General features: G+C 33.6%; 3 protein-coding genes across 7 annotated transcripts; 1 reads left to right on the top strand and 2 right to left on the bottom strand.

The window, feature by feature from the left end:
- The first annotated feature begins 12394 nt into the window (after positions 1-12394).
- Positions 12395-15538, top strand: LOC129306215 (biotin carboxyl carrier protein of acetyl-CoA carboxylase 2, chloroplastic). The gene is made up of 7 exons (XM_054946680.1): positions 12395-12923; positions 13908-13961; positions 14097-14266; positions 14381-14708; positions 14857-14928; positions 15133-15198; positions 15283-15538. Exons 1-7 carry the CDS (start codon positions 12750-12752, stop codon positions 15304-15306), a joined length of 888 nt encoding a protein of 295 aa, XP_054802655.1. The 5' UTR covers positions 12395-12749; the 3' UTR covers positions 15307-15538.
- A 2034-nt stretch (positions 15539-17572) lies between these two features.
- On the bottom strand, positions 17573-40700 carry LOC129307006 (sister chromatid cohesion protein SCC2). 3 transcript variants are annotated; one of them, XM_054947848.1, is made up of 28 exons: positions 40216-40700; positions 39397-39506; positions 38970-39106; positions 38804-38894; positions 38435-38691; positions 37482-37589; positions 37279-37390; positions 36948-37044; positions 36652-36838; positions 36133-36564; positions 35509-36035; positions 35221-35431; positions 35096-35146; positions 34816-34974; positions 34527-34694; positions 33715-34014; positions 33474-33626; positions 32485-32654; positions 31061-31169; positions 20512-20673; positions 20322-20426; positions 20000-20233; positions 19441-19574; positions 19070-19360; positions 18575-18995; positions 18339-18431; positions 18135-18257; positions 17573-18046 (listed from the first exon to the last, which is right to left on the bottom strand). In XM_054947848.1, the coding sequence occupies exons 1-28, from the start codon at positions 40452-40454 to the stop codon at positions 17822-17824; spliced, it is 5406 nt and encodes a 1801-aa protein (XP_054803823.1). In that variant the 5' UTR covers positions 40455-40700; the 3' UTR covers positions 17573-17821. The 3 variants fall into 3 exon arrangements, with proteins under 3 accessions (XP_054803823.1, XP_054803824.1, XP_054803825.1); XM_054947849.1 differs by having other exon boundaries at positions 38970-39114; positions 40216-40355; XM_054947850.1 differs by lacking the exons at positions 38804-38894; positions 38970-39106; positions 39397-39506; positions 40216-40700 and having other exon boundaries at positions 37482-37585; positions 38435-38452.
- Positions 40701-48105: 7405 nt separating this feature from the next.
- Positions 48106-50687, bottom strand: LOC129306364 (F-box protein At5g39250-like). Of its 3 annotated transcripts, none has more exons than XM_054946917.1 (2): positions 50592-50687; positions 48106-49122 (listed from the first exon to the last, which is right to left on the bottom strand). In XM_054946917.1, exon 2 carries the CDS (start codon positions 49039-49041, stop codon positions 48286-48288), a length of 756 nt encoding a protein of 251 aa, XP_054802892.1. In that variant the 5' UTR covers positions 49042-49122; positions 50592-50687; the 3' UTR covers positions 48106-48285. The 3 variants fall into 3 exon arrangements, with proteins under 3 accessions (XP_054802892.1, XP_054802893.1, XP_054802891.1); XM_054946918.1 differs by lacking the exon at positions 50592-50687 and adding an exon at positions 50343-50559; XM_054946916.1 differs by lacking the exon at positions 50592-50687 and adding an exon at positions 50399-50558.
- Positions 50688-72089: the final 21402 nt, after the last annotated feature.

Below are 72089 nucleotides of genomic sequence, written 5' to 3'. Positions count from 1 at the left end.
AAATTTTACACGTGCGCCCGTCGCAGTGCATGGCACAGAAAATCTCACAAAATGTTAAACTCCCTTTCATGCCATAACCCGCTTAATCATCAATTTAGCCTTCTTTTAAAGCTGTCTAAGGATTCAAAAACTAGATTAGTCTTCTATATACCTTGCTAAATTAACAATTTATCTGAATTGACCAAATTATTCCTTTAAAAACACTAATAATTACTAATGAAAAAACTTAGGATGTTACAAAAATGCCTATAACCTCTTCTCTTCCTTTTTTGTGCATTTTCATCATGGTTTTTAAGTAGTTCTTTGGGAATTCAAAAATGAGTTGTGAGTTTGCCTAAAATTTTGACTTTAATAGGATTAATAAGAGTTTATTTAAGTGTTTAACATTTACGTTATAATACTATTGATGTTTTAGGATTTCAAAGTGGGGTTTGAAATAAACCCTAGAGCTAATTAGTTGAGCTAGGGAGGGAGTAATTAGTGGTGTTGATTAGACTAGTAAGAGTTTAAGTAAACTAATAGAACTTAAAATGGATTTGGTTGTGAGTATATGACCATAATGGGATTTTTGAGTTTAGGCTTTAATTAGAGTTAATTTAAAATAATTAGTCATTAGTGACTATTGATATGTTTGATTATAGATTGACTATTATTGGTGTTATTGAGCTTCTTGAAGGCTCTATTATATTCATAGGTACTTTTAATTGGTAAACCAAGAGTTAAGGTAATTGAGAATTTAAGTATAAGATATCATTGTATTTGCATTTACACTTTAAGCATTATTATGGATGGCTTGAAATGAGTTTATAGAAGTGATTTTGAATTATTATTCAAATTTGAAACATGACTCATTGTGATGAAGTGTTTGGTGATTATATTTATATAGATGCTATATGATATTGTAACATGAAATGTTAAACCTAGATTGCCAATAAGATGAATGTGTTAGCATGAAGAGTGATTGTAACTGATGATGTTTGAAGACTTGTTATAAGCATGCATATTTGTGATTAAATGCTTATTGATTATGTTTATATAGATGTTATGTGTATTTGAAATATGAATTGGGCCCTAGATTGGCTATAAGTTGATTATATGATGATCTATTATAAACTATGATGCAATGTAGACGGTGATAATCATGCAAGTTTTGGATAATTATGATGATGATAAATTACTATGATATGCATGAGTTTAGATTTGCATATGTTGATTAAACTTGCATGATCATAATAGGCCAGAGTTCACCTTAGCATAATAAAAGGATTATGATAGAAAAATCTATGTGGTGTAGCCTCCACTGAGTTTGTGCATAGTGATTGGCATACTTTATTACTATATGTGCTTAGTATTGTTAACAACTTATGCGTGCAGCATGGGTCAGGCACAATGCTCAGTATCACTAATCCTGGATTAGACGGTATGGGTCGAGTACTTATAACAGCTTGAAATTTAAGTAGGGGGAATTCATGGTTTGAGAGTAAGTGTGAGAGCCTTTAGTCGGGTGACCCTTTATAATTGAAAAGCATAGCTAATCCAGTCACATAGGCTAGACCTATATGAGATAATAGCCTATAGATTCAGTCAAATGATATAAGGAGTTGTATAAGACGGTTGCATTTGATCATGCAAACCACATTATAAAAATGCATTGTGAATAATGTTGGTTTGCCTTATGTGATGTTAAATGCTTAATTGTTATGATTTTCATACTTTAATATGCTTAATTAAATTACTTGATTACTGAGATGTTTATCTCACTCCTGCAGTTTAATGTTTATAGGCAATAATTAAGCTGAGGGTAAAGAAGAGACCTATGAAGCTAGAGATTGAATAATCAATTATAATATCTCTAGTTTTATCTTTCATGTGTAATTTGAATATAATATTTTTCACTTAAGGGTCTTTCATATTAACTTATATTTATTTGAAGGTCAATTGCATTTGTAACCTTAAACATTGAAATTTAGTCACTTTTAGATTGTCTTGACCATAATTGGGTCCAAACCCTAATCTGACTATGGTATGAACCAAGATAATTTGAACAAGTATATTTTGACTAGTTAAATAATTTTTTACATGTTTTGGGTGATTATTAGCTTGAATGTAAATAATTATATTTTTACCCCCTTATTATATGCTTTATGGTGGTTGAGTGACCAATTCTTGTATAAAGAGTTATTTGATGCTTATGACTATTTAAACAAGTATATTAGGACTTGTTGAGTATGATTCAAGCCCTTGTGTAGGCTAATGGCTTATGATTTGAGATTTAGACACTTGGTTGATGGTTTTAAAAGCAAAAATGTGAAATTATGGTCCCGAGTATCTAAATTATTCATCTAATGTCAGATTGATATGAAACTAAAACCATAAGCTAAATTATAAAATGTTTGACATGTGAGTACTTGAATCACCTCAATCAAAGATCTAATTTAAAAGTTATTACTATTGAAAGTTCATGATTAGATAGTTGTCACGACAATTGCCGTTATGACATCTTTGGTTGCGGCCAATAGATTTTTGGCTACAACAAAGACTTTTTAATACCATTTGGCTACAGTCAAAACTTCACTAGAAGTGTTGGTTGTTGCTTAATGTTTGTTGGCTGTAGCCAAGTATCTCTATTAAGCAAAAATGACACTTTTTACCTCATTTTGACTTGTTTTAAATCCTAATTATTTTCATGCTTCCCAAACACTTTCTACCCTAATTTATAATGGGAAAATGACATTTTAAACTCAATTTTAAGATTTAATAATTTATAGGATCCCATCTCTTAATTTTAGCCTTTTTAAATTTTTATATAGCCAAGGTTGATCATTTTCTTTCCATGACATCTTTATTATTAAATTAGTTATAAATATCATTGTAGCTCTACCTTAAGATTAAGTATGTGTTAATTATGTATTTACAAAGTAGAGGTTTTACTCATCCTATTTTCATAAACTCATTAGCTTAGTTTTTGAGGTTTTAATTAGGTTAATTAGTATTTAGTTTAAATCAATTAAAATCAATCAAATCTTGGTATTTTTATTTTAATTTAATTGCATTAAGAAGCTCTAGATTTAATCCCTAAAAACCTCTTCGAGATATGATCTAGGTTGCCACTATATTATATAGTTGGTTAATCTAGTATAAATTGCTAAGTATGTGACCACTTGGTTACACTTCTACTATAGATCTAGGTAAATATTTAGATGTTCCTGTAACATCCTCAAATCTTAATTCATTTATTTAAGTTTGATTAAGGAAATTAAGTCTATTAGCAATGTGTATGGCCAGAGAGGCCTAACGAGCGTGTTTGATTATGTTTTAACCCTGAAAGTGGGTCTGAAGAAGAATCGAATCACTTAGAGGTGAAAAGAGGAAGAAAAATTGAAGGATAAGATTTTGTGCCATATACCACAGCTTGTGGATCAGGCCACTGCAGCGTACGCATGCTGCTACGCTTGGGAAAGCCCTCTCTATGCCATACATCACAGCATATTATGCGTTTGCACGACATATGGATACTTTTCTATTGTAATAAGATCATAAAATGAAGTAGAGAAAGAGAAGAAACAAAGATATATAAAAGAGGGATGAAAATGCTCTGTTAGGCTTGAAGAATTCGAGTATAGGAAGCATTTTGAAGCCTATAAACATAAAAAGTAAGTTTCCTATGCTAAATATTCCTACCTTCTTCCATTTTCTTAGCATGGGATGTAACATCCTAAGTTTTTCAATTAGTAATTATCAGAGTTTCTAAAGATAAATTGGTTAATTTAGATAAATTATTAATTAATGAGGTTCATGGGAGGCTAATATAGTTTTTGGATCCTTAAACAGCCTTAAAAGAGGGCTAGATTGATGCTTAAGCGGGCCATGGCATGAATAGGAGTTTAAAATTTTATGAGACTTTCTATGCTATACGTCGTGGCAAGTGTGTCAATACGCCACGGTGCACGTGCAAAATTAGCACTTGTCAATTCGCGAAAACAAAAGAGAGAAAGAAGGAAAAACAAGAGACCGATAGAGAGGAGCTCCTGTTCTGCTAAGGCACGATCCCTAGGCTATTTTGGAAGCATTTAGAGCTAAAATCACTATTAGGTAAGTTCTACATTCCCTCTTCTCTCTCTTTTATGCAAAAATCTAGATTAGTGGGGTAATGGGGGCTTTGATTTTGATTCCTTTGGGTTTAAACTAAATCTATTGGTTTATTTAAGATCTTGAAAAGTTAAATCAAGCATCTAACCCTAAGTTTATGAGTTTTATGGTGATTGAAAATTTTTGGTAAGGGTTTGGACGAACCTTAGGTATAATTCAAAGATTTTAAGACAATGTGAGATATTGGTTAGTAATTTTAGTGTGTTGGGATGTTTAATAGGATGATTAGAGTGTTTGGGAATAGTTATTGTTGTTAGAAAAGGAATTTAGGTATTTCAGACACTTAGAACCTAGTAAATTCAGAGTTATCTAGAGTGATAATTGATGATTGTCACTTGATTGTGTAGATTAAGTATTACTCGAGCTATATCGTGTGTATAGAATGTGTGGAGCTAACGTTGAGCCACGGTAATCCTTTTGTATGATAAAAGGTTGAGGTAACAGAATAATTTACACTATTCGATTATATTGCTTAACTATATGTGAATATATATGTTAAATCTATTACTTGAGATTTGATAACCTTGCATATTACAAAATGTGATTTTATGCATGAAAAATCTATTTGTAAATGATGAAGATGATGAAAGTTATATATAAATGGGTTGAGAAATTTAAAATGTATATGTGATATATATATTGAGTGTGGGCATGATCATGTTAGGGGTAGGAGTTTACCCGTAGGAAGGAGTAGTGGAAGTCCATATGGCATGTATCTCCTTAGTGTCTAGTGAGGCACAGTGTTGAAGATTTTCTCCTTAATATCCATGTAGGATACGGCATTGGAGAGTAATGCTCCTTAGCATCAATAATGCAGTATTAGAGTAACGATACCCCGATTCGTGTGTGATAAGGAGAAACCATAGTCGAAAAGTGGGATACGACACCTTTGGGTAGGTGATCCCATCACTGAAGGTGAGCTCAGATCCTTGTGAATGTGCACTGGGTCCAAGAACCTTTGATTTCAGTCAGGGTGATATAGAGGCTCGAATGGTAGAATGATCATGCTAGTGGTAAAAGATTTGTACTAATAAAAAGAGTATGCGGTGATATGCTAAATGTATATTTTAAAGTTTCATAATTTTACTCTCTTATGGTTGTGCATGTTAATTAATAGTAGTGAATTATTCTATTACTGAGATATTTATCTCACTCGGTGGTTATATTTTATAAGTGAGGGCTCCGGTAAGTGCAAGGGGAAGGAAGGGGCAATTGAAGAGTGAAGAGCATTATAGTATAGCTCTTTCCCTTTCTCTTTTAAGTTTGTAACGAATATTGCCATTATATACTACCCACATAGGAACATGACTTTATTTTAGAATATCACTTGTACGAATTTGTAATAAGTGTGAGTATCTTGGTCCAAGATTGATGTTGTAGATTAAATGTGTGTTCTTAGCCAAGTTACTATTACAAGTAAAGAATTTAAAGAGATCTATATGCCAAAATGACCAAGTAACATGTGTGTTAGAATTTATCTACCCCTTTATGTTGTTGTGAATTGGGGTTTTAATGGTCATTTTGAGCGAGAATGTTTAATTATGTGTTATGATTGAATTGTCATGTTGTGTATAGTATATTTGAGGTGGTCAAAGTATCTCTGGGGCTAATGGCAATTGGCATTATGAGTTGGACACCTTTGTGAGTGTTTTGATGTGATCATCTTTTATATGGATAATCGTTTGAGTGTGAAACTAGTGCCATTAGCTAGAGGGCTCAAAAAGCTTCGTGTGGACACTTGAATCACCCAAATCAGACATCAGATGGTAAAACAGTGCGCTCTGAAAATTCAGAGAGCTGTCATGATAGCAATCTACTATCATGACAGTAGGTACACACTGCGGTGCATGGTTATTGCACCATGGCGCAAGGGGTCTCTAAGGGACTCATTCTTTTGTGACATCCGCCAACCATAATTTTTGAAAAAGTGGCTTATTTTAGCTAAATTTTGATGTGGTTTGATTTTCATACTTCTGAATTTATTCTAAATTGATTTGTAACCATAGTTTAAGCTCAAACAATATTTAAAAAAAGTTTTTTTTACGATCCCAATATTTTAAAATAATTATCTTTTAAACCCTTGGGTTATGATAGCTTCTTTATGGGATTTTATTTAATCCTAGTTATCACAACGGTGTATATGAGCATTGTCCTGGTAATGTCGAGGCAGACATTACATGAGAAGTTAGGGTTTGGTTGATAATGATGATTTTTGATCTATAGAAGCTATTAATCTGAACTTATTGACTTAAATAGAGTTAATGGGAGTAGATTGAGCTAATGAAATTGGTAGTTAAGGATTTATATTGATTGGTGATTGGGGAGCATTTAATATGTAAAAATCCACTGTAAATATGATGGTTGAGAATAACGTGGCTCCATTGATAGCCATTAAAGAGCTCAATGATGTTAATGAGGGTTAAAGGAAGCTAAGAAATCCTATATGTATTTTTATACGAGTAGAGAATGAATCTTGAGCATGAAGAAGTATTGAGTTAGCTATGAAAATTAGCCTAAATGTGAATATTAATGTATTGCATTGAAAATGTTTGTAGAGTAACTATCTTTAGCACCATGCAAGCTTCCTGGAAGCTTCAAAAGTGAGTACTTGAGAGGTGAAACCTTTAATTTCAATAAAAGGTTTTAAGATAACTAGAGAAATTCTATCTTGTACTTTTGTGTGTTAATAAGTTTATTGATTTATAATTGATCATTAAGATGTTTAAAAGAAAATGAAATGCAAATGTGGTAGAAAATACTTAAAAAATTCACTATTAATATTTTGCAAATCTTAATGTTATGTGGTGTGCAAATTTTATGAAATATGACTAGCAGAGTTTTATGAATGTAATTCATTGGAGTTCAATGATACAAAATGGTAGTGAATGCAATGACTTAATTGTGAATTATTTAAGGAAATAGAAATTTCTAAGTTTAATGAATTAATAATTGTAGAGTTCAATAAAAAGTAAAGTTGAGGAGTTCAATGAATATGAGGAGTTCAATAAAAAGTAAAGTTGAGAAGTTTGATAAGTATGAGAAGTTTGATAATGGAATTATATATGTTAGTATGATTTTTTTTATGATGATGTGTTTGTGCATGCTTGTTATTGAGTAATTGCATGCCTCAAAAGATTGCATACCTATGCATTGCATGATCTTAAGAGGTGGGAATTCATCTAGGTAGAGGACTAGAGATGTAAATCCGTATGGTAGGGCTTCCATTTAAGTTGATAGCTTGCTTGGATTGTTTATATACCTATTATCCCATTATTTAATGAGGAACTGTCCTACTAGTTCAATAAAGAACTCAAACCTAACTAGCTATCTACCGATTCAACAAGGAAATTAGTTTAGGGAAAATAATACCCCATTATGTAAGAAATGAGGAAAATCATGTTCTATAAGTGAGTTGGAAAAACTGTGGTCGGGTAACCCCTCACACGTGTTTAGGCTAGGGAAGTCCTAGATCATAGACTGTCCCAATTACAATAATGAAATACCTAAATGCTATCATATCTCCCATTTAAGTCCATTCACACATCTTATACCCAAACACTACTTATTGCAAGCATTCACACACTTATCCTCAATTATCATCTATTTTCTCTTTCTAAATTAGGTTAATTTGAGTCTATAACTTTAAAGTTTTATCATTCAAGCTTAAACCAGTCACAAAATTAAATATAATTCCAAAAAACCTTTTATTACTATAGAGTAAGAAATCAACCCCTTAAAACTTTTAGATTCAATTCTCTCACTAATTTAAATGAAGAAAAATTAATGTAGAATTGGAGGTTAAGGCGTCATAAGACTTACTTGATGAGTAACAGGTCAAAAATATCTCCTAGGCTCCCATAATTAGTTGCCCTAGTAGAGGTCCCTCTCTTATCACTCTCTCGTGCTTCTTTTCCTTGTTTTTCCCTTGCTTTCCACAAGCTCCCATTTCCTTATCTATCAATACTCTATGCCATGCACTGTGACGCACTCAGCACTAACAGTGCGTGACATGATAAGGAAACTCCTCACCGCGCTCATACACTCTGCTTCTTAATGGCGTCCTCCTACTTTAATCTACTCATGTAACATCTTAAGATTTCAAAATAATATTCCATCATCCAAAACTTTAATCTCACATCAATTTAATAATTCCCTTCTATTAACACTTAATTCTAGAACTTTGAATTCAAGATGTTGCACACCTCACATCACTTGAAGGAAAGCACAAATGTAGTTGTTGCCTTTTTAAATCCATTATGAGAGCAACATATTTTAAAATAAAATAAATTATAATTTATATTTTTAATATATTTGGATAACACAATTTTTATTTAAGTTTAAGTTTACATAAAGTAACATATTACATTTATATAAAAATAATTTTTTTATTTTATGCTTACCCTTTAAATAATAAAAAATATTTATAAATACTCTAAAATATTTTACACAAATTTTTAAAGTACCAATGCACAGATAAAAAATGAAAAAATTGTTCAAAAAGACTCCACCATAAATTTATTTGCCTATCGGAATGCAACCATCTCCTACAATCGAGAAACTGACCTCACATATGCAACATACCTTCCTCTAATGTAGTAGGCTCTCCTTATATACAAAAGTCTTCAATATATGGAACTGATCAATTGATATATGCAATGTATGTAAAATCTCCCTCACTATTCCCCAATTAACTCCAAATCTCAATTAATTAAGAGTTTATCTTAAGATAAGTGACAAGTTTGTCAAATTTCACAAATGGGTTATAAAAATAGGATTCCAAGTTTTTAATACTTAAAAACATCCCAAATCATATTTCTAAACTAAAAATTAAAGTTTGATAATTATGTGGAAGAATTGGATCACTAAAAGAATCATTACATTTGTGTAAAGATAGAAAATAGTGAATTTGTGCAAAAACAGAGACATGTGTCGCAGCTCGTGAGTGTCTATGCCATATGTCGTGGCTCAAACACAATGCGCTACGGCACATTACATGCTTCATGATAGCAAAATTTTGTTGTCATTTGACAGCACCTAGAGCAACTTTTGATATGCCCCATTTCTCTATCCGACATTTGATTAACATGATTTAGATGTCTACAGAGAGCTTTCTTCGAGCTCTAATATTGACTTTGATTTTACAATCAAATTATCTCTCAATAAAATGTTAGACACTCATTACAAAATTTTTTATTTTCCACCATTTACACAAAACTTGAGTGCCCAAAACTCATACCAAAAGCCAAAGCCACAAATACCACCTAGACCACAATCAATAAACTAAAACGGACCTCTGCAATACGCCACATCACTCACAATATTTATAAAACACATTTTCGTTACTCAATCTCTTAATCTCAAAAATAGAAGGAGGAATTCTAATCTCATATTTCATCATATAATCAACATAATTCACATATCAAACACAATTCTTACTTGCACTAGTATTTTGACCCTACTCTAGGTCTCACAATCAATACACATACACCTTAAAGCCCAAAATACACTATATAATTTAACAAAACATGTAATCCAAATAAATCAAAATTGAATTATCTCCAGTTAGCAATGTCATGTGAAATATACGCATAAATACTCAAAAAGTAAAGGAGGCCTACTAATAGGATGACAATCATATGCCTCTAACTATTTTTCCCCTATCTTGTCCCCTTAAGCTAGTTCTTGTAATATTGAAGATAGTGGGTTGAGTACAACCACTTAGTAACCAAAGTCCATCTAACTCATATTAATGCATATCAATCAATTCCAATGCAAGTGGCAAGTTATTATGTAATTTCAAATCATGAAACATTCAAGAGCATAATTCATCAGTCTCATTCATAATAATACATGCTCATGGAGTCATGATTTAGTGACACAATGTTCATATAGAAAAAAAAGGACTCATCACAAGATTTGTTTCACTAAAATCATAATATAGACAATCATGTGCCCTTTTTATCACTATATATATAATCACACCTTCTTTATATCCTTCTTATTCCTTTGACACGAAATCATGGGTTATAACATATTAGGATCATATATAAACTGAGACTACCTTAGCCAAAACACATGTGAGAGGTTTCCTGGCTAAGGTTTTCTAACTTATTAATGGGTCACGATTTCTCCCATTTTTCACACTATAAGGTGTCATTCTCCCTAGACTAACTTCCTCATCAAATAAGTAGATAATTAACTAGGTTTGAGTCTCTCATTGAACTAGTAAGACAATCCCTCATTGAACAAGTAGGACAATATAAATAATAAATTCAGGCTAACCATCAAGCTCTAATGGAAGCCTTACCATATGGATTTAATTCTCTACTCTTCTTCCTAGGCGAACTCTCACCTCTTAAGATCATGCAATGTATAAACATACAATAGCTCATAGTATGCTCAATCATCTCATTGTACTCTCATTACACATAATCACAATTAATCATAAAACTCCATATTATGCATAGTCATTGAACTATCCAAAACACACAATCATTGAACTCCATTCATAAATAGTTATTGAACTCTATATATCCCATAATCATTGAACTCCTCATAATACACACATTTGTTGAACTTTTCAGACATCACAACATATGACTTCATGAACACTATTTCATTGCACTTTTCACATATTAAATCATTGAACTCCACTTAACATAAAATCATTGAACTTCATTAACAAATCATATCATTGAACTCTAAAAGAAACATATCATTGAATATTATAAGACGATCATAGTGGATTTTCAAATAATTATGCCATGCTTGCAGTTTATTTAATTTCACATATTTAAATTATCAAATATCAATAAATAAATTGATTAACACACAAAAGCACAAGAGAGAATTTTCTCAATTACCTCAAACTTTTGAGATGTAAAATGTTTCACCCCTCAAATAATCACTCCTAATGCTTTCACGAAGCTTGAATGGTGCCAATGTAATCACTCTATAATAAATCACACTATGCTTCATCAATATCCCTTTTTGGATAGTTTTTCTTATTAACTCAACCATTTCTTTACTCCCAAGATTCATCTCTTCTCATGTAAAAGTACCTATAGGGTTTCTTAGCTTCTCTTAACTTACATTAATTTTATTGAACTCTTACATAACCATTAATAGAGCCACATTGCCCCAACTACCATATTTATGATGGAATTTTCATTCATTTATGACCTCCAACAACCAAAAATACATAAAGCCATAAATGCTAGGTTTAAATGGCTCATTCAACTCCCATTAACTATATTTAAGTCAATGGATTTGGATATATAGTCTCTATGAATCGAAAATTATCATTCTCAATCAAACTCTAACTTTTCAACTAAAGAACATAGAAGAGAAAGGTAGATTTAGGCTTGAAAAATTTATCTCTATTGTTTAAAAGCTTTAAAATACTTCAAATCTTCCAAGCCATAGCAGAGCTCTTCAATTGCTCTTTCGTTTCTCTCTTCTTTTGCATCATTTTCGCATTCTTATTTTTGTAGAAAAATGGCCATGCGTCGTGGCTCATGACATAGAAAGGCTTGTCTTGGTTGTTTCACACAGGTGCGCCACAGCAAACAAACCACAAGCCGTAATGTGTGACACAGAATCTCCTTTTTTAGATTTTCTTCCTCAATGCGTGACCTTGACTTCATTTCGAACCTGCATTTAAGGTTGAATTTACAACCAAACACACCCGTTAAATCTCTCTGGCCACACACCTTATTAATAAACTTTAATTACTTTTACCATACTTAATCAATCAATTTTAAATTTTGAGGATATTACAATATATATTTCTTAAATGTCAATTTTGTTACAGGTGCATATAACATCAAGCATATGCAACTAATCTTTTTGTATATGCAAAAATTGTAATCATCTTCCACAAATAAAAAATTCACCATGCATATGCAATATATCTCCTTATGATGCAATAATCTATGTGCATATGTTGAATTCCTTTAGGAATGCATGTAATTTATTGTGAAGTGCAACCTCTTTTTCCTTTTTGATTTTTAAATCTGGTTTGCCAGAGGCATTTTGATCTTTTAAGGACACTGCAATAATGCCACAGAAATACCTTATTCTTCAAAACTTTCAAGATCCTTTTAGCAATTAATTTGCCTGAAAAAAATTTCTGACTGGTCAAAATCTACCTTTTTGTTTTTTTTTTTAGCAAAGACTGGTCAAAATCCAGTTGGAAAAAAAAAATTGCTACAAAACGTGGCGATATTAATTGTGTGGGTGAGCAGGAGCCGTCGAGTTGGTATACCCACTAACTGTATCGCCGGTGAGAGGGAAAAACCTCCCGAGAAATGGAGAAGTCGTGAGTCCCAAATCCGTTAAAACTGTGATGACGTTGATGGTTGCATTGTAATCATCGAGGGCTTAGTGTGAAGCAGAGTCCCGTGCCTTTGTAGTCTCCATCCATTCCATTCCGCTTCCTTTTAGCCTTCTCTGATTTCTCATACCGTCATAGATCTTATCGCCTCCCTCTTTATATGCCCACCTGCCTACATCCCCATTCTCTCCATTAGTTTGTTATAACTAACCCAGCGGAGCACAGTCGAAGCAAATTCTGCATTCGGTTTCTAGGTTTACTTCCCATGGCTTCCTTCGCTGTTCCTTGCCCCAAGTGCCCTTCTCCTGCTCCTCTGAGCTTCAACTCACTGAATCTTCAGCGGCACTCTCAGAAGCTGCCCATTCACAATGGATTGGGCTTAATTCTTGGTCAGTCATCTGGATCTTCGCTCGCTGGTCCAGCTTCGTCTGGGTTTCAGGTACGTAATTGCATCGAATATGACTTAGGCTGTTGTTAGGAATTGTTGATTTGAGTTTATCTATTGATGCGAATTAATCTTGAAGATACTTCATGGAAGGAACTAGAATGCAAATTTTATGGAACTTTTGGAAATTTGGATGCTCGCTCTCTTTTTTGAGCATACGGTTATTGATTCATCTGGTTTTGTATTCCTTAAAAAGGAAAAACTCTTATCCTTGGCTCTTCTTATTTTTTTTCCTTCTTTAAATATCTCACATTTTACAAGTAACCTTCAGGAAATACAGTATGTCACCACGACTTATGATGCTTCGTTTGGAACCTGGAGAGTTCGTAAGACGTTATACAACCCTTCAGTTTTAGCCATATATTTCCAAGGGAGCAGTCAATTGACCTTCTAATTGTAATGAAAGATCTAGTGCGCGCGCACGCCTTTTAATTGTGATGAAAGATCTTGTGTGTTTGTGTGTGTACCTTTTAATTGTAATGAAAGATCTTGTGGCTGTGTGTGAACGTAAAATGGATTCTCACTGCATAAAACTAGAACCAAAGTATGCTAATAGGCTAAAAGTCCGCTCTAGGTGATCAGTATTCTTGTTAAGACGATGTCTGCAAAAATATGCTTTACATGGATATCACGAAGCTTGGTATTGAATTTATACTGAAATCAGGACCTGTTATGGACTGAAAGTGCGTGTCAATATTTTTATACTTTGATGCGCAGTTTTCAGCATTGACCTGCGCATCTTTATACTACAAATTGGTTTATGCCTTATGTTCAATGCATTTAATGGATCTGGAACTCAGCTGCAACTGATAAGCATTCAGGTCATTGAATGATAGTTTTAGCTCTGAAAATATTTTTTTTTCTTGAGGACAGTATCTGATTATCTACTTATGAGTGACAAAAGTAATCCGTAGACTCTGCATTTTTCAGCTATTTCTTCTGTTATCAGTTATTTCATGCTATTATTGTCTTCTGCAGTGCCTAAACAGAAAGCTATTTTCAGGATGGAAGTTACTTGCAAAACTTAATGAGGTCAGTTTGCAGTTAGTTTACGTTGCATGAAAATTATCTTAATTTCTGCTTTGTACATGAACCTTCTGCACGGCACCTGGGCAATGATGATAATGAATTTTATTAACATAAATTATCCTGATTTGTACATCATAGGCTACTACAGCGGAAACTCCTTCAAATTCTGCACCTGTGCGTGCCTCTGGATCTGGAGTTGGTTCATCAAAAGAGGAAGACGAGCCTAATGAGAAACCCTTGGGTCCAAGTGCTATTGCAGATGCATCTTCAGTCACAGCGTTCATGGCTCAAGTATCAGATCTTGTGAAGTAAGACTTAGCAGCATCACTTTGCGTGAGATCATTCATGCTCCATTTTCCTCCTAATATATGTTAAAACTTACATTATCTTCAAATTTAGTTTGACATATTTTGCATGGTCAGACTTGTCGATTCCAGAGATATTGTGGAACTTCAACTTAAGCAGTTAGACTGTGAACTCTTGATAAGGAAAAAGGAAGCTGTGCAGCCCCCACCAGCACCAATTCTGGCCCCCGTGTCACCGCAAGTGGCCTACCCTGTGGTCCCTTCTCTGCCACTACCAGCTCCAGCAGCTGGTTCTGCTCCTGCAAACTTACCATCTTCAAAACCAGCACCTCCCTCACCCACCCCTGGAAAAGCAAGCCCATCGTCATCTATTCCACCACTCAAATGTCCAATGGCTGGAACATTTTATCGGAGTCCTGCACCTGGTGAACCACCATTTGTCAAGGTATATATCAGATAATGGATGATATAAATGGTGCCCTTGTTTCTCTGTCAGTGTGTCGGTAATCATAATGCTGGATATTTACTCATTTCTGCATTTTGTTTATTGCACTGAAATATAGAATAATTTTATTGTTTTCTTGCTGCTTTAGGTGGGAGATAAAGTGCAGAAAGGCCAGGTCGTTTGCATTATTGAGGCTATGAAACTGATGAATGAAATTGAAGTACACACAAACTCTTGTCTCTTTCACTATATTAATGGTTTCGTGATTACTCTATCTTCTTTATCTATCCTCTTGTACTCTACCCTACCATGTAAACTTCCTATTACTGTTTAGTCAATATCTCACCTAAGGAAAGCCAGCTCTTGTTATTTATTCAAAACATAAAATGATTTAATCACTTGATTCACTTTTGTTGCTCTCCAGGCTGATCAATCGGGAACAATAACTGAGATACTTGCGGAGGATGGTAAATCAGTCAGTGTAGACATGGTACTCTTTCTTCTCCCAATCAATAAAAGTTAAATTAAAGTCATGCTACGTTTCTCTAACTCAAAACACTTGTTTCCCATGCAGCCACTTTTTGTAATTGCGCCGTGAGTACTGAAAAGGGGCTTCTCTTTGTTGGATGACGACGTGGATTTCTCAGGATATTTCTCCATGACCACCGGCCTTCCGAAACTTATCTTGCGATTCTGTTAGCTTCAGTTTTAGAAATTTTTGTAATGATTCTTCACAAAGAAAAAACATATATCTAGAGACGTTGGTGGCATAAAAGAACACACTGATATTAATATGAGTAGAACTTGCAGTTCTAAACAGTTTTGAACTAGTATTAATGTCTGGTGCATTTATCTGTTCCAATATTCTTGTATAACCTTCTTTCATCAGAAGCGACCCTATAGTGGACATTGTTTATGGCGAGACATCCCAACTTCGGAGTTCAAATTTCCCCCGCCCAAATAAAGTGTTCGGAAGACGTTAATGAATCGTAAATACTCTCGTTTGTGATAATGATCCACAAATCTTACTAAACAGGAGCAGGCTTTTTCAAACGACCAGGACCAGGAGTGAGAATGTGAGAGTGAGACTATTTTTCGCTGCACGAAAGTGACAGGTCTCATTATTCCATTACTAGCTGTTGCCTTCGCTCTGATTAATGTTACCTTAGCTCTGTGACATAAATCGCAATTGCTAATCTCGTAAATATAAGAAAAATTATTAAAAATAACTAAATCTCTTTTTCTTTTTCAACAAATCAAGTTTTATATAACAAAAGTTACACGTTACAAAACTTGTGTCCTTTTTTTTATACAATGACATTTTTAATAAGAATATATTTAAAAGTACTATTCATTCTGTATTATCTAAATAACTTCTAGATTATCAAACGAAATTTTATCAAATTGTTCCAAGCATAAATTCATTACGATAGTAATTAATTTTTACCAAGTTGACTTTTGATAATTAACTTTTAAGCAAATGGACTAATTTTAAACTTTTTGTCAAATTGAAAACTAAACTCAGTGTAATAGGGGTAGCTGTACTTTAGGTTTGTTAACTGAAAAAATGACAACTAAGCCTCAAAATATTAAATTAATGGTAATTAAGTTCTCAATAAAATTTTCTAAAAAAGAAGTTGCAAAATTCATACCATTACAAATAGAAATCTCAATTATAATATGAGAATTTGTGTAAAACTTAAATGTCTTATCTATAATTCAAAACTTTTAAATTTAGAATTGTTTAAATTGATATTTTTAACTCATTTTTAAAAAAATTATCAAAAATCTAATTACCATTAATTCAAAAATATGATAATTAGGTCCCAAAAAATTGAAGCAATGACAATTAGATCTCTGATAAAAAATTTTAAAAAATGAGTTGTAAATATAAATTTAAATAGTTAAAAATAAAAATTTCTGTTACAACCTAAGAGTTATTCCCTCTATTTCTATATATATAAAAAATAATTGTATCACATAATTTAAAAAATTAATTAACTATAATAATTGTATTTAAAAATAAAAAGTTAAACTAAAATATCCTTGTTAATCAAACTAAAGATGCATTCATTGTCTCGTAAATGAAAGTGATTTACTTTATGAGTGCGAATTTAAAAAAATTATAATAAATGTTTATCAAAATATGTAATTTTTATATAAAAAAATTATAAAATAACAACAATTTCTCCTATATTCAGAGGGAATATATTTAATACTTGAATATTTATTTATAATTAAAACCCTTAAGTTTATCATTATTTAAATTGATATCTTCAACTTTCAAACAAAAACAAAAATTGTTGGGAGACTTATCCTTAGTTAAATGTTTTGAGACGAAACTGTTATTCTCCCTTGATTCAATCTTTTATAACTTAACAGTCATCATCCCTCAACCATTTCACGAGCTAAGTTTTAATGGCAGGAAAACCGGGTTTTTAGACTGTCGCTTACCTATTTTAACTAAGCCTTGCATTAACTTGCTTTTAACTTACCATTTTTAAATAATTTCTCATTTGAAACAGTTCATCCAAAAGATATTTGGAAGTCTTCATAAATTAGTGATGCAAAATACCCAATTAATTAAGATGACTTATTTTTTTAAAAAAACATTTATAACTTATTTTTCTTCATTTGGAATTCCAGCCATTTGACCAAACATCCGTTTTGTGCTAGCAACATTCTTATTCGAACCAAATTTTTTATTACACGCACAACCTACAGCAGCAGGTTTTTATACTTCTAATGAATTATTGGGGAAGATTCTGCAACAAACCCCGTGCATTACGGAACTTTCAGAAAAACTAAGATCGTTAAATAGAACCTTGAAAGGTTCCGAGAAAATAAGATTAGAAAGAGATGGAGACCCAAAAACGTATTTTGATCAACAAAAGAATGCAACCAACCACCTTTAAGCAAATTACAGAATGGAGACCACCAAGAATGACGCGATCATCTATTGAAGATGAGGAATATTACAGAGCCCCCTGCTTTCCTACATTGTGTCTACTGATTTCTATTCTCTTGGCTCTCAACCTATCCTATATCTATTTTTTTTTTAATTTCTATTTAATGTACAGGTTAGCCTACCTCCTATCATGTACTTACAGCTATCAATACTGCCTACTGCTTCTAAGGTTAACCTTGCGGCCACTACTATTTAACTTACGTATCCCCCCAGTCCAATCCTCATCATCATCCTCCTCATCGTCATCTCCACCTGCACCAGTCATATAACCAGATTTCCGAACTTTTCTGGGCGTAGGGCGCTTCCTTTTAATATTTGCAGTGTAAAGCGAGTAATCAACAGTGTCTTCCTTCAATGCATTCTTAAATTCCTGGTGCGAAACAGGGTTTAAAATCTCAGCAAGCTGACGGTCCTGCTAAAAGCTAAACAAAAGTGGACTTCATTTAAAGCTACAATACCTGGTATCTTTGCAGCAATTCTTGCGGAGTTGCAGGCAGACTGAAATGACATTCATTGATATTAAAGGCAATATTCTGTCTGGAGAGAACTTCTGGTTTTGGGGGTTCAGCAGGATTATAGGCCTGACGAGGATCACATTAGCACCAGTACCAAAAAAACCAAAACACTTGTTAGGTGACTGAAATGTATTTCTACTATCCTACCTGACATCGTGCGTCGTTAAGGCTATACATGATTTTTAGATGTCTCTTTAGCTTCAAAAGAAGCTGCAATGCAATCCCCGACAAACAGTCAGCCTGCATAAGCATCAGAAAAACAAATAATGCTCAGCCTGCAGCCCTAACATCGTTCAGACAGCGCTCACAAACAGATAAACATCACATTATTCGTCACAAACACTAACATCATCAATAAAAATTAATTACAGTTTCCAAGTTACCTGAATTTTCTCCATATCATCGTCTGAGATGCCACAGAAACTTGAGAAATCTTCATGCAGCTCCAAGCTACCGTTATTTGATGAAGCATCACATGGCTGTTGTTGAATTGTTCCATTTAAATCCACAGATCTCATGCCATTGGAACTAGGTTGATCATCCATGTTGTGATAAAATGCTCCATTCAAGTCCACTGGCATCACTTGGGTTGTAAGAGTTGGTTCATTTGGCCCCAGTTGACAAATTCCATTCCCATAAGTTGTACTCTGGCAGTCTCTTCGTGAAAACCTTGAATTCCATGCTTTAAAGTTTGCTTCAAGTGGGCCCATCCTCACTTGAACTATTCGGTTAATAGCATAGATTAAATAAAGAGGTTCATCAGGCGAGGTGAATGGCAGTAATCCAAGGACCTCCGTGCAGTATCTGAAAAGAAAGACATAAAGTTACACAAGAACTTGCCAACAAAAACTTAAAAACAGCTATCACAAAGTACTCACGTTAAAAAGGCAATTACTGATTTGCTCCAGGTTGGATTATCAAACTTTCGGACAATTGAGGACATAAACTTGTTCCTTGATATCCGGTTTCCTCGGATAAGCTTGTATATTCGGGAAACCCCAAGTCTTGCTTGAGTAAGCGAGTCAGTCTCAGATTTCCCCTTCCCAGAAATAGGAATCATAGATTGGACCTTATGGTTACTATTTTCAGGACTAACACAAATGGATTGCATAAAAATAAATGACATTTGAAGCCCATCCCCCAATCGGCTTTCAAAGAATGCAGGGTACCTGAAAAGATGCTTTAGTTTAGCCAATACAGCCAATGTAATACGTAATACATCATAAGAAACTATATATTATGAAATTACTTCTCATTCATATTCATCAGAAGATGGTGAGCCAATTTCGCATTAGATTCCTGTGGATCTGTTTCAAGTGCTATAAGGTAAGGAACGCAGGTGATAGGATGAACAAGCCCTTGACGCAGCACAACTTCAACAATCTGCATTGTCAACAAATCCATAATTCCTGGCATTCAATCAAAGAAGCTAAAATCTAAACTAGTTTAACTCCACATTAGGTTTTCCAAGAAAATTGTGTATTGATGATCATCGTCATGACTATGATGCAGTACATGACATAACTGAAAATCACAGAATTAATTCCATATTCAAAAGAATGAAAGCCAGCACCAGTGAGATTCACCTTCACATAACGTTTTCAAAGCACCTTTCATAAACTGACACGCCACTGCACTCAACCCACCAATCCAAACATCCAAACACAATAAATAAAAAGAAAAGAATGTTGGAACAAACCAAAAATTTATTCCATAACGACTGTTAATAAGTTGGAGAGTCAGAAACTTTTACTTATTAGCTATTCTTAGAAGCATAAAATCTACCAATATAGAAGATGGGTTCTGACCTTCAGAGCAGATTGTCGAACTTGTTCATTGAAATCCAAACATCTGCCTAAAATATTGTCCCAATACAACTGAATTATACCCCCACATATGTTTGTATCCCCAGCACCAGCAGCAACAGGAACACTTTGCCCAGCTCCAACTGATAAATTAGACACATTATGACTGGCATTATCTGTTCCCATCTGGCCCTCAGCATCTAGAAGATACTCAAACATGTTTTGCAATGCTTGAATCTGATAGCCAGAATAACTTAGCATCCGCACCAAGAAGCACCAGATATTATATATATATATATATATATATCAGGGTGAAAATCATTACCTTAAGACGAGTATCAACTACAGAAGAAAATGTTCCCTCCAGTATCTTTCCAATATCCTTTTCCAACATATATTCAGGCCTTGCAATCAGAACAAAACCCAATGCCTACAAAAGTAACAATAAAACACCAACAAATTTTAACATTCAACTCAGCCCATCAAAACAAGAATGATCATGTGAAAACTCTTACCTGCAATGACCGAACCTTGACAACGAAATCCTCCACGGAAAGGTACCTTGTAAACAAGCTGAGACTCTTTCGGACATCAATATTTTTATTACCCGAGCTTGATAGCAGACAACTGCCATAACGAATCAGCAATCCAAGACAAAAGAGAGATCTCCCCACTTGCTGGATACAGTAGGAAGGAGTCAATTTCATAGTCTATGCAAAGTAAAATTAGGACAACCAATATTAACCACAAAAGCTACAAGATTTTTTTAGAAATTTAAAAGCAATGTAGAATAGAATCTTTAACTCCACCTATGTTTTATAGCCGGTCTTAAGCCCGGATAAAAGAGGAGGGTTGTGTTAGGCCCTCACAGCCAACATAAAACTTTATTGAATCACACATGGATATAGACATAGATTAAACTTTTATTGAATCACACATGGATATAGACAATAGACATTTTCGTGCTAATGCTAGGTCGTTGCCCATAAGTAACGCGCTGTATGACTCGAGTGCAGTGATAAGTGAGTTAGGGCCACTACATCGATGCCCGGATGGAGTGTTAAATGAGCAAGCATTACCACGTGATTCTAAACGAGCGCGGCTAAAGAAGTTAGTCCACGTGAGCAAGATCAGACTTGGTAATTGAAATGTTGAGACATTGACTGATAAATCTATAAAGGTGGTAGGAGTTATGATTCAAAAAAAGATTAATATCTTGTGCCTACAGGAGACTAAATGGGCAGGTGAACAAGCTAAGGATATCCAAGGTTTCAAACTCTGGTATACTGAAAAAGTAAACACATGCAATGGGATGGGTATCATTGTCGATAAGGAGTGGAAGAAGAACGTGGTAGAAGTTAACAGAATTGGAAATGGAACTATTTCCTTAAAATTGACCATCGGACAGGAGACTATCAATATTGTTAGCGCTTATGCACCTCAAGTTAGGACAAAAGCCAGTCTTAAAAAATTATTTTGGGAAGACTTGGATGGGTTGATTGAAAGCATACCACATAATGAAAAGATCTTCATTAGAAGAGACTTTAATGGACATGTCGAGAGGGAGGCAAGTCATTATACGAGGGTGTATGGTGGTTTGGATTTTGGGGAACTAAATAATGAAGGACAACATATCCTGAATTTCTCTTTGGCGTGTGATTTCAAGATTGCTAATGCCTATTTCAAGAAGAGAGATGAGCATCTCATCACTCATAAAAGACTTTGTAAAAACTGTAAGGTGATTCCTAGGGATGCTATTACGACACAACACAAGGTCCTTATCTTTGATGCATGTATTATGAGTAAAAACCAAAAACATCAACAAGTAATAACTCCAAGATTAGGTGGTAACAATTAAAAGGTGAAAAGAGAAATTTTCAAGAGAAATCTCTTGTCGAAAGAATTTGGTAGTGTCAAGTAAGTGCTAATACCTTGTGGGAAGACTTGGTTGTGAAGGTAAGGAAGGTTGCAAAAAAAGTTTTGGAAGAATCAAGAGGTTTTGGTCCGAAAGATAAGGAGTCTTGGTAGTAAAATGATAGTGTACAGGAAAAAATCAAGTATAAGAAGTGTTTCAAAACCATTCATTTGTGCAATAATGATAAAAATTGGAAAAAGCATCGCATGGCTAAAAAGAAAACTAAGAAAGCCATGAATGAAACTAAGGGTGAACAAAACCGAACCGAAACTGAAAATCAAACTGAATCGAATCGAATTTTTCTATTTGATTCGGTCTATTTGATTTTTCGGTTCAATTCGGTTTTTTTATTTTAAATATTTCGGTTATCGGTTCGATTCGGTTAGTAAAATTTAAAATTGAATAGACCAAACCGACCGAATTACATATAATTTATTATTTTATAAATTATATTTAATTTATGAATTATTTTATTTTTATTTTTATTTTTTATTTTAATAAAGAATAAAAAATAATAACAACACTTGAAACCCCATTTCAATCAGTCACTCTCATCAATAAGTGTTGTGACTGGATTATGGGGCCATTATTTGATCATCGGTGTTTATTTATGGCTGTTTATTTGATTATTCATGCCTTTATAATATTTAGACTTTATGTCATATGAGTGTAATTAGAATGGGCTCATATTTAAAAAAATGAATAGAAAAAAAGGTCCAATTTTGTAGTGTTGTTTGTTTTAATATTTAAAAAATGGGCCCAATTTAATAGCTAAATATAAAACCGAAAAACGAATTAACCAACCGAACCGAATTATCAAATTTAGGTTCGGTCCTTGTTCGGTTCGATTTGGTTTTCATTTTCAGTATTATTCGATCGATCGATTCTACATATTTTGGGACCGAACCGACCGATGCTCACCCCTAAATAAAACTAGTTCCAAAGCATTTGAAGAATTTTATAATGGTGTTGCGACAAAGGATTGATAACGAAAATTTTATACGATTGCTAAGAGTAACGAAAATTTTCTGAGAATCAGTTTGGTTTTATGCCAGGTAGATCGACTACAGAGGCGATTTATCTACTAAGGGATTAATGGAAAAGTATCGTTGTAAAGATAAAGATTTACACATGATTTTTATTTATTTGAAAAAAGCTTATGACCGTATACTAAGAGAAGTGCTTTGGAAAGCCTTGAAAAAAAAAAAGAATATGATTGCTTATATTAAAGAATATGCATGAGGGGGTAAAAACCAGTATAAGAATGCCTAGTGGTCAAACAAAAGATCTTTCTATAAAGATTGGACTACATCAAAGATCATTTTCAAGTCCTTATTTGTTTATCTTGATCCTAAATGTTTTGACGGAACATGTTCAAGGGAAAATTCCCAAATGTATGCTTTTCGCAGATGATATAGTCTTTATAACAGAGACAAGAGAAGAGGTTAATTGCAAACTTGAGTTATGGAGGAGGACATTGGAGTCAAAAGGTTCCGTCTGAGTAGGAGTAAGACGGAACATTTATATTGTAAATTTGGTAAGAAACTAGTCGACAGTAATTTGGAAGTAAAATTCGAAGATCAAATTATACCTCGAACGAAAAAGTTTAGATATTTGAGAGCCATTATTCAAAATGATAGCGAAGTCAGTGAGGATATTTCCACATAGGATTCAAGTTGGGTGGTTTAATTGGAAAAAAGCTAAAGGAGTTATTTGCGACCATAAGGTGCCTAATAAACTTAAAGGAGAGTTTGATTGTACTACTATCAGATCGGCCATGTTATATAGTAGTGAATGTTGGGCTCTAACGGGATAGCAAGAGCATAAAGTTGAAGTAGCAGAGATGAGAATGTTACGATGGATGTGCGGACATACACGTAAAGATAAAATTCGAAATGAGTATGTACGCGAAAAGTTAAGGATAGCACCTATTGAGGAAAAAATGGTGGAAAATCGGTTGAAATGATATGGGCATGAACAAAGAAGCCCATAGGAGGCACCAATGAGAAGAGTGGAGCATATAACTTTAAACCAGATTAAGGGTAGAGGAAGGCCTAAGAGAACATTCTTGAAAGTTGTTGAACGCGATCTCTTAATTAATAATATTCCTAAAAGCTTAATAAATGATAGAGCACAATGGCGTCTTGCAATCCATGTAGCCGACCCCACTTAGTGGATTAAAGCTTCTTCTTGTTGTTGCTGCTGCTAAGATTAAAAAAGAAAATCAAGAAATTTGAAACAAGTAAGGTGTATAAAAGATGAAGAAAAAAATGTTTTGGTTATAGATAATGATATTAAAGACAAATGAAAGACATACTTTTCTAAGCTTTTCAATGATAATGGGAGGTCATCAATTAACTTGGAAGATTTAATAACTTCTGAAAGAAAACAAAATTTGTTTTTTTATCGAAGAATATGAATTTGAGAAGTGAGAAAGCCCTTAAAAAAATGGCAAATGATAGAGCCAATGAACTTGATTGTATCCATATTGAAATGTGAAAATGTTTGAATAAAAAAGGTGTGCAGTGGTTAACTAAGTTATTTAATGAGATCTTACAATCTAAGAGAATGCCGAATGATTGGAGGAGAATCACCTTAGTTCTTATTTATAAAAATAAAGGAGATATTCAAAATTATACTAACTATAGAGGGATTAAACTTATGAGTCATACTGTGAAATTATAGAAAAGAGTAATTGAGCATAGATTGAGATTAAAAACCGAGATTTCAGAGAATCAGTTTGGCTTTATGCTAAGGGGAGCAACTGCAAAAGCAATTTATCTACTAAGGGATTAATGAAAAAATATCGATGTAAAAGCAAAGATTTACATATGATTCTCATTGATTTAGAAAGAGCTTATGATCGTGTACCGAAAGAAATACCTTAAAAGGCTTTGGAAAAAAAAAGGTGTCAGATTGCCTATATTTGAGCTATACAAGATATGTATGAGGGGGCAACAACTAGTATAAGAACGCTTGGTGGTTAAACAAGATTTTCTAATAAAGATTGGATTGCATCAAGAATCATCTTTAAATCCTTATTTGTTTGATCTAGTGTTAAATGTTTTGACTAAGCATATTTAAAAGAAAATTCCTAAATGCATGCTTTTTACGAATGATATAGTTCTTATTGCAAACACAAGAGAAGAGATAAATTATAAACTTAAATTATGGAGAAAGACATTGGAGTCAAAAGGTTTCTGCTTGAGTAAGAGTAAAACAAAATATTTACATAGTAATTTTGATAAGAGGTCAATGAGTAGTAATTTAGAAGTGAAATTAGATGATCAAACTATACCTCAAATGAAAAAGTTTAGATATTTAGGAAAGATTATTCAACAAAATGGAGACATTGATGGAGATATTACACATAGGACACAAGCGAAGTGGTTTAATTGGAAAAAGGCTAAAGAAGTTATTTGTGATCGTAAGGTACCTGATAAGTTTAAAGAAAAGTTTTATCGAACTGCTATAAGACCAACAATTTTATATGATAGTGAATATTAGGCTTTGACAAGATAGCAAGAATATAAAGTTAGAGTAGCAAAAATGAAAATGTTAAGATGGATGTGTCGATATACATGTAAAGACAAAATTCACAATGAACGAATACGTGAAAATGTGGGTGGCACCTATTGAAAAAAAAATGATAGAAAATCATTTGAGGTGATTCTGACATGTATGAAAAAAAAAACAGGAGGCACCTATGAGGAGAGTGAAACAGATGACTTTGAACCCTGTCAAGAAGAGTAGAGGAAACTGGAGAAAACACTTTTGGAGGTTGTTGAGCGAGACCTTTTAATTAATAATATTCTTAAAAACTAAATAAATAATAGAGCACAATGATGTGATATAATCCATGTAACCTACCCCATCTAGTGGGATAAGACTTGTTGTAGAATAGAATCTTTACAATATAAAGGCATGTAATTATGTTTATGCGACCCAAATCATCATACTTTTACGCATTCCACACCTTTAACCTTGACCATCAAACTATATCATCTATAATGATGCAATTATCTACCATACATGACAGATCAAGATCGTCATCCTCACATTGATTATAAGACAAACCATAAAAGTGGTACTTTCCTTGATTAATTTAGCCATCTGAAGCATGGGCTGTTGAACTACGAAAAAGTTCCATCACATGTAAGCTAATGAATGAGAAATCTTATAGAAAAACAACTGAAAAGCCAGTATCACATATTAATAGTTATGAATGATGAAGACACTTAGTACGATAGTTACTAATGGGGCACAGTGCTTCAAATTTGAAATAGAAAATTTCAAACCTAAGCCTTCACAGCCCATTTGATGTCCCTCTTGGAAAAAAATATGAAGCCAGGAACAGAAAAGAGATTTAACAGAAATAGATAGGAAAAGTGAGATAGAGCAATGTTTTAACCTAACAGTAAATATAAACGAAGGAAGCTCTTAAACAATGAATGACATGATCTCAATTCACTAATTCCAAATGCAACCAGATTTTAAACCTTTCCAAGATAATTAAGTTTTTTCCAAGGGGGCTATACTCAACAGTCACATTCAAGAAGTTATTACCAACTTGCTCTAATTCTTCCTAAAGGTATGTTTGGTTGGAGGGAAGGGAGGGAAGGGATTTTAATAGAGGTGGGGGGAGGGAGGCCCCCAATTTGGCGAGGAGCTGCTTGCAACCACTACCAAAGAAATTTGGGAGTCAAAAAAAAACACTACTCAATCAAAGAAAATAATGCTGCGCTATTCCAGGTAAAACATTCCCTTAGAAATCTCATTCAAGGTGACAAGTCTGTAACTCAATATTATACTACTCTAATTAAGTTCCGGCAGCAAATTGACCTCTATGAGATCCATGAGTGGTCTTGTGACAGGGATGGGATTTATTATAAAAAATTGATTGACCAAGACAGATGCTATGATTTTTTGTTGGGTTTAAATGAAACTTTCGAGGATATTCAGGGTCGACAAATGAGCATGAAACCCCCTCCTATGCTGGGAGAAACCTTCCTCCTATGCTGGGAGAAACCTTCAACATGATCCGATGTGAAGAGAGCAGAAAAATGTTGACTCAAAGCTCCACAATATCAACTCCTCTTCTGAATAACGCTTCCGAACTTGCTGTCCATGGAGCTCAAGGGGAAATGAAGGGCAAGAAACCTGAAAAATGGTGTGATCACTGCAATAAGGGTGGGCATACCAAAGACGTATGCTGGAAACTACTTGGAAAGCCCCCAAATTCCAAAGTAAAGCCTAAAAATGAAGGAAAGGGACTTATGATTGGTGCTGCAGAACCTGAAAGAAGGTCTTTAAGTACTGAAGATTGTCAGTTCTCCGGAAAATCCTAGAAAAGCATGCTTCTTCAACTGGAATGAATGAGCCAAAACATCCTTCTGTAACCTTGGCACAATCAGGTACTGCCCTTACTGATACTCTCAGTGAGAAAGCCAACCCAAAAAATATTTGGGTAGTAGATTCAAGAGCTACTGAGCACATAAGTTTCAGAGAACTTTTTTCTGATTTCAATGAACATTCTGAGCATAAATATGTTGAAGTAGCCAATGGTGAATTTGTAAAAGTCATAGGTTTTGGAACTGTAATTATTTCTAAGCATATTACCTTAAAGAATGTTTTATATGTTCCAGCTATTAAATGTAGCTTACTATTTGTAAGTCACATTGTAAATCAAGCAAACTGCTTAGTATTTTTTGACAAAAGGGGTTGTGAATTTCAGGACTTGGTCTTGGGGCAGATGATTGGCAATGCTAAGGAATGGAATCGGCTCTACCATATTCATGGATCTCCATCCAAGATTAATCCTGCTATCTATTTTGTCATGACCAGTGTTGACCTTACTTTATGGCACTCTAGGTTAGGCCATTCAAGCCTTCAATATATGAAATTTCTGTTTCCTAATATCAATAATAAAACAATTTCTGAATTTCATTGTGATACTTGCAATTTTGCTAAGCAAGTCCGACATTCTTTTCCTTCCAACTCTTATACTCCAACTCACCCTTTTTCCCCTATCCATAGTGACGTATAGGGACCATCAAAATTTGAAACAAACTTCAAATGTAGGTGGTTTGTCATATTTATATATGATCATACTCGATTAACATGAGTTTTTCTAATGAGAGAAAAATCTAAGGTTCTCACCATCTTCAAAAATTTTCATGTGTTTATTCAAAATCAATTTCAAACATCAATTAAAATTCTCCACAGTGACAACGAAAGAGAATATTTGAACTCCACTTTTAAAAACTATTTAGAATAACAAGGAATACACCATCAAACTTCTTGTGCTTATTCCCCTCAACAAAATAGTGTATCTGAAAGAAAAAAGACACTTAAGGTTGCTTGAGCCCTTATGTTTGGTGGTACTGTCCCTAATAAATTTTGGGGGGATGCCATTCTTACTTATGCATATTTGATAAATCGCTTACCTTCTAAAGCCCTCAACTTTCAAACTCCATTACAAAAATTTATTGAGTCTTATCCTAACTCCCATCTTACTGCTTCTATTCCAACAAGGGTTTTTGGATGCATGACCTTTGTATATAATAAAGGTGGTGGAAAGCTCGACTCTCGAGCCATCAAGTGTGTTTTCTTGGGCTATTCCTCTACCCAAAACGGGTATAAGTGCTATTCCCCTATTACAAACCGGATATATATCACCATGAATGTCAACTTCGTTGAAAATCAATCCTTTTTTAACAAATCTCCCATTCAAGGGCAGAGTGAGGAAAGTGAATGGTCAATTTGCTTAGATGAGAGTGATTATCACCCCAGACTGCACCCTGGACAGCCTCTTGAACCCCACATATCCCCAGATCTCTCCACCAATAGCTCTTCCACCAATTCAGACTCAAGAAATTTTCAGTCTGAACCTCAGAACAGCTCTGAAAATGTTGAAACAAGTTCACCAGACTCTGAAAACTCTTCAAATAGATCCAGATTTCATGATGCAAACCCCTTTGAGCCACTAAATATGCTTCCTGGTTTTGAGACTCAGGTGGATGAATCAAAAAGTACTACTGAACAGCGTCAAAGCAAAGAAAATCCCATTTCCATACCAACACAATACCATGATTCTATACCTGAGGAGAGTTTTGAGGATTTACATTGGCCAATTGCTTTGAGAAAAGGGAAAAGAAATTGCACTAAGCATCCTATTTCCAGATATGTTTCATACAATAAACAATCTTCTTATATAAAGACTTTTGTGGCTAATGTTGAGAAAGAAAACTCCCCACAAATTCTAAGAAGCCGTCACTAATCCTAAATGGAAAAATGCTATAGAAGAAGAATTAAGAGCCCTACATGAAAATAAAACTTGGGAAATTACTGAGTTACCTAAAGGGAAACCTGTTGTAAGTAGTAAATGGGTTTTTACAATAAAGTATAATCCTGATGGAAGTGTGAACAAGTATAAGGCTCGATCGGTAGCTCGGGGATTTACCCAAACATATGGTATTGATTGCCAAGAAACTCTCTCCTTTGTTGCTAAACTTAACTCTGTAAAAGTTTTATTATCTCTTGCTACCAATTTAGGTTGGCCTCTTCATCAACTAGATGTTAAAAATGCCTTCCTAAACGGTGATCTTAAGGAAGAAGTTTATGTAGAAATTCCTTTGGGATTACGAGACACTAATAACTCTCACAAGGTTTGCAAGTTAATCAAGTCTCTATATGGACTTAACCAATCACCAAGAGCATGATTTGAGAAATTTACTTGAGCCATCAAAGCGTGGGGATACAAGCAATGTCAAGCCGATGATACGCTATTTGTTAAACATCATGGCGATAAAATAACAAGCCTTATTGTGTATGTCGATGATATAGTGTTGACAAAAAATGACAAGGAAGAAATTGCCAAGCTAAAGACCAACCTAGCAACACAATTTGAAATCAAAGACCTTGGATCCTTAAGGTATTTTTTGGGGATGGAAGTAGCACGAACTCATAAGGGGATCAGCGTGTCACAACAAAAGTACACCCTGGATTTGCTCAAGGAAGCAGGGATGTTGGGAGCCAAGCCTGCAAACACTCTGATGGAGCTAAATCAAAAACTAACTATCAAATCTAATGGTGTAGCAGTAAATAAAGATATCAAAAATTGGTAGGGAAGCTAATTTACTTATCACACACTCAACCTGATATTTGCTTTCCTATGAGTGTAGTAAGTCAATTCTCAAGTTGTCCTCAAAAAGAACATATGGCTATTATCCACCGAATACTCAGATATCTAAAGAAAACCCCATGCTTGGGTTTATTCTTCGCAAAAGGTGATACTAGGGGCATAGAGCTGTTCACAGATGCTAACTAGGCTGGTTCAAGAATGGATAGACGATCCACTATAAGGTACAGCTCATATGTGTGGGGTGACCTGGTGACTTGGAGAAGTAAGAAGCAGCCAATAGTTTCAAGAAGCTTTGCTGAATCCGAATGCAGAGCACTTGCCCTACGAACTTGTGAAGGAATGTGGATGGTTAGACTTCTAAAGGAATTGAAGATTGAGACAATTGGACCAATCAAAGCATGGTGTGATAACATGTCAGTAGTCAAGATTGCAAATAACCTTGTACACCATGATCGCACAGAACATGTGGAGATTGATCAGCACTTCATCAAAGAAAAGTTGGATGCAAAAGTGATTGATCTATCATACATCCCTTCGGGTTAGTAGATTGTAGATGTGATGACCAAAGCATTGACTCAGGAAAAATTTGAAGCATTTAGGGGCAAGCTGGGAATGATTAACATCTACGCACCAGCTTGAGGAGGAGTGTTGGATGTGGGCCTCTGCCTATATTGGGCCTAGACTAACTAATACACAAACCTAATTTTCCTTCTTGAGCTTGCAACGTCCACTTTCCCTTTAGGTTCTGTAATTAGTTATTATTATTATTATTAGTTTTTATTTCATAAGAGAGAGTTTAGGGATCTAATTAGATTTATTCTCTCTCCCCTCCGTCTATATATGTAAATCATGATTTATCAATAAAAACACAGGAAAATAGATTCAATTACACTTATGTTTCTAAAAGGTATAATAAATGTGCAAAATACCCAACAAGACATAGACAGGACACTCAATTTAGTCACGGCAATAAATAACTGCAAAGAAAAAAGCTCCAGCAATTCACCTGGTTGTTCTCAACTGCCTGTGTATCCAAACGTTTGAAAAAGACCTGAATAAGATGCTCAACTACAGCAGCCCCTTTTCCTGCTATCTTACTCACAGAGCAGAGGCACCTGTTAAAGAAAAAAGTATTCAGGCCAACAAGGTAGAAAGAATGCACATTTTTCCACCAAATCAAGCCTGTAACAGCACTACCTCCATTCCTTTTCACAAGACAATTCTTACAAGATTTTGGTATTCCTATTTATAAGACAATTTGCTTAATCTAGGCAGTAATTAATACGTTTTTCAAAAAAGCCCTTGAAAAGAAGTGAGTTTAATAAAGAGTGTGTGAGAGAGAATAGACTATTTAATTAAGGGTATTTGCAAAAAATTGAGGTAGTTTAGAGACATCAATTAGTTTTATTAGCCTGTGTACAGGAACGAAAGGAGTATAATATGTTGAATCATAAGACATCCTCAAACCAGAACCAACAAAAGAAACTGAAAACAAAACAAAGGAACAAAACAAAAGCATTATTCCACACTACATATCACACAAATTGAATAGCAGTTGGGTTTCATTTCAATTGTACTCAGTGTCATCCATTATACCAAAGTAGCTTAAGCCACTTGGGGATAGGACTCACCACAAGCTTTTATTTCCCTCTTTTTTTTTATTTCTTTCAGATGTGGGTTTCATTTTTCAACCCCCCCTCCATTCACTGGGTTCTTGGATCTTGGCTGTTACTCTGAATTCCAGTCATGGATCTGCATTAAGCTCCAATACCATGACAAGTGTTATCTGTGATAGTGCTAGGAGTTAAGCATTATGCCAAAATAGCTTAAGTTACTAGATTAGGATTCACACAAGATTTTATACCCTCATAGTTTTCATTTTTCTTGGATGCGAGACTTCTTATAGTACTCTAATAATAGCCAGATCCAATCACGTCTTTGTAGCTTTTCCAACTACTGATCACTTCGTTTAACTTGGCACCAATCGACATGTGGTAAGGTTTTATGTGCCTCTTCTCCTGTGTAAAAGTCCAACTACTCAGAACTTGGAGGGAGGTATCACCTAAGAAGCTCAATTTGTGCAGCCTACTGAAACGACTCAGCTAAAGCAGGACATCAAGTTCATCTACCAAGCAGAAAGAACCAGAAAATAGCCCAGCACAATAAGCTCATGTCTTTGGAGAGCTCCCAACTATTATCTAGGAAGATAGTGTAATTTTTGGGAAAGCAGCTCTATGCAAGCTAATTAAAGAATGTTATTGGTACAGGGACATTTTCCTTCACAACCACTTAATGGGTAGATAAAAAGTAGAAGTGCCACTTTCACTATGAAACTAGCACAAGAATCAAGCAGTGCACAATAAAACAACATAAAATAACACGACTAACTTAAAAAAAAAAAAAAAAAAACCCAATGAGAATCAGAGTTACTTGATACAAGCATGGACAACTGTCAAGAAGGAATGCCGGACAATCATCTGTTTCAAATCTTGTTCAAGTTCCTCAATAATACTCTGCGGTAATTTGCGGATCAAGGGCAACACAGCATCAATTATAAATATTATACTCTCCAGTAGCTGTGCAACCATGCGATTGTCAACCTAAAGACAAGAAGAGTAAGTTAAGGTGAACTATTCCCATCATCATATCATATCATACCCCCTCCCTGTCAATAAGGGAAAGGAAAGAGAGTGCCAAAGACAACAGCTAGAGGCATCATATACAATGATAAACAGAAACCAACCATGGCTGAACATGAAGCGCCTTATTAAAATTTATAAGTCAGCATGCATCTGTAATATAACAATTTTTTCAACACTCTGTCCAGTGTACACAGTTGTACCCACCCTTTAAGGCCGCCCTAAAAGCAGAAAAGGGGCAAAGAGTGTTGAGAATTATGCAACAAGGAAGTCGAGTTTGGCTTGCCCCTTTTTCTGTTACTCTTGGTATTGCTGGACGGTAATTGTCCTGTTATCATGTTTTGGTGGATCACAGACAATCATTTTTAGATCATATTTACATATTAATTCTATATTGTTTGAAGATTTTACACAATGTCCACACTGCAAGGCTTTTTCATGACTTCTATGCACAATACAAGTCAAACTAAAAGTTCAATATCTTTAGTCAAGAGTTCTTTGAATCCTCAATTTAGTTCCACATCACAATCATCTTGGCCCACGATTTATTTTAGGTAAGATTTGATCTCGTCAATCTTATATATACCATGCCAGCCCTGCAAAGACCAGCTAAAGTTTGAAAAACTCATCATAATAGCCGTGGGGCAAGACTAAGATGCAGTTCTGAATAGCAGAAGACTTCCATTTACCAAATGAACAATGCCTAAACTTGAATTAATATAAAACTCAAAAAGAATGCCGTGTCAATCTACAAATTAAAATGATAGTGAAATGTATGACCTGACTCTTCAGATATGGCTGCAAAGTAACAACAAATTGAGAGGGGTTTGAGGCTGGTGCGCACAGAGTAGGATCCACAAGACAAAATGCGTGCAATACAAGCACATATGGAACTGCATGTAACTCAACTTCATAGCTGTTCGCTTCCTCAACCTGATTTAAAAAAAAAAATACACAACGATTTTATTTTCATTTCAACATAGACAAAATGCAAAAATAAGCTACAATGAAACCAGAGTACCTGCAAGATTTTCTCTAGCAAGCACTTGCACATCAACTCACAACGCTTACGCACTGTCGTGAGGGAAACAGGGTTGACCCCAATAGCTTTTGCAGATTGTGGCAAAAAATCAAGGGATAAATTGCGCTTAATGACAGTTACAAGAAGCTGATGATTTGGCATTCTCCTCAACATTTCAACAATTTGCTCAGTTTTCTTAGCCACCTCAAGTGGAACAGAGCTACCATCTCCATAGACCTGAGCCTGTAAACCTGAAGGCTCCTCAAACCAGAACTCATAAAAAGTTTTGCAAACAAGGTCCTGTGAAAAAAATCATAATAGGGAAAATGCTTTAGGTGACAGAAGAGTTGAGAGGGTTGAAAATCTATGTATCCAACAAGGGGACTAGGCTTAAATGAACATATATTCATCCAAAGGATGACTATTTGCAACAGTGAACATTTGCATGGCACAGCAGTACTTACACAGTTAAAAATTTTAACTGGAATGAGCACAAATGATAATAATAAAATGGAAAAAGAACGGCAATCTTAAAAAATGCAAATGCAGTCAATTATTGCATGTCAGCAACCATGACTAAGATTTGAATACTACAAAGTAACTACTAGTGCTCTGGGACATGCCAATATTAAAATCAAGGTTCTCAAGATCATTATTTGGATCAAAAGATTGTAAGATCTTAGGATCCTCTCCCAAAAACAGTGCTACTCCAATGTAGAATTTAAGAGGACCAAGATTTTAGTAGGATAATTATCCATATCATATGATTGTGCAATCTTTAAATGAATTATAAGAAGGTAAATTTCAATAACCTGGATACTTGACTCATCATCGCTAACACGTGAAATTATCTCAGTGCAAGCTCTTGTAAACCCAGAGAAACTAGCATTTGAAATGCACATATCTCGAATAATCTTTATAGCTCGCTTTCGAACACTAACTCCAGTATCTTTTATTCTCTCTGCAATCTTCTCAAAATACTACAGCAAAATTTGGGGGAAAAAACTGCATCAAATTTGCAGACAAATAAAGCTGATACAATCACATGGAGCTCTAAGACAATAAATATTTTTCCACTGAGGGAGACCAATGAACACAAACCTTAAAACCCACATCAGGATGTGAAGCTATATGCCTCCCAACAAGCTCCAATGCTGCTTCTCTTACAGATATTGCAGAGTCACAAAACCTTCCTTCAACAGCCGACTGTACTCGTTTGTCGCCCAGCACCTCTGGATCAGCTTCTACAATGATACTAACCTGATCATGTCAAATGAAAAGTAGACCAAAGTTCACTTAGTCCAAATAGGGAAAACAATATACATCAAAACCATCCAAGGTTCACTGGAAAAGCAGAGGTTACAAAGAAATTTCAACTTACTGCTCGTAAAGCCTTTGCTCTAACTACTGGGGAATTCTCCCTCAGACTTGCCTAAAAGTATCACAGGAAATTCATTAAAATATGAATTGGCAGATAAATCAAAGAACAGGAGAACATCAACCAACCAGAAGCATATGAAGAATCTTGTCAAACCCCCGACAAAATGAACTGTTTTGCCCTACTGCTAAGGTGATCCTCTTAATTGAATCCCTTGACAAAATTGAAGAGACAGTCATAGAGTCTCGCACAATGATTCTTGATTTCAGTCTAGCAAGGTAGTAAATGGACTTCTGCTGACAACTCAAATCATCTTTGTACCACAGGCAGAGGTAAAACCTGTACAACACATAAAATCATAGCATGAGCACATATTAACTAGAAAATTTGGTAGAAGGTTAGCTATGAGTACAAACCAGCATATAAAAAGATGGAGGTCATCAGTAGAGGCAACATCTTGAAGATAATTCAAAAGCAGCTGCTGGACAATTTCAACCTTAGCAATCTGACCAAAAGGTCCAGAATCATCTTTTGACAATTTGCTCTTACTCACACCATCCTTATACTGGGACTTGCAATATGATTGTAATACAAGAAGTTGTTTCTGGCATATGCATATCTGACAGCACCAATTCCGATTGGAAATTTCGTGTTCTTTAATTCCCAGGCAATCAGGATGAAAAAGTTTCTGGCAAACATTGCATATGAGCAAATTTTCTGCTCTTCCACCCATACAGACACAACACATATCTTCTGAGTAATTTTCAGTAGCATCATCCTCACTAAGCAGATACTGAAGTACCCAAAACTTATCCCGGCTGCAAATCACAGCATCACGCTTCAACCTTGCAGCAATTGTGCCAAGAATGTCAATCGCCAAGGAACGTGCTGAAATATCCTTGGATTTCAGCCCAGCATTTTGCAGTAATAGAACACATAGAACCTGGAAACAGTTTGGCAGTAAATAAACCTGACAGGTAGACCTACCAAAACAATAACACACACACACACACATGCAAGCATAAGCACACACAAAGTACCTCCAGAATAGGAGCTGAAGCTGGATATTCAGGTAAATTTAGTGTTGTCAGTAAATCTGTAACAAGATTCTCCATTATCAGTTTCACCTCAGATGCATCTTGAGCCTTCACACTTGCAAACCGCTGAAGTACCCGACTCCAGAATAGGCAGCAGGCCTCTGTTGCTGCCTCATTGCATTTTGTTGGATAACTAGAATCAATTGAGACTTCTAATACAGCACTACCACTAGATGCTTGTCTTAAATTATCAGGAAGGTTGGCACTACATTGAATTAATTGAATTAGCAAAGCAGTAACCATCTGGATCTGCCTTTGCTCTTCATCACGTAGGTGATATGCTCTTAAAGCTCGCTTTGAATTTGGTAATTTCCAAAGAAGCTGAAGCATTTCATCTATCACATAAGTGCGATGTTGCACATATAAATAGAATATCTGTACCAAAATATTGGAAAAATAAAAGTTAAAATAGTTACAAAGCTAAATGAGCATGTAGCTTTTTAAGAAAGTTAGACATCCTACCCCACTGACTAAACTAATTGCTTTCAACTGCAAAAGCTGGATGTTATCAACCAAGAATGTCGTGATGCTTGTTTTCACAAGTTGCAGAATACAACTATCTGACAGCCTCTCAATTAACAACAAATCCTTGAGAAGTCCAACAACAGTGCACAACTTCTGAAGAATAGTATTCACAGCAGTAGAGACCCTATTAATATGAGGACCAAGAAGAAAGTAATAAGCAGATTAAAAACCTAACTTTGAATACACTAGAAAGACAACTAAAGAATATAATGACATTTTAATGATCATCATACTTGCTTGATGCCGGTTTCCGCAATTTTGAAGTCTTGCTTGTACGCCGTTTCTTGTTCGCTGAACCAAATTCAATATCATAATCTTCATAATCATCACCTGGAAAACAAAAACAAGCTTGGAAGTATGATATGGCTTAGATGAAATAGTTGAGTTTTTGACATATTCTTTATCCGTTGCATATTTCCTGTGAGTTTTACCATTCCTTAATGGCTGTCAAATAAATGATAACTCATAACCAGATATAAGAACAAGGGAGGTAAAGATTAAGGATACAACTCTATAACCATACCAGAAAAAAGTCTCATAAAGTATACAAGGCATAAGAGGCACCTTCAAATTCAATATTTTCATTAGGTCTGTGTAAAGCACGGTATGATGGATCACAGGCACACATCACATCCAATATTTGATGCCTTGCAAACTCCAGAATTCTCTCAATGATCTGAGATGGGGCACAAAAAATCAGGCAAGACAGGTAATTCACTGAATTCATACACTTGCATAACAATACTTTAACTAATACAAAAAATCACCTCTTCTTTATAAAGTTGCTTTGGCATCTCGGTATGAGCCATCACCGCAAGTGCTGCATGAATGGACTCCAAAGCACTTAAAATTGATGAAACTACTTCAGAATCTGACTGAAACAGAAAATATTGCAGTTATGACAGCAAAGGAGAGGAGAGTTCATATATGAAATAATTATGTAAATGATGAAAGTCGACTGGGCAGTGGAAGATAAGTTGGAAACAGCTTTTTAAGAGAATCTACTTACCTTTCCCGAGGGAAAGCCAATTCAAAATGAAAAAAACGTAGGAGGTGAAACAATGTGCATCACTACACATTTAAGTTAGTATTTTGGGGGGAAAGAAAAGTTGAATAAGCACATACACACCAATCTACATGGCAATGCATGCCAAACCCATTGGCAAATTAGAGCAGGAAGCACAATTTGGTGAATGAATCGGAGAAGGCCAAAAAACAAAATAGAAAATAGGACTTCACAACAAATTAAACCATTTCCCAAAGGGCTTAAATCTTTTAACAAGGAACTGCCACCGCTCAGTAATAGCTGCTACAGACCTGAGCAGGAAATACATCCATCAGGATGTCTTAAAAGAAATCTTAGGTCTCTTAAAAAATATATCACATTTCATAAAAGGTTTTCCTTCTCCTATATTGTATGAGAGATGCTACAGCTGAGTTCAACTTCCTAAAGTTATCAAGATACATAAGAGAGCCTGTTTCTGTGCCCCGACAATTTCTTCAGATGACAACTGCAGCTAGCAACCATGCTAAACTTCATTTATTACTTAAGATGCTATGATAACAAACATCTAGCAACAAGCAAGTATCAAAAGAAAATTTTGCTAATATGATCAACTTCCTTAAAGAAATTCTGCTCACATTCAAACGCAAATAATTCCAAATGAGCACCAAAACTTGTAGCACTGACTAGCATAAGTGAACTAAGGAGAAAACTTACATTATCACATTCATCAATTGACAGGCCTTCTGCTCGATGTATTTGATGGTCTAAGACCTTCAGTAATCTAACAAGGATCTCTACAGGAACCAAATGGAGAAGTTTCTTTGCACGTATAGACACTATTTCATTAACAAGCTTTCTAAGATCAGAAAGTGACAATGGCAACCACTCTGCTTCATCACGATCCTCACTAAGAAGTTCAGCTTTGCTGCACAAGTCCTCCAGAAACTCACAAAACTTCCCAATGATGGCACCTGAATTGGTCATTAACAACAGTTGATTACATGGATAAAAATACCCATGTTCAAGGATGGGTATGATGGCTGAACAACAATACATAAAGAAACAAGAACCAGCTATATCAACCTTGAATCTCAGTAGAATCAGATCCGGCAGATATACCATCTCCACCTTTTTTCTTGACTTTAGATTTTTTTGAAGACAACATAGAAATATCCTGCCAGTTCATTTTGAAGATTAGCAAATAAAAAAGAATCTAAGCACCAATTGAATATGACAAAAACTGCCATACATTTGTAGAAAAATTAAGAGGCTGGTGATTTTGGGTTGCATTGTAGTCTTTCTGTGTCTGACCAGCATGAGAAAGGTTTGATTCAAAAAGCCTCTTTTCAGGTATTACACTACCAGAGATCTGCTCCTTAAGAGGACCTGAGAAACTTGAACAATACAATAAACAATAAGCAGAGCACTGTTGAATTATTTTATGAAAAGCAATAAGGTCAGTGGAAAAACAACCTCCGGTGGAAGATAGGCATCACAGACTGAGTAACCAAAATTAACTCAGCCATTTTCAGTGTCATCAGTCCGCCTTTAATTTATACATAATAGAACAATTTTTCCGAAAGTCTCAAACAAAGATGCCAATCATTTATTAGCATTAAGATTTGAATAAATTTATTTAGGAGATATGCAGGAAAGAGACCAAGCACTGGGTTTACCTGCAGTACCACATTCAAATGCTTCAGGATTGCACCTTAGAACTTCGGCATGAAGTTCTAAAGGTTCAACATAGACACAGGGAGCAGCCTTCGCGTCATCTCTTAGATTCCTGAATAAAACACCGCATGTAAATTTAATCTAATAAATTGATGATGTTAATAACAGTAACCCCGAAAGAATGATTATTACAATAACAACAATACCCACCTCCAAAGAAAATAGAGGCATATTAATCTAAGAAAACAAGAGGATAGAAATAGCTACAGCAGGATAGTAAACCAAAAGCTCTGGCAGGAGAAAAAAATGCCTTGCTGGTTGGTATGAAATCTCTTCATAAATAAATAAAAAAAATAACAATACATTTACAACAAATAAGCATTCAATAATTGAGTTTTAAAAGAATTGTTATATTATATATTGATAAAATTCAAGTTCAACTGTTTTCGAAAAACGGTCAGACAGCTTGCCATGTAAAACCAGAGATCAGTTTAATCACGCAACCAGCACAGTTTACATAAGCAACCAAAATTTTTAAGAGATGAATTAGTTTCAGAGTTCATCCCACATAAAAACGGAAACAAAAAAAAAGTCAATCGCATCATTTTTTTTTTTTGACCTGAAAATCGCATCATAACCACTAGAATCAAATACATAAAGTTCGAATGCTACTAAGCACAGCTGAAAACCGCGAACTGTTAATGCACAAAAATTCCGCAGCAAAATTAGTTTCCTAGTACATCCACTTACTTCCTGAAGACAAAAATCAATGCAAGACATATCAGTGAAAAATGTGGGAGAGAAGCGAAGGATATACTTACAAGTACGACACATCCGTCTGCTGAAGCAACTCAGCAATCTTACCGGACTGTGCAAGCACTTCACCGCGGTCCAGGAACCTAGATCCCTCCAGGAGCCGGAAGTCATGATCGGAAGCTCCGCAGAACACCGGAAGCGACGGCAAGGGCAAGCAAGATGCGACCTCCGAATGGATAGTGTTCGACAAACTGATGCCACGGGGGCTAAACACCGCCGTGGCAGAACTCCCTGGAAAACTCATCGATTAATTAACCGGTGAGTCTGTGGTATATACCGGAAGGGCATGTATGGAGGGTAAGGAGTATAAAATGCAAAAATCTACCGGTGAATTGAGCGAGAATAGGTTTCAATTGAAGGCAAGGTGGTATGCAGGGAAGAAATTGGAGCCCTAGAAGGTCAGATTGGGAAGAGGATCTTTTGAGGAGTGAAGGCAAATGGCGGGGAAATTGTGATTTTGGTAAATTACTTTTGGGGTCCCTTCGAGGGAGTGGTTTCCAAGCGGATTTGGTTTTATAGGTGTTGAACTGAGTCGAGCGAGTCAATTACGAAAGTGCCCCTCCCTCGATCTGGAAATCACTCTCGGAGTGTTGTGCAAGTTCACGGGAGCCGCACGGTCTGACGGGGATCAAAGTACCGGGAGGTTAACAAATTAAATTGGTGATTAATTGAAATTACAGAATTATCCCGGTTTTCTTCGCAACGCGTCAGAACGCTGCCTCTGCAAGCTTGAGCGAGAAGCCGAGGGTCTCAAGAGAGCCATCGACCTTCAATAAAATTTATTCGCGCTTCCCAATTTAAATGTTCGTTTTTGACGTGGGTAGAGCTGGGAATACGGGCGGACCCTGCCCTAAAGGGCCTGGCTCTTATGGGCTCAGGCCCTTTAGGGCCTGAGCCCTAAAGCCCGGTTTCCCATTTTGACCCTCATTTCTCAAGCCCGGCCCTCATACTCAGGGCTCAGGGCCAGGCCCGTAAGCCCTTTCTTAAAAAAAAAAAAAATTAAAATAAAATTAAACATTATAAATAAATTAAAATATTTTAAAATTAAAAAAAAAAATCATCATAATTTTTTAAAAATTAAATAACATACATTAGAAGTCTAGTAATAAAATTTAAATCTTCATTTAAAAATAGTTCATTTTTTTTAAAATATACAAACATAATAATTATAGAAAATAAAAATATCATAAATTTTATACTATACACTGATATTTATTAAATTAGATTAAATTAATTTTAGAATAAATTAAAATTAATAATAATATAATGTGTGTAGGATCAGGTGAGCAGGTCATTGATTTTAAACACATGTTTTACTAAAAAAATAATAATAAAAATAATATAACAGGGCTTGAAGGGCAACTCGGGCCCGAGCCCTATTTTACAGGGCTTATCAGGGCCAAGCCCTCAAGCCCGATTACTTTAAAAAAATTATTTTCAAAGCCCGAACCCTTATTTAAACAGGCTTTCAGGCCCGGCCCTCCAGGCCCGGCCCTTATTCCCGGTTCTAGACGTGGGTGTATTTTAAAAATAACAAATATATTAAAAATAAAATCACGATGATAAAATATAATAAATTTTTCATCTACTTACATTTTGGCAAAAAATTGACGATGAAACAAATTTTTCATGATGATAAAAATATAATAATTTTTTGGGGAAAAAATCAAAAAAAACAAATTTCATCTGCATTCTTTGTCAAATGGCTGCCAAACAATGTATAAAAATACCTTATATGTTTGGTCGAACCTAATTTGGAAATAATTTACTCCGGTCCTCAATACTTAGAATTGGCTTACCATGCATAAAAAAATAGAAGTAGAATGCCAACAGTGCTGACTCCTCTAATATACAAATCGTTCTAGTTTAATAAGAAATATCACGGTTTGGTATTATATTTGTAGCTGCATTAAATTTTTATTGAGATTGACATTTTACAATCACACATGACTCGGTCTTTGATTGGTTGACTTGTATCTTTATAATCCTTCATTGCCATTTCTCATAATCCCACCCGACTCAATCCTAACTAATTAGTTTGTTATCTTTTTAAATCAACTTGATTGTGATTAGTTGGTTTATCACCTTGGTAACCCCACTCGCCTTGGGCCAAATTAGTTGGGCATGGTAGGTTAATTAGAGTCATTCATTGTAATCCCAAGTACCATGTACATAGACACATGTATCAATTTTATAAGGCACCCCTGGCTAATTCATTGAAATGCATTAGCATATTATTAATTGATATTTATGCAGTGAGTAACAAATACTAGATGACAATGACAGGAGGCAAGATATGATGCAGCAAAGAAGTTTAGGACTTGTTTGGCAACTTAAAATAGCTTTTTTTATTATCCAGAACAAATAAAACTATTTGATAATGTGTTTTTAAAAAGTGTTTTAGAAAATAAAAAATAAACAAATATTATTCTAAAAAATAGAAAAAAAAACATCTTCTTAAATATTATGGGATTATTATTCTAAAAAATAAGAAAGAATATAAAAAATATTTATTTTTTTTTTCAGAACATGTTTTACAAAACATTAATTTTCATAACAATAAAATAAAAATAGTTTTAAACAAGCCCTTAAATTCTTCTCATGCCAAAAAAAAGAATAATGATAAGTGTTGCTGGCTTGCTGCGTTGGGTGAAAGAATTTAAGTGCATGCATGCATATATTAGTTGTATATAAGGGCCCCTAATGCCTCGAACTACATAAATGTAATAATTTTAATAATTGCATTTTATTATAATCGACGAAACGGATAACGAATACTGGATTGCAAAGATAGGGTAAGTCCGTAAGGTATAGCAGCAAGGAGTTCAAATCTTTTACGTGTAAAAGAATAGCAACAATAAGCGTTGCTGTATTGGATTTAGTATTAGCATGTTATATTTCGCTATTAAATTTATTCATGTAAAAGTTATAATTTAAAAAGTGTCCACTATTTTTCATCCTCGTAAAAGAAATATGATCATAATATGGGTAGCTTCATTCTCGACTTCAACTTCAGTCATTTATTTTCTATTTTTTGGAAAATTGTATTCAAGAACTTTTAAAAAATTTATTCACAAACAAGACATAATAAAAAATGAATTGTTATTAAAATAAAAATATAAACTTATTTTTTTCTGAATAATTACTTGTTATTCACCGATTCTTGGATGCGATTTTTTTTTAACAACATCTTTAGTCATTTAAAAGCACATATCCTAAAAACCCAGCCCATCAATTTTTTTAACAAAAAAATAAAAAAAAACAGAACTTTTCTAAAAACGAAGTGTGTGTTTGGATAGACACAAAAATCGATTTTGCAGCCCATAATCGATTTTTTGATTGAAATTACCCAAACACCAGAAAAATGCAATAATCAATTAAAGAGGTAAAATGTGCGTTAATTTATAATCTACCAAAACCAGCTTTAGCTTAAAATCTTTTTACCGTTATTCACGTGCTCTTTCTATGTGAAAGCTGAAAAATCCATGTTGCCCTTCACGTGCTTTCTCTCTCTTCTTTCTAATCTTCATTTGTCTCATTTCAGTCGCAGCTTTCTCATTTTTGATCTCCTCTCTCGTTCGGTCTCACCAGTCGGTCCTCACGGTGGTGCCGCCTCTCTGCCGTCGTCTACCCATCCCCAACTTAGTCACCGTCCACCGTCTCACTGTCGTGTCGTCTCTGCCGTCATCCACCCACCTCCAACAATTATGCCGTCTCACAATTAGTTCTCACAAAGGCAATGATATTTTGGCCATCCGCCAACTCTGCGCAGATTTGTGGTCCTCGTGGCGGCGCCTCCTCCATCCGTCGTCTCCGAGTAGCTTCCAGTGGTGGTGAGCTCCTACTATAGTCGAGGAAGGCAGTAAGCTTTATCTATACTTTGTTGCCTCAATTTACTCATGGCCCTCCGTCTGTCGCTGATCTGCTCGTGGTCCTCTTCAATCAGTCCAACACAAAGGTAAATGATCTTCTCTAACCTTCTTTTGGATGATCTTGGTCAGATTTGATCTTGGTCAAATTTTGTTTTCCTCTTCACTCTGATTTACGCACGGATGGATTTGTTCTCGCGATTGCTAGCTTAGTTTTGTGTGGTTTGAACCATTTATAACTCTCGAACATTTGCAAATAATAATATGGTGAAAGTTGATTTTTCATGCTATTTCTGTGTTAGTTTTGTGCCTAGTTAAACTCTGTGTTGAACATGAGAGAACTATTAAAAGTTAATTTTTTTGCTATTGAAACCTAATTTTAGTCAAAATCTTATACATTTGCAAATTGTGGGAAAGCTGTTGAAAGTTGATTTTGTTCCAGGTCAAACTCTTTGCTGGTTTTGGTTTGTGTGATCACTGATTACTGGAGCTTTATTATCAAACAATATGTTTTGCATATATAGGGGTCATTTAGTCAAATTTTTTGCCATGTGAGTCTCTGTTGAATTTTGCTCCTTTGAAAATTGCCAAGTTTTTTTCATATAATATTTTAATTACAATTCCTATAATTAACATGTTAGTTTTTTATATAGTATAATGAGTAACAATAAGTCAAAAGCTTCATAGAATCGAATAAACACTGAAATATTTATTGACATTTGTTTGGACCAAGCTTGAAAATCGCAAAGAAATAGTGGTAGTTTTACCAAAGCAGAATGGCTCAGCATAATTTCTAACTTCAATGAGAAGATTGGATAGAAATATGACAGACAACAATTCAAGAATAAGTGGGATAATATGAGAAAAGAGTGGGTACTATGGGATAAGTTGGTTTCAAGTAAGACAAGATTGGGTTGGGATTATGCAAACAATATTGTGGATGCTTCAAATGATTGGTGGAAGAAGATATTGGTATGATGTTATTATGTGAGGCTTTATATTTATTTTATTTATTTGTGTATTCTGTAATACTATTGATAATTTATGTACAGGAAAATCCATTATACGACAAATTCAGACATAAAGGATTATCATTTGCCAACGAATTAACCGAGTTGTTCTAAGGTACTATCGCCAATGGACCTAGAGCATGGGCACCTTCAAGTAGAGTTTTGCCTAACATTTACAATAGGAATAAAGGTAAGGATGAAGAGGTGTATTGGCCAGATATGGCAAATGAGGGTATTGATTTGGAGGAAGGTTCAGAAGATAGTGATGAGATCTTAAAAACTACTGGAGTAAGCGGTGAATTTAATAGAGTAGTTCTAAATGCTTCTTAAGGAACCTTAAGTGGAGGCAATGGTAAGAGGAAGAGGGGCAAAAGCAGTAACGGTAGAAAGAAGAACAAGTTACCTAATACAAGTCAAATAGCAGATGCAATGAGTATGATAGCTCAGACAACAAAGGAAGAATCTCAACAGGCCAAGGAAACATCAACTCCCGAAGTCATGTCTATAGTCAAACAATGGGAAGAAGTTGTAACTGACAAACATTGGGTTTCATGATGCATGTCACTCTTCATGTCCCAAGAGGCTAAGGTGATGTTTTTGACGATGAAGGATGATAAAGAAAGTGTTTTGGAGTAGTTGAGATATGAATAATACAAAAATGGTTGATTATTGGAGTTTTAAAACTTATTATGAGTATATGATCTTACTTAAAGAGTAGTCTAACATGTTTGTATTATATTGTTGAATTTGACTCATATAGCCTCTTGAACTACTTATATACTTTTTATATATGGTAATCAAGTATTACAATGTTGTGGAAAAGTTATTGGTGTTTCTATAGATGACTTATTTAGATGTATCTATAATTGAAATTAAGTGCACGTATTATTTATGTGTTTGGCTACAGATAGCAAGACATATGGAAGAGTCATCTAAAAAAAGGCTAAATAGAGCCTAAAAAGTTAGTGCTCTCGTTAGGTTGTATGCAACAAAACATTTGTGCAAAGAGCCACGAAGAAATAGTGAATATACAGGTCATTTGTGGGTGAATAAAATTTTAAAAGGACACCTAGTTCGTTGCTATGAAATGTTTAGAATGGAACTACATGTGTTCCATCAATTATGCAGTGAATTGGCATGGCATGGATTGAAGGATACTAGGCGAATGAGAGTACAGGAGATGGTTGCAATTTTTGTAAATACAATTGGACATGGGTTGGGAAATAAGATGGCACAAGAAAGATTTCAACATTCAGGAGAGACTATTCACAGACATTTTCATGAAGTTTTAATGGCTTGCTCGAAACTTGCAATGGAATATATCAAACCCTAAGACAGGTCCTTTCGTCATGTATCAAACAAAATGGAAAATGATAAGCGATATTTGCCATTCTTTAAAAATGCCATTGGAGCAATTGATGGCACACATATTCCATATATAATCCCTGCTAGTGAAAAATCAAAATATATTGGAAGAAAAGGAATCCCTACGCAAAATGTAATGGCTGTGTGTAATTAGAACATGTGCTTTACTTTTGTCTTGGTTGGATGGGAGGGCACTGCACATGATGCTCGCATTTTTCAACATGCCCTGACAACTTGATCCATGAACTTTCCACACCCGCCTTCAGGTATATTTGTTTGTTCAATTTATTTGTGTTAGACTTTCCAGCTTACAGGCATTAATAGTAATCTTTTTTTCACAAGGTAAATATTATTTGGTGGATGCTAGTTATCCAACGCCAAATGGATATCTTGGTCCGTATAAACGGGAATGCTACCATCTTCCTGATTTTAGAAGATCAACTGGATTTGCAAATAATAACAAGGTCTTTAATTATTTTCATTCAAGTTTACGGTGCATAATAGAAAGAACATTTGGAGTTTGGAAGAAGAGGTTTGCAATTTTACGCAACATGCCTAACTATGACTATGATATACAAGTTCAAATCGTTGTTGCATCAATGGCAATATATAATTTCATTAGAAGACACTCTAACTCTGATGCTGATTTTATGCATCATGAGAGGGAAGATCAGGAAGACTATGAGGATCAAGAAGACCATGACGTTGATGAATATTTATTCATGACATTTTCTTCATCAGCTATGACTAGTATTCGTGATATTATTTGGGACTAACTTGTATATTATCATCTTCATTAATTGTTGTGAAATTACTGTTTTATATTTAAGAATTTAATTTTCTTGTCTTTTATTGAATTTATTTTAAGTAAGATATATTTAGTTATTTATTTACATAAATTTAAATGTTAATATTAATATAATTTAAATTTTTAATTAATTATATATGTAGTTTAAATAATATATTTTGCTTCTTAAATAAAATGTAACAACTCTAATACTATTAGATACAAATTTATTAATAATTTAAATTTAAAAAGCAATGTTCTTTATGGTAATTTAAACAGCTAAAATTGATTTTAAAAAAATTGTCCAAACATCTTCAATTCTATTAAAATTAATTTTAAAAAAATAATATTCAAACAAATTGCATTCTAATATAATCAATTATAATTAAAATCTATTACTTAATTAATTATTTTCATAATCTATTATACTCAACTGAAATTCAAACGGACCCAAAAACGTTTGCTTCGAACGATGTACAATTTCACTTTACCATATTATCCTGCAGAAAAGTGTAAATGCTGAAGGAGAACCATGAATGATAATATCTGCACTGGTAAAATCCACTTCTAAGCACGTGTCTTCTCTTCCAATCCATAAAATGCTAGATCAAATTCTTGTTTTCTTTCTCCTTTTTGGAGCATGTTTGAATTGAGAGAAATATGTTAAGGAAAAAATATACTACATTTAAAATTTCAAAATAATATTGTCAGTTCCTTTCCCGTTTACTTCCATCCAACCAATTTACACTATCTCCTTCCCGTGTTAGCTGCTTATTTCATAAGCAAAAATGCACGAGTCGGTTCTTGAACCTGCAAATCTAGCCCTTACTAGCAGGGAGAAGAAGCCATCAGAACTTCCCAAAATATCTGAAGAAAAGATTGATTTATTAGCGACAGTTAAGAGACAAAGCATTTACAGAATATGAACATACAATACATCATTATCATGCGAATCCTTTATGCTGAAAGTAAAATTAAGCATCACACAAACGAACTGCTTCCAGTTTATTTTCAGGTATCGTATTTCATCAAAATCCAAAACGTTCACTTCCAATCGAGCATGTCCAATAGCCACAAGACTTCTTCCTTAGAGTTTGCCACATCACAGAAATCCAACTGTATACCAAACACATCCATCGCTCCCTCATTTCCATCTTCCATAAATAGCAAAGAGATCCATGCCCGGATGCCAGACAAAAAGGGGTATACAGGGGAAATGTCCAGGTACTCAAATGCCAAGGCCCTGTACAACGACCAATCAATGTAATCAAACATGGACTTATTAATGATACGGGCAACCTTATTTGAATCCTTCCGCCCAACCAATACAGAGATGCTTACTGTCTCAGTTTGGCTTGAAGGTACCTTAAACACAGGCTCAACAGGCAATGTCATCTTGAACTCAGAGCCCTCCAAGTGATATTTAAGCATTTCACAGACTCCAGATGGTGGAATTTTAGTTCCTTGCTGTAGGACAGAGCCAGACACCACTTCGGAGTAGAGTAATCTATTTTCAGCCCAAATGTCAATGAAGAACTCCAAATCATCAAAGGAAATTCTTGGAGGGAGAAGAGTTTTGTGATGCTGGCGTCTGTAAAAGGTTTGATATAACTTGTAGTAGCTTACAGTAGGAGGACTAGGCCTCTTGCAGATTGAAGGCCATCTCTTGGCACAAAGACACTTCCAAAAGTAATCATCTCGACCTAGGTCTCTCCATTGCTTACAGACTACCATACAAGAAGCAAGATCAATGCCGTCTAGTAAAGGAAAAACAACTTTCATAACTTCCTCAGACACCATTTTTGGTTCCCAAGTACAACTAAAAACACACAGAATCAGTGTTGACAAGCAGCATTTATGAATCTGAACGTGAAGAGTTACCTGAGAAAGTAAAAAGAAAGAGTGAGAAAATCATCAAAATATGCAGGGCCTAAAAATTAATTTATAGATGTCGTCAATGCACACCAAAATCATGCTAATCATACAGCTTATTGTTACTGCATCGCATAGTCAAATAAAGTTAGTCTGTATTTTTCAAACAGGACTCTTACCACGCAAAAAAAAAAAAAATCAAATTGTTTCGATCAAAAATTTGAAGATCAAGTGAGAAAAATAAAGCAAAAAGAAGTATAAAAATAAAATTCAAGTTATCAACACAGTAAAGCCCTCAAATCCTGATGAATATTCTGGATGAACCCACCTAAAAACACCCAAATAAGGCCCCATAAATCTCTATTGCTAGGACTCTAATATGGAAAAATGCATAATATCTCTTTATCAGGACTATATATGCATTTGTTTCTTCAAAAACTCTAAAACCAATAGGCAAATCTTCCCTAAACCTAAAAGTTGCAGGGCAGTAACATATTCCCCACTATAAATGAGAAGTTTGGTAACAACTCTAAGACTTAGACGACAATCTTTGCAATGGCTAATGGGCTAGATGCGCTTCTCACAAAGATAATTTATCCAGCCATCCTCGGCAGTCTATAAATTATTACTCATGCGGAGACAAACCAAATGTTCTTTCTATAATATAGAAGCCAACCTAAATTTGCACGGTTATGATTATATGATCGACATTCATCCAAATAAACTGATTAAACATTACTATGTTAGCATCCTCCTACTTTGGAAGGAAAAGACATGCAGGTGCAGCAGTTACATTACCGAGTAGCATCAGTCACAATCATTCTATTATCAAGCTTACTATGATATCATATAAACCATACGTTAAAGGATATTCATATAAACCACCACTATCATTAAGCTAAAACCATTTCATATCGAATATTGATTTCTAATCAACCCCCGTATATTTGTTTAATTTTCTACAATTCACTGATTCCCGGTATATTAGCGACGTCAGAAAATTATCTCCAGACCCAAATTGCACTTTGCACTCCATATGGAATTAAATATTTATACCACCACCGACAGCAACAACAAACGATCAAAGAATTAAAGAAAAGGAGTTAAATATCATCTCGAATTCCCCCCCTGCCGGAATTCAAATGAACACAAATATGAAGAGACAGTAATTTCTTATCCCATTGACAAATATAGAAAGCAACATATAGACAAAAAAGAGATCAAATTACGCGGAAGAAAAGGCAGACGAAAACCAAGAGACATAAGCTGACAAATGGGTAAATACTTGAAGCAATGATACGATTTGTCCGTAAGTTAGCTCCTCGATCGGTTTGGCCAAGCAAACCCTAGAGTTGGTAAGTTCGACCAGAGGGCTAGACTTGTTCGCCGGACCACGGATACATCCACAGTAAGGGGAAACGGAGCGAGAAAATAACTACTTATCATTAAAAAAGGATTAAAAATGTCAAAAACCCGACCTGAAGAGTGATATTCAGATACGTCAGGCGACTCGCACTTTACCGCTTTGAATCCCGGAAAGGAACTATGCGATTCCGCTTATGAGTGTGTTTACTTGTGGCTTATATTTCGTACATATTTATTGGAGGGATTTAACTATTTATTAATTTTCATAAAAGTATATCTTAGAGTCCGTTTAAATTTCGTGTGAGTATAATTAATTATAAAAAAATTAATTAACATGATTGATTTTAATTATAATTAATTATATTATAACTTGATTGTGTTTGTTTTTTGAAATTAATTTTGATAAAATTAAAAATGTTTGGATAATTTAGTTAGAATTAATTTTAGAAGGATAAATTACAATAAAGGATATTGGTTTTAAATTATATTATATTGTGATATTAACAATTTAATCTACATAAAAAATAAATCAATACAAAGTTTAAAAAATTTTAATAAAAGGAAAATATGTAATTATAAATATTCAGTTTTAGAATGATTGATGATCTCGGAAATGTTTTGTAAAACAACTACGTGTGCGTGAACAAACTATATATATATATATATATAGAGAGAGAGAGAGAGAGAGAGAGAGAAGTGATGGATTACTTTCATATTTGGAAGAGTATCTCTTCTATGTTAAGTTATGGCTTTTTTTTGTTCTTTATTTTCACTATAATCTAAATAAACAGAGAGTAAGTCATGGAGAGAAGAGAAATAATTGACAAGGACAAATGTGTTGCACTCGAGGGTCTTTAAATTGTAGCCCAAACTAAATGGAGTTGGATTTTCTCTTTTATAAAGAAGAGTAAAGTAAAGGCCGATGCGAATTTAGATAGTTAAATTGAATTTAAAAATTTAAATTTGATAATTTTAAAAAATACAAATTTAATTTTAATGGTTCATATTTATATTGGAGAGGCAGTGGATAAAAAATGTAAGGGAGAAAAACCCACCCCAAACCAAACTGGGCACACATCATCCATGTTGAAAAATGAAGAGTTTGTTTCCCAAAAAAAAAACTATATTTTACATTATCAATTGATATTAATATTAACATTACACATATAATCAAAATCAATAGTAAGCTTGAACAATGAACGATGTGGTTTAATTTTAAACCTGAAATTTAAAAAAGTGTCAAGTTAATACTGATAATGATATTCATACACTATAATATAATGTGTTAAAAAATTGGCATTATTTTTTATTCCATGAGTTCAAAACGTTGACATTTGCTAACACCCCATTCCAGTCTTGTCGCTGGAGCTAGTTTCAACATCATAGGATAGATAATGTGGAAAATGACAATCAAAAAACCTATAAAAACATTGATGATTCATTGAATTTTTAATAACTGAACATAATCTTTACTTACAATGAAAAAAAGACCAATAATCGGTTGAAAAATCAACAAAAGATACTCAAAATTATTTGTAACATTAATTGAGAATTTGCGATGGTCGATTTTTTTGTTGTCAATATACAAATAAACCACTTAAGAAATTGAGAAAATTTACTTATGCTATGTTTGGATATACATAAATTTGAATTTGAATTTGAGCTACATCCATTGTTTGGATAATTAAAAATGTATAGATTTGGATTTAAGTCAAATCCAAATCCAAGATCTCTCTTTGTAATTTGAAATCATTTTCAAATCTTTATTATTTCAAATCTTAACTCAAGCACTTTTGTAATTTGCTCTAAAATCATGAAGGCTTGATCGACCTGCCAACAGTAATTGGACTGAACCACCAAAGTTGATGGAAATAAGCTGCCACTATTGATCGAGATGGAATGGCTAACTTTCACTAAGACCAAACCGACAACAACAACGATGATCGACCTATTGACTTCTATAGGGACCGGATTGATGACTACAATGGGAACCAAATGGCTGACTTCTATTGAGACCAGATTGATGAGGATGATAGAGATCGAGCGGCTGACTTCCATCAAGATTGAACCAATGGCAATGATGAAGACCAAAAGTTCAACTTCCACCAGGCAAGGATTGAACAGTCACCTTTTGTCACCATCCCTTCAGTCCGATCTTTGTCGCCGTCGGTTTGATTCGGTACCAGTGGAAGTCGACTGTTCGATCCCTGTTGTCGATGTCGATCCGATCCTAATAGAAGTTTGTAGTGCCATCCCCATCATCAGTGTCTGTCCAGTCTCTGTGAAAGTTAGTCATCCGGTCCCCATCATTGACGTCGGTCTGGTCCTAATGGAAGTCAGCAATTCAATTCCTGTCGTCGGCATCGATCAGGTCCTGTTGGAAGTTGGTTGTTCAATGCCTGTCATTGTCGATGTGGTCCCAATGAAAGTGGGCGGTCTGGTGGCTATTGTAGCCGTCAATTCGATACTAGTGAAAGTCAATCGTCTGGTCCCCATTGTCCTCACTGGTCTGGTCTTTATGTTAGTTGACCGTCCCATCCCTATTGTAGCCATTGATCCAGTCCTGGTGAAAGTCAGTTGTCTAATGCTTATTGTCGATGTCAGTCTGGTCCCAGTAAAAGTTAGCTGTTCGATGCTTGTCGGTGTTGGTCCAGTCACAATGAAAGTCGATCATTCCATCCCTGATGTTATGATGGTTCGGTCCCTGTGAAAGTTGAAGGTCCTATCTTGATCATTGCTTGTGCCATAGTCTCAATTGGCTTTGTTTATCTAATCCAGTTGGAAATTGGCCATTCAAATCATCGAGTTTAACTAACCTTCTAAGTTTCTTTTAAATTCAAATATAGAATTTAAAATTTTATTTTAGATCCAAACAAAATATTTTAATATTGTAATTTAAAATTTTTTATATCATCCAAATAAAAAATTTAGAATCTATGAATTTCAAATGTGATATTTTAAATATGAGATTTTAAATTCAAATTCCTAACTTAAATCCATCCATCCAAATACAACCTTAGGATTATTTGAAATATTAGTTGAAAATTTATGAGAGTTGGTTGTAAATAGTAAATCAATCACTTGTGATTTTTTTTTTATCCCTAGTGAAATCAAAAAGAGATACTTGAAAGTATTTATGGTGTTAGTTGGAAATTTACAAAAGTTTGTTACAAATTTAAATTAATTGATGAAAAATAATTTATCACAAGTAAAAATCATTATATGTTATTGAAATTTTAATAATTCAAAATTTATAATTATCATCAATGTTCTTTCATGATCTCTAATTGTCACTTTTCCTGAATAATAATATTTTGATACAAGAGAGCAAAAATAAATTCAATTGTATCTTAAGACGTGTCAGGATACCATACCATTGGTTGTTTTTTCATGTACATCAAATAATCAAAATATTTCGCTTCTTTATTTTAAATGCTGTGAATTCGATTTAGTAGTTAGTTTAAGAACAAATGAGCCTGACCTTAATTTTCAGTCATAGACAATACCAACATGCATAGTTTGTTAATTTATAAACCCGTATAATTAATTTTTTTATTTGAAACACTAAACAAGATTATTCAGGAACCTGCTAATAAAATGGTCATGGGAATAAAAAGTCTTTAATGGTTTTACATTCAATATCTATTTGGATAACTTTCAAAAATATATTCAAACCATATTTAGAATATATTTTTGCCAAATCAAACAAAGACTTAAATCCGTGAATTGAAAATCAAACACACACTCAATAATATGAAAGCCTTCTCCATATGAAATTTTAGCATTGTGCCCCGGGCAACGTCACTGTATACTTCAGTTTTCATTCAGCGGAACCCAAAGATCAATTTGAAGCTCAAATCCTCAAACCTAAAAAGCCCGGTTTTCATACTTCACTGTAAGTAAGATGAATTTGAAGTGCTTCCACCAAATTATCAAACAAGACGGCCTCAGCCTTCCTTGCCTTTATCACCAAACTTACCAAGGATTTTGTTCTGATCCATTTGAATTGTTGATGAAGGATATTCTAAGAATAACTTGTACACGAGGTTTTAAAAATCAGATAGGTCATTAAACTGGATGAGGTGCTGATTTAAGAGTTAATGGTTCGACCGGTCAAATCAAATATGATTATTTTAATATTTTTAAATAGTACATATGCATATATATCATAAAATAAGTTCATCTAAAATCAAGAAAACTAATATTTTAATAAATTTTATTTCATCTATCGCATTTTTAATTTAGTATAAATAGCATTGAATAAAATTCCGTTTATTAAACAAAAAATAAATAAATAATAAATATTTTTTTTATTTCCCTCCCATGTCAAAGTTTTCCTGCACTGTCGCCCTTTTTAACTTTTAATTTTTTGTTCCTTTTAATTATCAAGACGGCGCTAGTTTAGTATTCCTTGCTCCATGCTCTATTTAATATATTAATAATATAATATGATAACATAATAATGGCATGCCTGTGCCTGGAGAGAGAATACCCCTCTAATACCCTTTGTCTAATACAGAGAACAAAAGCCCTAACTTCATCTCCATTCCTCTGCCGCTGCCATGACTGTAACTGCAAGATTTTGAGCTTCGCATCACATGATTTCTTGGCTGATCAGATAATTTTATGGTCGGACAAACATATCTATGGTGGTGGTTTACTGTAAAATATATTCTTTCCTGGTTTTTGATGAATATCTTTTTTCTTCTTCATCTTCATTTTTATTCTGAACGTCTTCGTTCGCCTCGCCTCTTCTTTTTCCAGCTTGATTCTTTTGAACAGTTTGAACCAACCACTCAGTCGCTTTTTCTGATTTTTTCGATTTGTTGACTGGTTTACCAATGTTTGATCAGTTCAATGACTCACAGTTTTATAATATCAATGGGACTGGATTAATGGCCGGTTCTCAGTTGAACTAACCGGTTCAGTTCGATTTTTAAAACCCTGCTTGTCAATAATTTGCTTGCTAGTTTATAAATCACAAGTGTAAAATAATTTTTTTTAATAGAAAAAAAGAGTACTTCACGTCACAAAAGGTCACTTCTAGTTACACTGCCTCGGTCAGCAGAATCCAAGACGAGAGCTACTATTCGTTTATTTGTTACACCATCTGATGAGATTGCAGAACCGGGTGGTTCCTCCTCTAACTCAAGATGACGATCGAAGGCTTTGTTTTTCGAGGCTTTCGACCACATGCAAGTGACTTGGCTTCCACTTTTCCGAAGTAACATAAAAAGGAAGCAGATAAGGAGTTATGTGCCGATTTTTACTTGTCACTCCTGTAGATGTTTTCCATTTTTTTTCCCTTGATAGCAAATGTGTTTATAATTGGAGACAATTATATTCTGCGATTGGACACTAAAATGTGAAAGGCATCTCTTTCAATGAGATTTATATATTAATTTATTATATCGTAAGAGACTGATCTTTTTATTTTCATTTAGATTTAAATCCTGTCAATTGCTGTAAATACTTTTTTAAATTATTCTTACGAGTTTTTTGTTTTCCTTCCCCAAAACCCACATTTAAAAGGACTTCGCTTCTCTTCATTAACTTTTCTCTCAATTTCTTCTCTACTAACTTAAAATGAAATTTGGTTCAGATTAAATATGGACAATTTAAATTTAATGTTTATATATATATATATATTTTATATTTATTAAAATAAAAATTATTTTTTTAATAAATCTATTTTATCACCAATCAAAACAGTCTATACTCAATTTGAAAGGTCCAATAATTAATATTAAATTTTTATAAATTAATTATCAAGATTTACTTTGAATGGTTTGGATTTAAATTTTCTAATTTATTTTTTTATGAAAAATATTATTTTTTTGAAAGATTATCTTCACTTTCAATAGTATATTTATCAAAATAAAAATTTATGAAAATTACCAAGATAAATTTAGATAATAAATGCATAAAAATTATAAAAAAATTTAATATTAAATTGAATCGAACATATTAAACTAGACTGTTGTTGTTGGTAATAAAAAAAATTTATTAAAATTTTAATTTTTAATTTAATAGGTATAAAATAAAAATAAAAAATTTAAATCTCAACTATTTAGATTTAATTTATATTAAATTTGAATGATTTAAATTTTATTTTAGGTTACCGTGAAGAAAGCGAGGGGAAAGATTAGATAAGAGAAGCCAAACCTCATTTAAAGCTCTTCAGAGATCAATAAATCAATGGGGCCGAGCTGGCGTGGAGACAGAAAAAAAACTTGCAAAGAACTCTGAATCGGTGAAACGAGAGAACAGACGGTGGGCAAAAGTTCCCCTGCAGCAAGCTTGTTTAGCGATTTTAATTTATTTCAGATTGCGTCATTCATCCTCCTTTCTCGATCATCTCGACGAGCCCAGTCCAATTGTGCTCTTATTCCCAACAGCCTAACCTCGTTAGGCTTGTTGCCTAGTAATTAATAGGTCCATCAAGTGCCAATAATTAAGAAGGATTTTAAGGACTGTATACACTGTGTTAGCACAGTTTAAAGTTTAAAACTTATCAGCTTTCGTCTCACATAAATAGTCTAAATTCTAAAATGCTTTACAGTACCCACCCTGGCCTCTATTTTCTTGGTTCTCCCCCGTAAAATTTAAGGTGCGTTTGAATTTTAATTAGATATAATAAATTATAAAAATAATTAATTAAATAATAAATTATAATTATAATTAATTATATTATAATATAATTTGTTTAGATATTTTTTTAAAATTAATTTTAACTTAATATATGTTAGCAACTTTTTAAAGACATAAAATTTAAATTTTATTAAGAAAAAAAAGAGAAGAGAAGGAAGTTTGATTTTTTTTATAAAATTTTGTGCTTTTTTATAATTTTTTTGGATCTTTTTATGTAATTTTTCCAATATTTTTTTATCAACGTTTTCCAAAAAGCTCAAGGGTGTGTTTGGATTTTAATTAAAAAAATTAATTATAGAAAAAATTAATTATTTGAACGTGATGATGTTTGGATAAATTTTTAAAAATTGATTTAAATAAATTAAATATGTTTGGATGATTTTTTGAGAATCAATTTTAAATGTGTAAATAAATGATATAAAGAAAAGGAACTAAATGGAGTTTTGTAAATGGAAGAAATTTCAACTTTTCTAAAATGAAGTTTCTCAAATTAAATGGAGTTTTGTAAAACGACAGTGTCTAGATAAATTTTACAAAATCATAATTTTAATCCCTGAATTGATTATCAATAGGTATCCAAACAGGCCCCAAAATATTGGCTTTTGAAAAAAAAAATTGATTTTAATGGTTGAAATCAATTTTTTACTTTTTCAGATGTTTGGCTAATAAACCAAATAATTAATTTTTTTGATAATAAAATCAATTAAAGACGTATCGAAACAGAAACTTAGGATTCCTGCTGGATCACGTTCTTTTCCTTGAGATTTAAATATTTCCGCAAGTAACAGTCAGTATAAATTAAAATATATAAAACTTTAACAGATATACAGCTTATTCTTTAAACTCCTTACAATACATAAGATCAATATTGATCAATTCACTTTTTCATGTCCGTGTGTGTGTGTTATTTTGAATATATCACTGGCCAGAAGATTTTTCTTTTGGAATTTATCAATTTCAGTGTTTTTCTGGCAAGTGTAGGGAGAAAAGTTAGTGCAGGAGGTGGTAAAATATAGCACTGGCAGCAGGAGGTCGATCGGTTCAAAACTGCCAAACGCTGCCTTGTATATCACATGCTGGCGTTGAGCTCAAATGTAAAAGAACCTTGTGTCCACTTTTGAAACGTGGATAAGACAACGACATGTTAAGCTCATGTGCAACGGAGTATAAAGCGTCATGTAATTACGTTCTTACCCTTTTAGCTTGAGATTTGGGGACGCTAGCTATTTAAGGGTGAAATTAGGCGTCCGAATGCTCATCATGGCGAGGATTACTCCAGACCTTTAATTTTAATTCAAATTCTTCTTTGCCATCTATTTAAATTATTTTTTAAATATTTTTAATATCATATTTATTAAAATAAAATTTTTTAATATTAAATACGAACTATTTAAAGCATATTTAAATGATTAATTTATAAAATTTATAAATTTTTTAACATTAAATTAAGTCATCTAAATTATACTCTCTCCATTTAAAAAATATAAGGCATTTTTTAAAAAGTTAGATGTTCAAAAATGTAAAGTATTTTTAGTCGTTCGAGGTATAATCATTATCTTTTTTTAAAAAATATCTTTATTCATAACGATATTATATTTATTGTAGAGTATTTAATAGAAATAAATATAAAAAGATAAGATTAGTTAAAAAATGAGTAACTACTTTATTAGGGGATGAGATTTCATTAAAAATGTTTTATATTTTTGAATGGAGGGAGAATCTAAAATGTCCAGAGTTTATTTGGACAATCAAATTGTAAAATTATAAATTTTTTAATATTAAATGAAATTGTTAGATTAAATATGTATTGGCTAAACTGATAATAAACATATTTATTAAAATTTTAAATTTTTTTATATTAATTAATATAACATTTGAAATATTTAAAAATTAATTTAAATGAATGATAGGATTAATTTAAATTAAATAGAAGGTCAGGATTGCTCATAATCTATATGAGCACACCGTACATTCATGCAAATCAGTGGGAATTAGATAGAGTGGTGCTGTCCGTTGGATAAGGTTATAGAGCTGAAATGAATTTAATAATGGCTTGTCGATGGGAAAGTGTATTGAAGGCGCGAGGTTAGGAAGATCCAATTTGATAAGCTAGCTAGGGCTAAGGGTAGTGTTATTTTTAACACATCACATGTTGAACGTACAGATGTCGCACATGCCGAACTGAAATGGCTACGGGCTACGGACATGCGCCTCCTATGTATAATTCACATCGCAAATTCAATTCACTTCCATATCCGTTAGGATTTTAATTTATATTTCATAAAAACATATTTAAAAAAATTAATTATTTGTTAAATATGATAAAAACTCATCTTAAATATAGTTGGGATGTGCTTTTGAGAGTTACCTAAATAGACCTTGAGATTTCTTAATTATTTCCCTTTCCATTGGCACTCTTGTTAACTAACTCACAAAGCAAAATGTTCACTTGTATATATCAATACTAATATTAAAATAAAAAAGTTGTATATATGAAAAATGAAGCAAATTAAAGGAGATCTTGCCATCCAATGCACCGTTCTGTTTTTTGTGTGCGTACATGTATCATCGTCTAAGAATCAAGACAAAACTATTTAACATCTTAATATTATGAGTCCAATTGTTCAATAATATATCAAAATGCATACCATATATTGATTATGTGCAAAAACTAATTTAAAAGCTACAAGAGAGTTGGACATTTAATTTCTTTTGACGGGCTACATTAGAAAGTATGCAACAGAGAGTAATCCTAATATTTCTATGTTATTTTTACACATAGGCTAAAAATCAATTAAATTTCTAACAACTTATTAATTAAGGTAGTGTTAGCGAGTTTTTTTAAGACGAAATGAAATGAAGTGGGATAGTTAAAAGTTTGATATCATTAATTTAAAAGAGTTTTTTTAAAAAGATTTGGAATGGCTTGGGACGGGCTTTTAAGTCACCCTTAACCATTCTAAATTCATTTTTTTACTTCCAATTAAAGAAATTGAAGAATGATCTAATATAAATAATATTATTATAAAATTACATTGTTCTTCTCACTTCCTCTCACTCTTTCAATGCCCCTCATTCTAAAACTAAAAAAATATAATTATATATTTCCTTCATGAAAAAATGTAAGATATTTTTAATTCAATTTTATCTTAATAAAGTAGTTACTTGTCTTTAAACTAACTCTATATTTTTATATTTACTCTTATTTAATATATTATTTTATCCTATAATAAATATAAAGTAATATATTTCATAGAGATACTTTTGTAAAAAAAAAGACAATAATTATATTTTAAAAGACTAAAATCCTCATATTTTTTAATATCTAACTCTTTAAGAAATACTTTATATTTTTAAATTGAGGAAATATAATTCAAATATATTAATTTTACAAATACATCTCGGGTGGTTTTGTGTAAAATGCTTCTCCAATCTGGACTCCAACATACTCTGCATTCATATTATTCAGTGATATCCTACATATACATGGCACATGCGTGTGAGAAAACTGCTCAAAACCATTTAACGGGAGCTAGTTTGGGGATTGCCGGGCCTACTTCACTGACAAGAAAATTGTTATGTGTATTTATTATGGCAAATATTTTCTTAAATGTATATGTTAGATAACTAATTCACATATATAGATTGAGAAAATTATAATTTAATTAGTTATTTGTAAAAAATGTGTTGACGTTCATATAATAATTATTCATTTAATCATTTATATTAGAAAATATTCTTACTCTTGGTTTGAATAAAGAACAAAATAGGGACTGGAGGAAGAGAATGCTAGGAGAAAAAATGGCCTGAAATAATAAAAAAATTACTATCTTTGGCAGTTTTCTCTCCTTCTTATACTTTTCCCTTCATTCAAACCCTAGCATTAATATGTGTAATAAGATCAATAAGAAGAATTTGAAAAAAAAAAAAGGATAAATGCAAAAGATAAAAAAGATGAAGGTCTAATATGGGAGGCCAAAACAAAACTCCCCAACCCCAACCAGCTTTTATGTTTATGAGTGGAGAGAGAGTAAATAATACATTTCATGAGTGAAAATGAATTTCCAGCTATTTTAAAGGCAACGGAATTGAAGTCTACTAATTTGTTTACTTGATATGAGGAGGCATGGATCATGACAAGAACACAAGTAAGAGTAAGAGAGTGGCAGGGGAAGAGTTGCATTGCATGCAGGGAATGAGCAGAACAAGATGTGAAATAGGGTTATAGGGGCTTCATCACATGCCCATGTAGTCCAAATCTCTCCTTCCTCCACATGTGCTCCCCATGTGCTCTCCTTGTTCTGTAACGGAGCTTTGCTGGGCCATATCACCTTCACATGCTCCCTTTGGAGGAAGCCACCACCCCTTTCCTCCTTTTACCTTTTTGCCCCTTCCCTTTCCCCCACAGACACCTAGTCTAAAAAATGGTCAAAGGTACAAAAAGTACTCTCCATTAAGTGGACTTCCTTAGTAAAGGAGTGAGCATGACTAACAACATTTTTAAAAACAAAACTAATAAAAACAAACCCATTCCTAAAAAGTAAATTATAAGCATTTTGAATAATCTAATGGTATGGACAAATGGTGATTTTCATAGTGTCTCCTTGTGAGAAAGTTAATGACTTCTACACTATTAGAGTAGACTTCAATGTTTTTGAATCATTTTGACTAGCAAAGTTGTAATCCTTCAAATACACACAACACTTTAGTAATGGTATATGGATGGCTGTCTAAGTTACATCAAAAGTCTACTATCCGCCTCCTTGTACCATCAATGATGCAACCTTACAAGTGGATGCCATTAAGTCTGAAAGAATCATTGCATCCTGTCTAATAGAGCCTTGTAAGGGCTTATGCAAGGTGTTAGCACAAGTATTAGACAATTGAGTATATTTTAGTTTACTTACATACCTCTTATCAATTAGAGCTTTAAGGAAGCCTTTACTTGAATCTAGTTGAATCAATCGAGCTTGCTCATCAAAGAGATTCCTGCATCTTATAGCCTAAAAAATACTTACAAATCACTCATAGAAAAAAATTTTCATATCAATACCTATGAATTATAAGTTAAATCTTTATAAATTAAACTAATTTTTATAACAAGATGTTCCTGTTATTGTTGTTATTTTTTTTTCTAAATTAAAAGGTTGAGCACTAATAACCTGATATTATATTGTAAGTAGGATTGAACCTGTGACCTTTAACTTAAAAAAAAAAGGCTATATGCTAGCACGTTACAAGGATATTGGCTCATTGTCGATGTTGCTATTGCTGTTGGTTCCCCTCATATCTCTCTCATGCTGCTTATGTTTGTTGTTAACCTGGTCCGTTTAATTTAATTTAATTAATTATGCTGAGTACTATATGTTGCTCGTTTTGTAGATTTTTGTTGGCTCAACAACTGCTCTGTTTTTTCCCCTATCTCGGCCTCTTTTCTTTTCGCGGGGACGTGCGTGCCTCTGCTGAAATTACTTCCCAGTTCGTTCTTTATTATTTTAAAATAAAAATTAACATGAGTTAAGTTCGTATAAGAACAATTTATTGAAAAGCTGACATGTGTTTCAATACGGGTGAAGCAACAAGTATGACGACAGATAACATCCTGATTCATATCTAATTAAAGAGGGAAAAGAATTGGCGATTCAGAAGAAGGATTTCCGATTCAGAAGAAGGATTTCTAGTATCTGTCATGTCACATCTTTTAAGTGGATGAAGAATTGTAAAAAATTAGGAATAAGGGTCCACCCTAATTCCAGTTCGGGAATGCTCTTTTGTCCTCCGGAAAAAAGAATAGCTTCTTGTAAAATCATTCTATGCGTATTTTAAAAAATGCACCCGATAATCATCATTCACAACACAAATCCGTATATCTTCTGTCTATCTCTTCTTCAAATCTTTGTAATGGTCATGTTATGTTAGGTTTGATACCAACAGCTCAGTCAACTTCAGAGAAGCTGTTACTAATGAAAGCGGATGATTAAGGAAACTGATTTAAAGGTTTCTCTGAATATTTTGGTTATTTTTTCAATACTGTAGTTGAATTTTTGGGTATTCTTAAAAGCATTAATCTATGTTGAAAGTATAGTTTCTCTAAAATCAACATTTACTTAGTGGACTTTTTTTTTTTTTTAAGTTCTCACATTTATGGATTCATGCATGTCGATTCCACTTCCCATTTCCCAGAGACCAATAACTAAAGCCTTGAATATGGAGGAAGAGTGATTACATAATTTAATATAGAAAGAGAAAGAAAAAATGGATAAATACTTCAATTCATATCTCATGTATATCGGTTTTAGATTTAAATAAAAACTGAGGTACAGAACTATCAAATATCATAAATGCATAAATTAGAATTTTAATTTTAATTCTAACATTAACATTAAGCATTATAAATATATAAATTAGGATTTTAATTTTAATTCTATATATTTAAATCTTGATAGCACACCCATTGCACAGAATTCATGCTAATCTTGATTGCACGTGCGTTGTAAGGGATTCGTACTAGGTGTAAATAAATGATTTAAAACAACGCTATTTCCAGATTTTTTTTTGTATTTCCGTAGTTATTAGTGAAAATACATACAAACCACTAATGAAGAAGAATATAAATAATTTGAATTTAAAAAGTTTAAATACCTTTAAAATATAAAATAGAATGTGTTATGCATTTATTTATTCATTGTCTCTTTAAATTTAAAATCACTTCAAAAATCATAGAAGCATTCGACATAATAATAGTGAAATTTAATATTACAGTACACCTTTTTTTTTTTTTAACAATGGTGTATTATTATTTTAAAAAGAAGAAAAAAGAGGGGAAGAAGAGAAATAACCGAGGAAGTGGTGAGTTTGGGGGCAAAAGAGTAAATAAGGAATTGAAATTCCAGGGACCTTCACATGTGCCGTTACAGAAGGGCAGGCTTTTCTGGCAGGCGGAGTAGTGCCTCTCTTCCCGCTCTCTCTTTTTCAATTGGCATCAAAACGAGTTAGGAAACTGGCGCCCCCCTACTTTCCTAATTTACATCCATGCCCTTCTTTCACCCAATTATCTTTCACTCTCTTCTAGCCATTGCCTTTGGACCATTCTATCTTCTCTTTACTCCCCTTCTGATGTCTTGCTTCAATTAATTCTTACATTCTCCTCTTCAATGCTTCTTCTCTTTTCCTTTCCCTTCGTCTCTTTGTCTTTACATGGATTTTTCTTGTTGGTTTCTCCTCTTTTTTTTCATGTTTGAAAAAGTTGATTTGAAGATCGAATAGTGTCAAATATTGAGTGCTTTATTGTCTCTCCATCTAATAGCATTTGGGTTACTGGTTAGATCTTGTTAACATTTATGCTAATAATTCTCAATATATTGAAAGGTTTGGTTTTTGAGGGAGAAGCGTAGAGAATAGAAGTCTCCCGTAAAAGTCATTTGAAGTATGTTCGCTTAGTATTATATTAGCCTAAAAATATACCCTAATTTTGATAAGCGCTTAAAACCTAACACGGTTAAATTTTTATTCGAAAAGTAAGTAAATAATTTGTACTGGAGGTAACAAATGAATGCATTTTTTATTGCTTCTATGGCACCTATTTTGTCAAATGATGCATAAGTGTGACATAATTTTTTATTTGTAATTACAAATGGATATTTTAGAACGGATGGCCGCGTGTTCTATAAATAATTTTTGGGAAGATATTAATCAAGAACAGCTAGAAAAAAATTATATCAGTCAAAAATCACTTGTTGTCAAAACTCAAAAAATACTTGTTAAAATACTTAAAATCGAATCGATTATTGAATCAATCAAGGCTAGTAGATCACAGGTTAGCAGTTCAACCTCGGGGGTCAAACCGGTGGCAAACTAGTTATGATTATAATAATATAATTTAAATAAAAAAACATTAATTATAAAAGTATTCAACTAGATCCAAGATTAATATCCAATACAAGATACCAATATAACAATAATTATAAAAATATGACCACTCAAAAATTTAACAATAATAAAATACAACAATCCATGTAACTTGACTCTAAAAAATGAGAGCATTGAATGAACTGAGGCAGGATAAAAGCTTCCCTTTGTAGAAACATAAATTAAAAAAATGAAAAGGAGGAAGAGCAATTAAAAAATTAATGAGTTTTGCTTCAAAGGAGGAGGAGACTCACCGTGAGAGAGAGAGAGAGAGAGAGAGAGAGAGAGAGAGAGAGAGAGAGAGAGAGAGAGTAACGTTAGAGGAGGAGTTCTGCTTCACAGCGAGAGAGAGGAGAGTCGAAAGTGACATGAGTGCCGCACTTTTGCTCCATGACGAGAGAGATAGAGTTCGAACCAAGAGAGCGACTGCGGTAAAGTGGGCAGTGACAATGGCCAACGACTGTGGTTCTTGGTTTGACTTGAGCTAGGGATAAGTTTGAACGTAGAGTGGGTAGGTGACTTCGAAGGACCCCTAATCTATGATCTGATATCTGATTTTAGCTGAGTTAAGCTAATGCTTTTTTTTTAATTTTTTTAACCCTAAACATTTTTGGATTTCTAAAGGTAAAAATGGATGACTCGGATAACCCAGCTAACCTGTTAGGTTATTCGATCTACATTGGGTTGAACCCGAGTTGGCTAGGTTACACCGGGTCACATGCTCATTAGGTTATGATAAAAACTAGATTGATGAAGAGGCAAGTTCACCCGTTCTTGAGTTGACCTAGTTGATCTAGTTTGGTTTTTCATATAATGATATTTGTTGATAAAAGACTATCAAAAAGTATAAATTTGAGTTTTAATAATAACTTATTTTAAATTAATAATAGTTCATTTAGACTTATCTTTTATTTAAGTTTTGACAATAATTAATCCTTACTTGATATAAATTTTTTTCGGTAGTCCTTCGTTGCTATTTTCTCATAATTTTTCCATCGGTCAAGATATTTTCCCAACCATATTGATATTAAGTTAATAATTGACCACATGTGATCATAAATTTCTTTTGAAAAATGGCATCTTCGTAATAATAAGGGATGTTACGGGGCAATCTCTTAACATGCTCTTACTTAAACCCAGAACCCCATTCTACCGGTGAGCCCCCTTTCGACGATCCGTCCCCGAATAAGAAACACGCGCATACAAACATCTCTCTGCTTTTCTCTGTTTTCCATTTCGATGAGCTTAAACACGAAGAACATTTACAAGCTCTCCCTGAAAAGAGCGAGAACGAGAAGACGACACCCAAGAGCCTACTCATCATCTCTATGGACTCGCTCACTTGCCCGCAGAGCGAAAAGAAGCTTCGGGCACATGGAAGGAAAGTCCAAGCTCTCGGATAAGCTTCAGGCGTTGAAGAAGCTAATCCCAGGCCAGAGTGACGAGACGATAAAAGCTGATCAGTTGTTCCAGGAAACCGCCGATTACATTATTCTACTGAGGACCCGGGTTGTGATTCTGCAGAAACTCATCGAATGTTACGGGAAGGTTTCCGAGAACGAAAATGCTGTATCATAGTTTCGTCCTGTATCTCCTGGTTATTTTATCTTTTTATTTTTTCACATCCCTCCCTCACTGTCGCTCACTTCCTACTTCTTATTTTCGTTTTGATTATCGAAAAAAGAGAACTCTGGGATCTTTATTCTAGTAGGGCTGCTTCTTTAATGCTTGTTACGCCACTTCATCAGATTTTCTGTTTGGTAGAACATAAGTTAACGATTAAGCCAGTGGTGAAAGTTTGTAAATAAACATCCGATGCATGCAAATAAAATTTTATTCACTCAACATTCATCGAAATTGTATCAGTCTTATTCCAATTTCCAAACAAAAAATGGGCATGTCAATTAGCCAAAATTCAAAATCCTAAGCCTGATAATGCAGTTTCTCTCATTCCGTGCAAGTTTGATATGAAAATTGAACGTGATCACACAAGGTGAGAAGAAGTGACTTGTGTGGTAAAGCAAGTAACTTTATTGCACTCCGAAATTTGAAAGCAAGGGAATGTAATGGAGAGTAAAAGAGTAGACAATTGTTAAAGAGGTGGGTGAGTGACGCAGTAAGAGCTCAGTAAGAGAATGATGTTGGTAAAAAAAGAAGCAGGGAAGGAAGAGAGAGAGAGGGGGGGGAGAGAGAGAGAGAGAGGGAGGAATCAATCTGCAAAGAATGGGGGGAGCATGCGCTCATGCTGGCTGGCTGGAAATTCAGATAATATCTGAGTGATAAGGACAGAGGCGCCCTCATTCCTGGCCAATGGTGGACACATTGCTGTGCTTGTCATCATCCTTTGGCATGTTCATTGAGAACCCCCATGTGCTAAAGCCAATTTTTAAGGGCTGTTTCCCCACTTTGCTTATCCATTTCAGCCTATTTCAGCATTTCTCATTCTCATCTCCCTAAAGTCCATTCATTCCAAAGCTAAAAGCTTCATAATAGTTATACCAGGAATTGTGTTAATAATATATAATTATTGAGTAAAAGGATAGTTATTATGGCGACAGCCACATATTTGCTTTAATATTAATAAATTTGAAAATTTTTATTTTAATTTTTATATTAAATTTTAAACTTGTTTTAAATGCAAAAAAATTAACAGTTTTAAAATATCTAACATATACTAAAACTTTATATCGTATACATAATTTTATATTACATAAATAAATAATTATTCAATTTTTTTATCATTTAACATTACAAATTTTTCTTATTTATAAAAATTTTATAATATAAATTATAAATTAATTGATGTTATAATTTAATTAATTAATTAATATTTTATTGAATTAATTGTATTTTTATTTTAAAAAAATTCAGTATGTATTATAATGACACGTGACGTTTAACCTATGGCCATACGGTATCCCCAATTTTTTTTTTTTTTTTAAAATAACATGTGTTATGTATTCATTAGGGGGACAAGTAAACGACATGTAATGTTGCCTAAATTGCTACATATGTTTAACCATGTCATCATACATTACTATGATAATTAAGGACTAACCGCTGTAATAACCTTATTATGATAAATAGAAATTAATTGCAATTAGAAAGAGTTTACCATAGTTTTTTTTTTTTTTTAAAAAAAGACTTACTAGTTCTACTATAGTTAATAGAATTGTACTCATAAATTCGAGCCAAATAAAGCATATACTTCCTCCAGTCCAAAATATAAATATTTTCCCTTAGCTACTCTTGATTCAAAATATAAGAAACTTAATATATGTAAGAAAAAATAATTTTATTTCACCCCTTGTATTTATTAACCTAGATACTTATGTAAATGTATCTCTCACTCATCATAAAGTGCATTAATAATAGGGACCAGGGGTAAAAAGGAAAAAATAGTATATATTTTTATGGAAATGAGGACTTTATTGGCATGCAAATTTTTCCTTAAAACTACTTATATTTTGAATTGGAGGGAGTATTTATAAGCCATACCATGGCAAAAAAGGTTAAACCAAGTAATAAAAATATTAGTATACTAGAAAACTTTGAAACTCATAATTATTAACTAATATTGTGAAACCTTTATAATCAATGGGATCCCACGTTTTTAAGAGAGCAAATAAAGTTTTTAAAGATAAATCATGCATAAATTATAATATAAACTCATTTAGGAGCGTGACATGCCACATAAGATTTAAAAACATTAAAAATTAAGGATAAAAATGCATTTCACAATATTTTAGGAGCATCCGACACTATACCAGGCATTTGTGTGACAAGGCTAGAGCTTTTCTGTGTTGTGCGTTGTGATGCATTGTATAAAATCAATGACAACATTTTATCGACAAACTTGAAACTTCAGTCCTGAGGTTGAACACCTAGCATGGCTCAAATTTCCATCTAGTGCCAAATTGAGGTGATCTAGATGCCATAAAAAGTTTATTCATTGTACTAGCTAATGGCATTAGTTTCATTTCTAAATTATATCAATATATGACATCACAAAGTTGGACATTTGAAGCCAAAACTACCACATTTTCACACTCTTTAAACTTCTAGGATGTCTAAACCAAAACCAAAGTTCCAAAAGCTCTCAAACACATCTAACCCATACTCAAGGGACTTATGATAGCCTGTAAAGTGCACCACAATAGACACAGACAACACAATTTACATTTTCACTTCTCAACTCCAATTTTCAACAAAATCAAAGGGGAAGGTATTCAAAATGAAATTTCAAAATAAACTGTTACATTTAATGAAATGACCTCTAACATATTTTCATCAATATTTTGGCCCTATTTAAGCATTAAATCCTCACACAACAAAGCTTAGGGCACAAATTACATTCAATTAGATACAAAGAAATGCAATAGTGCAAATATTCCAAAAATAATTGTCCTAGCCAGAAGTTCCATTATACATTACACATGTAGTTATCAAAATAAGAGGCATACAATCGGACCATAGATTCCTAAGCCTTATATGCTTTTCTCTTGTCTTTTTTGTAGCTAGTGGCTGTATAAGTAGGGGTGAGTATAACTACTCAATAATTAATGAAACTCTAAATCATACACATGAGAATCAAATTATTAATACATGCAAAGTGAGCAATTAAAATCAGTTAAGTTCACAATGTAATATCACCTTATATGATAAATAAAATGCATGATCAATGATCACCCTTATCTCCTCCTTATACCGCCGACTAAATTCATAGGTTAACAATTCAAATAAGGTTGCCTCATTATGAATTGACTAATCTAAACTAATCAATTATAAGGAGCTACTCGGCCAAAGTTGTTGCACTCACTCTCGGACCATATTTTCATCATTTTTGAATTTCTAGGGTGTTGCAAGCCTTGTATAATGTTAGCATAATTACTACACAAACTTAACCATAGTAATTACAATTTATCATGGCAAATAGGGAATAACCCATCCCAAGCAACCAACCATGATAGATCCTGTAACTATAATTATGAAAATATCCAACCATAGTAGAAAAGGAAAATATTTAATTTCAAAGGCTACTATGGTTATTAAGGTTTAACTTACCATTCACAATCATACAAATAAACCCTACCATATTAGAAGGGATTCTACCATGGTAAAGTAATTAGAGACTCATATATGTCATAAAATCATTTATAAACTTGAGATCCCAAGTTTTAAAATGGTTAAACCAATTTTGCAAAGAAAAAATAAGTAAATGTCAGAGTTTGTAAATATTCAAAAGCATGAGATACTAACAATGGTAAAAAAAATATAATAAAGCTCATTTTCCCAAAAAAACTAGGTAATCTACCATGGTGGACCACCCTTGTGTAACATCCTAAAAATTATTTTAAGATTTAAAGTACTTAATTAAGTAATTTAATTAAGTAATTGGGATAATTAAGAGTTAATAATTGGATTTTGATCAGCATTAGGTCTATTAAACCTTCTAAAGGGTTTAGGGTAGAGCTTACGAGGTAATCGGGCCGAGCTAGGCTAGAAATTGGGTTTAAGTGGAGTTTCCTTCTAAAGCCTTTAATAAGTTTTTTGTAAACATTTAGATCATTTCAATCAAATATCTAATAGAAAAATAAGGCATATCAAAAGTTTGCCTCTATTGTTATCAAATTAATAGTAATAGAGTTGCTAGTATGTGAAATGCATTATGGCGTATGGCATAAAGAGGGAATGCCATGGTGTATGTATGACAAGCCATGACGCACCTTGTAACCTCCTTGAGGTTAAACTACAATTAACACCAAATCATAGTAATTTAAGGTTTTAAAAGAAGAATTTCTCAAAATTATTTCATAGGAATCTCAATTTGCCATTTCAAATTTCAAACATAATTTAAGGACTTCAAATCAGAGTTTTGAAAACAAAGCAGAAGCTTGAAAATTATTGGGACTCAAATAATGAGTTTTAAAACTCAAAAACCATTTCTGTGCAAAAAATGACAAGTGCACCGTGGCTTACAGCTAGTGCGCCGCGGCGTGTCTTCTGTGCCGTGCGCAGCGGTGTGAGGCCTTATACGTCGCGACTCATTGCACGAAATTTGACAGATTAATGCTGTCATTTGATAGCATAGGGAAAGAACTTTTGATGCATCCTAAATCTCCGTTCGATGTCCGATTAAGGTGGTTTCATTGTCTATACGAAGCTTTCTCCTAGCTTTAGCTAATGGCACAGGTTTCACATTCAAACTCATGTTCTATAAGAAGTTGGATACTAAAACTCATTTCTACCACATTTTCACAAAAACTCCCAAATGAGGTATCCCAACTCAACCACACGTGCCAAGAGCTTACACAAACCATCTGATCACATTCAATGGACTCTGACGAACTCGTGCAAAACACCACACACAATCAAATACACTAATTTTATAAAATCACCACTCAACCCCAATTTTTACAAAACATAAAGGGGGAGGAGAAGTTGCACAACATCAACCTTTTCATTCATATTCCTCAAAAATACATATATTTTTACTTGCACAAATATTTTGGCCCTATCCACAGGTTCACAATAAAAACTCATTAACCCAGGGCCACAAAATACACTAGTTAAATATAAAATCATGCAAGTAGTGCACAAATCATGATAATTAATTCTAGTTGGCAAATACATTAACAAATATACATGTAAACAACTAAAAAGAGGCATATAGAGGATTTACTCCACCAATCCTAAGCGTTAGTATGTTTTCCTCCATGCGGATTCGATGAGCTAAGTCTTGAAAATATTTAGAATTGAGGAGTGAGTACAACCACTCAGTAATCAAGTTTCACTTAACCCTTATAGTTACATATTAATTATAAATAGATACAATTAGGCAAATTAACACATATTTCACATAGCATCAGGCCATAGTTCGTAAAACTAACAATTATGTGATCAGGCTTGCCACAAAACATTATATCATGTTATTTCACAAAAACATAACATAAAGTTGCAAAAATAACAACCATGAGCCCTCTACACATGTCGGACCACAAAACTAACAACCATATGGCCGGACTTATGTGTATAATCATATGTCAACCTTA

Source organism: Prosopis cineraria, unplaced genomic scaffold (genome assembly GCF_029017545.1).
Source record: "Prosopis cineraria cultivar Desert tree isolate PC_DT_omini unplaced genomic scaffold, ASM2901754v1 PC3, whole genome shotgun sequence".
NCBI classification, from domain to species: domain Eukaryota; kingdom Viridiplantae; phylum Streptophyta; class Magnoliopsida; order Fabales; family Fabaceae; genus Prosopis; species Prosopis cineraria.
This window is presented reverse-complemented; position numbering and strand designations above follow the sequence as displayed.

What these genes read in the sequence shown, in the direction of transcription:
- LOC129307006 (XM_054947848.1), bottom strand. Translation starts at nt 40,454, where the DNA reads ATGAGTTTTCCAGGGAGTTCTGCCACGGCGGTGTTTAGCCCCCGTGGC. An exon ending in GTTGTCCATGCTTGTATCAA is followed by an intron (nt 31,170 to 32,484) that starts GTAACTCTGATT and finishes TTTCTTTAACAG; the next exon opens with GTGCCTCTGCTCTGTGAGTA. An exon ending in TTAACGACGCACGATGTCAG is followed by an intron (nt 18,258 to 18,338) that starts GTAGGATAGTAG and finishes GATCCTCGTCAG; the next exon opens with GCCTATAATCCTGCTGAACC.
- LOC129306215 (XM_054946680.1), top strand. Translation starts at nt 12,750, where the DNA reads ATGGCTTCCTTCGCTGTTCCTTGCCCCAAGTGCCCTTCTCCTGCTCCT. An exon ending in CAAGTATCAGATCTTGTGAA is followed by an intron (nt 14,267 to 14,380) that starts GTAAGACTTAGC and finishes TTGCATGGTCAG; the next exon opens with ACTTGTCGATTCCAGAGATA. An exon ending in AACTGATGAATGAAATTGAA is followed by an intron (nt 14,929 to 15,132) that starts GTACACACAAAC and finishes GTTGCTCTCCAG; the next exon opens with GCTGATCAATCGGGAACAAT.
- LOC129306364 (XM_054946917.1), bottom strand. Translation starts at nt 49,041, where the DNA reads ATGGTGTCTGAGGAAGTTATGAAAGTTGTTTTTCCTTTACTAGACGGC.